General features: G+C 42.1%; 2 non-coding genes across 2 annotated transcripts; both read right to left on the bottom strand.

The window, feature by feature from the left end:
* Positions 1–55,006: 55,006 nt before the first annotated feature.
* Positions 55,007–55,080, bottom strand: trnan-guu (transfer RNA asparagine (anticodon GUU)). Its single transcript has one exon. It is a non-coding gene; the product is annotated as a tRNA-Asn (tRNA).
* Positions 55,081–55,124: 44 nt separating this feature from the next.
* trnas-aga (transfer RNA serine (anticodon AGA)) lies at positions 55,125–55,206 on the bottom strand. Its single transcript has one exon. It is a non-coding gene; the product is annotated as a tRNA-Ser (tRNA).
* Positions 55,207–72,089: the final 16,883 nt, after the last annotated feature.

Here is a 72,089-nt window from a genome sequence, read left to right as displayed (position 1 = left end):
TGGCTGCTGGATTATAAATTAAATCCTGTGTAAAATAAAACAAGTTGAAGCAAATCCTTAATTAAACATTATTCTAATCGCCGTTCCTTTATGTACAACAGCACTGCAGGGTGGATGGAAGGAAAATAATACTGATGTATTTTAATTGTATGAAATGCAAAATGAAAGTGTGACAACTCCAGCCCAGTCCTGGTATGTGGTCCCTCAGGAACAATGAAAGTTGGCAGCTGAGGGTAAAGTTATTTGGCAGACACTTCCACATCATGTTTTGGCCACAAAGTTTTTGAGGCTGACAAACAATGTGGGGGATAAATGTTGAACTGAAAGTTGCAGAACTTATAACAGTCAAGTTTTTTTACTGCTTACCGAGTATATTCTGTTCTTTGTTATCAAACCCAGGGAGTGTGAGGTTGACGATTATCATTTACAGTTAACAGAAGTTTTGTGGTTTAAGGTATCGATTACTTTGGAGGGAACTGCAACCATAAGGGCCAGAGATCTTGTGGCAGTGGCAGAGTGGGTGGTATGGTTTCTTGCAAACTTTCTTGCATTTCCTCTCATGTAAGCTTGGATTTATCTCCTCAAAAAAGTGGAATAAGGGTTTATTATTTTTAAATAAATTCCTTTCTCTCTCTACAATAAAGGTCTGTATTTTAGAACTAATGGCTCGGAGATTCAAAGTTTGGGCATTAGTGGTATATGCCAACATCAAACCTACTATCTGTTGCACTGAACTTCATAGAAAATCAAGTGGGGAGATTAACAGAAAGCTGAGGCGATACTGTCTGTTTATCACTACTGCCCCACACTAATTTCTATCTCAGTAAATTGATATAAAGTTGCTTTGTTGGAACTCAGACAGTTTTTATGGCCTCAGTCCACAAGTGAGCTGCAATCACAAGATAAGTGAGGGTGAAGAAAGATTTTCAGTCTTATGTTGGTTCATCCATCCACATCAGCCCTGGTTTTCCAATCTCCCTCTTAATTAATTCCAAGGTTGCAAATTTCACTGAGCTTCCAGGAAAACCAATTCATATGCTGACCTTCCTGACACTGGAACCACCCCGAGTTTGTCTTAATCCATCACAATGAATATCATCCAGAGGAAGGGTCTGTTTCTGTGCTGTATCTCTCTCTATGACATGTGGGTTGCCAAAGTTAATTGTCTAACTGTAAATTTCCCCTGGTATGTAGGTGTGAGGTGGAATCTGATGGGAGTTGATGGAAATGTGAGGAGAATAAAATGGAGTGAGTACAGTATCAGTGTGAGTGCTAGGTGGTTAGTGCAGGTTTGATGGGCTGAAAGGCCTGTTTCCATGATGTGTGATTCCATGAGAAACACTATGAGATAATCATTAACTTCTTACTTGGTTTTAGATTGAGATGTGTTAGGTGAAGGAGCTGAACACATAGAACATGCCAGAATAAGAAATTCTCATGCCGACATTTGAACCTAGAAAACTGAACAAAAACCAGAGGACTTTGTGCAGTTTTTTTCTCCTTACCTAAGAGTTGATATACTTGCCATTGAGGGAGTTCAACAAAGGGTCATCCTAGGATCGCAGTACTGTCATATGAGAAGGGATTGTGTTGGCTTGGCCTGTTTTCACTAAAGGTTAGAAGAATGCAAGGGGATGCTGTTAAAAATTCTGACAGTACCAGACTGAGTGGTGGGAGCATGTTTCTCCTGGCCAAGTGGTTTAGAACAAGGGTCACCAATAAAGGGCAAGGAGATGAGGAGAAAGTTCTGCACTCCGAGGCTGGTGAACCTGTTTAATTCTCTACCACAGAAGGCAGTGAAGGCTAAGACATTCAATATGTTTAAGGAGGAGATAAGTTTCTGGAAACAAAAGGTATCAAGGGGAATGGGGAGAGAGAGGGAATATAGAGGACCAGCAACAACTGTACAGATGGGCAGAAAGGATTTGGAGGGCTGTTTTTTTATGTTTCTATCCTTTGACCCCAGTCAAAACCGAGACGAAATGTATTATTTAGGTTCTACATAAAGAGAGTGAGCCTCCAAGAAACCTATCAAACTCAGGTGAGCAATATTCCCTCACGAGTCACAGCTATCAGGTTAAGGATGGGAAAACATTGAGAACAAACATGGTAACTAGTGAACTCAGGGCATTTTAATCAATTGTATAAACACAAAACAACTGAAATATAATATGGTTCATAACATCATTTGTTGAACGATAACACAATAGCTATTATTAAAACAGCTACCAAACGTGGAAATAGATAGAACCTCTGATTCAGCTCTTTGGACGTATCGTAAAGAGTTATAGCTGTTGACTTCAACTTTACTCAATATTGTTTTGCTAATGTAATTAGCTCCAAAGAATTTTTAAATGATGATAATTAATATAAATCTATGTGCTCAATTCTCAATAAACAGATCTCTCATGTAAACACCGACAGCCAGCTGCTGGCACTTATTTCTTCCTGTCCCTCAGTATAAAGGAAATGGAAAAGATGAGAAGTCATAGTAGAAAATGTACAACATTGGATCCTTATTGTCAATGGTTTTGGAATTTTCTCCGTAAACCAATCTGCTTCTTTACCTCATCCACCGTCTTTTAATGTGTTCTTAAATCTTACCTCCTTGTCACCTGACTGAAATTGACCAGCAACAAGCAGCCAAGTCTCTGATCTCCTTCCTACCAAGCAGAAATGTGCCTTGTGCATATTCCCCCAGGGTAATTCCCTTCATCATCATTGGGTCTGAATACAGGAGCTTCCAAGCATCACTGTCAAAGATAAAGAGATCCAGAGACTTATAGGACAATGAGGGATGGCAATTGATATCATTAATGGCCCCTCACAGCTCAGACCCTGATTCCCAACAATGAGGCCTGCGGAGTGTTGTGTTTATCCAATAACATGACATTCTTGGAAACAAGCTGAATAAAATATTGGCAAGCAGCTAAACCATGCTTCCCAGCTGTGTGTGCTCCTCTCTCTCCCGCCACCTTCTTATTCTGGCTTCTGCCCTCTTCTTTTCCAGTCCTGATGAAGGGTCTCGGCCCGAAACGTTGACTATTTATTTCCCTCCATGGAGGCTGCCTGACCTGCTGTGTTCCTCCAGTACTTTTTGTGCGTTGTATCAAAATCCTTGGGTGTTTCTTAATCCTCCGATAACTAGAAACATTCAGAACCATTCAAAACAATTAAAAACTAATCAAACTATGAAATAATGTTAAATATTAATTAAAATGTAAAGTATTTATACACTTAAAACAATTGAAAATGTTTCAAGTAAACTTTAATTATTCAAATTTACCTAATATTTACCTTGGTCCCTTGCGCTTCAGTTCCTCCATTGAATTGAAGGAAGTTGTGGTTTTTGTATCAGGTCTAACCTGGCACACGTTCAGAGGGCAGACTCCCCAGCAAAAGTGTTGGGAATGCACCATTGAACTGGGTTGAAGCAAGAAGGAAGCTGGAAGAGGAAGAAGGAAACATGGAGCTTCTGGCACTTTTGGACTTGATCTCAAATCCTGATCGATAACAGTTTAATGGTCAACTCTCGAATGTTTTCATATGTTAAATAGGTTGGATATATGCAAGTTACTGTTCTTGTTGATGCTTGATGTGACCTTTCATTGTGACTGTAGTCAACACAACTCTCGGCCATTTAGCAAAGAAGGTGACTCATGTTGAAACTCATGGTGATAAGCGTCACTACGGATAGGAACATTTTTCTTTAAATGATGGAACCTGACATTATATCCAGCTTACTGCAATGGGTGAAAACCTCTCCCTCTTTCTCTCTTCGTCTACCTCTGTCTCTGTTTGGAGGGCTTCATTTGGACTTGAGTTTGATAGTGTAAATTGGAAAGCCTGGTTTATGCTGTGCCTGACCCAGATTTTTACTTTGACTGTTGTCAATAGATTTAATAGCTGCTAATTGGCTTCTATCTATTTTATGCTATTACACAAAACCAAAATCATGCACTCACAGGGTTTGATAGCAGAATCCTGGATGAATTTTCCACTGCCTGAAACAAGTTGCTGTCCTGCATGAACATGAGGCACATAAACAGAACATAATTTTGTCCTGATGATTCAGATTTGGCCACCTGACTCACAAAAGGCCAGTTGATGAGAGAAATAGAAAGGTAAGAAAAGCCAATACTGACCACTCCTGAAATTGATGTAACCCCTACTACACACAGCTTCCGAGCATTTGATACAGACGTTGAGTACCAGCATGTTAGCAAAAACTCTGCTATCTTCTGTACCTAGATCTGTAAAGGAACCACATAAAATTAAAATTAAAAGACTGCTGCAGGGATGAACGGAAACAAAGACCCTACTTAAAATCAAGTAAAGTTGAAGTTGTTTCACAATTAAGTTGAATAGGCCACAGGAACTCCCACAGAATGTGGGTCAATGCATTTGGTTTACTTTTCCCAATACAATGCCAGTGAAAATGCTGATCCAAATTTCTGTTCTGCTGTTGAAAGAAACAAAACCATGGCAAATCTGTCAAAACTCTGTTTGGCTCTACCTAAATAATCGACACAGATTCAGTTAAGGTTTATCTCAAAATGTATTACTATTCCTCGGTACGTGTGCTGTTAGGTAGTGAGAGATACAATTTGCTCAAGGAAATGAAGGTACTGCTGGATTGCTGCCAGGCAATTACTTCCCTGGCATTCCCTGGCATTTCCCAGGCATTACTTCCCTGTTCTCACCTCCTTACATCCTGCAACATCAGCCTTTGTCACTTAAACTCTCCCAGTTTCTGCCCTGTCCCGAAGAAAGTTTCTCTCATCCTCTTTCCCTCTTCCTTTGCATCTTTGAGTTATAGAGTCATACAGCACGGAAACAGGCCCTTCAGCCCAACTTGTCTATGCTGAGCAAGGTGCCTCCTGACCTAGTCCCATTTGCCTAGATACCTTTAAGTCTTTCCTATCCATATCTGTCCAAATGTCTTTTAAACATTGCAGTTGTACCCACCTCTACCACTTAAAGCTAAAAGCTTATTTTATCTCTAATTTTTCCTAGCTCTGATTAAGAATCATCATTCTGAAATGTTAATTCTGCTTCTCTCTCCACAAATGCTGCCTAACCTGCTAAGTATTTCCAATGTTTTCTGATTTTATTTCAACTTTCGAGCATCTGCAGTATTTTGCTCTGTTGATTTACCTGCTGTCCCTATTCTGCGATGTGGTGGGTGTGCAAGCGGTGGCTGGAAAAGCATTTGGTACATTGCAGTGTATCCTGTAACTGGTTTATTCAGCACCCTTAAAGGAAGGAAAAGATGCTTAAGCCTGTGCTTGAGTTGAAGGATATGTTAAGATAAGCGCAGCTTTTGGGTTGTGACTACATAGATCAGTGGCTAAAATAAAATGTGTTAATAAAGGGTCTCTTGTTACCCTCTCCCCTGCATGCCTGATTCTGCCCTCCCCCAGATTTCTGCACATGCATTCTTTGCAACACTTGTAGGAATCTGATACCCTCGATCTAGCAATTAGTCAGTGCTTTGACCATTCTCCAACATATCTGGAGGTTTTACATAATCTCATATGTAACATTGACTCTAAGACAGACTAAAGCTGGTAGCTATACATACTATAGTTGCTCCCCTTTTTAAAACTATGTGTGTGTATTTAGAAAATCCTTAAAATAAAAGACCAAACAAAACCAAAAGGCAGTTTATTCTTTATCGCAAAGGGAAAGTTGTCTTCTTGTAAAATCTTGCTATCACTGACTGCTTCTATAATTGATTCTGCATGTGTATGAATAAACCAGTTTATTAGTTTTGTCTGTTACTATAGCTTCCACCACAACTGATAATAATCATACTCTGAGGTGAAATGGGTGTAGAGCAGAAATCCTACATGCAATTCTGAGAAAAACAAGGAGATCTATTGTTGATCCATGGCATGGTATTCCAGTATAATCTATGCATCAATGTCTCATTTTGGTTCATAAGTAGCACAATTTTGCTTGTGGGAATTGGCTTTGTATTGGTCACAATGAACTGCAACTGTGGATGACATAAAATGAGAAAAAAAATCTTTCACATCCATAAGGTGTTCTGAAGTAGTTCAGAAATGTTGAAAAACGGTTTAATTGAGTTTTTCAAGGAGGTGACAAAACAAATTGATAAAGGCAGAGCGGTGGATTTTAGTAAGGCATTTGACAAGGTTCCCTATGGTAGGCTCGTCCAGAAAGTCATGAGGCATGAGATCCATGGAAACTTGGCTGTGTGGATTCAGAATTGGCTTGCCCACAGAAGGCAGAGAGTGGTTGTAGATGAAGCATATTCTGCCTGGAGGTTGGTGACTTATGGTGTTCTGCAGGGATCTGTTCTGGAACCCCTACTATTTGTGATTTTTATAAATGACTTGGATTAGAAAGTGGAGGGGTGGTTTAGTAAGTTTGCAGATGACATGAAGGTTGGTGGTGTTGTAGATAGTGTAGAAGGTTGTTGTAGGTTACAACAGGTTATAGACAGGATGCAGAGCTGGATGGAGAAGTGATGGATGGAGTTCAATCCAGAGAAGTGTGAAGTGATACACTTTGGAAGATCGAACTTGAAGGTAGAATACAAAGTTAATGGCAGGATTCTTATCAGTGTGGAGGAACAGAGGGATCTTGGGGTCCAAGTCCATAGGTCTCTCAAACTTTGCTGCACAAGTTGATAGGGTTAAGAAGGCGTGTGGTGTGTTGGCCTTCATTAGACGGGGGATTGAGTTCAAGAGCCGCCAGGTAATGTTGCAGCTCTATAAAGCTCTGATCAGACTGCACTTGGAGTATTGTGTTCAGTTCTGGTCGCCTCATTATGGGAAGGATGTGGAAGCTTTGGAGAGGGTGCAGAGGAGATTTACCAGGATGCTGCCTGAATTAAAGAACATGTCTTACGAGGAAAGGTTGAACGAGCTTCTTTGTTTGGAGCGTAGGAGGATGAGAAGCAACTTGATAGAGGTGCATGAGATCATGAGGGGCATAGATAGAGTGTACAGCCAGCACCTTTTTCCCAGGGCGGCAATGGCCAATACCAGAGGACTATAGTTTAAGATGAGAGGAGGAAAGTTTGAGGAGATGTCAGCGGTAGGTTTTTTACCCATAGAGTGGTGGGTGCCTGGAACGCACTGCCAGGGGTGGTGGTAGAGGCTGACACAATAGGAACATTTAAGAGACTCTTAGATAGGCACAAGAAAAATGGAGGATTGTGTAAGAGGGAAGGGTTAGATTGATCATAGATTAGGTTTATATAGGTCGGCACAACATTGTGGGCTGAAGGGCCCGTACTGTGCTGTACTGTTCTATGTACTTCTATGTTGCAAAGTAATTTTGCAAAGAACAAACCTTTCACTAAACAGGAGCTTGATGCTCTTCAATTGAAACCAAAAACATTGATAGAGTTGATGGCTTGTGCTGCACTCTGCTAAGTACCTGGATTCGAATTCCTATCTCAACCATCGTTCAAACCTGTTTCTCTTCCATTTATCACTTCCATAGGTTTGGAGTCTTTCATTGATTATGTATTTGGTGAGTTAAAATCTAAAGCATTGGAGACAATAAGGCCAAGTTGGTAGGAGGCAGTAAGAAGAAGAAAATGAAAGTGAGGCAGGCCATGACATGGGAGACTAGGCAGATTATAACGCAGATTGCAGGGGTGGGGTGTCACTAGGGGTGGTGGTGGGTGGGGTGGTGCTTGTTAGAGAATGATTGATGCAAGTGAATTGCAACATTTCAGGGAACTAGAAAGATATTGCTTCAAGCAGTAGCAGATGTTCGAACTCTAAGTTGTACTTGCTTATTTCTTCATTTCCCTTCCATAAGAAAGGGTACAGATGGATGCAATCAGAGCTTGATGTAAGGCAGTGAAAATGCAAATTGTGTAAGAATGCCAATGGATCAGCAATCCTATAGGTAGCAGAGTCATACAGATCACACAGGTCCCAGGTTTAACCCTGCTTGTGCTGTGTTATGTAATCTCATCCAGTCAGATGTTCTTTTTATTATTCAATTGTTCCTGAGTGGCATCTGGTCCTGAATGTTCTCCAATAATCTCTACTCCAAATGCATACACCTAATTGTTGCATGGGTAGAGAATTAGTCTCATGATCATATTGAATGGCAGGCAGACCTTGAGGGCCCAGGTAGCCTACCCCTGCTCCTGTTTTCTTGTGTTCTTATGTATTGATACCCATTGAAGCTCACGCTATGTGTGTGATAACAGAGGATGAATGACTGCTGTTGAGTTATTCTTTGGCAAGATGCCTGCAAAAAGAAGTAGGAACCATTGGCATGTATGCATTGTACAGGATCAGCATTTGAATGAAAGAATGACTGGGAGACCAACTCTATATCCGCCGCAGTGGAGATCAGTACAAGTTTCCAGCAATGCATCAGCAATAGCTCTGTGACATTATGGATCAAAACTAAGTCTACAACAATGTAGCTCAATTCTACGTCTGCAAAGCAGGTCCATTCTTATTCTGCAACAGGGCAATCAATCCCAGTTTGGCCATACGCAGTCATCAGTTCTAAGACTGCAACACTACTGTCAACATTATGTTTGCCCAAGGCTGTGGATCAATACTGGCTATGCAGCAGTGCAGTCAACATTAAGTTTGCTGTAATGCAGTCAAAACTGCATCCACAACAATGTAGGTCAATTCTACATCTGCAACAAGACAAGCTGTACCCACTCCACAACAATGCAGTCAAAACTAGGTTGGCACCAATACAGTGTGCAATAATGCAGTGAATATTAGATCCACAGCAATTCAACTCAATGCAGTCTGCATCAGACCCAAAAAGTGCTGGAGGAACTCAGCAGGTCGGGTAGAATATATGGAGAGAAATAAACAGTTGATGTTTCGGGTCGAGACCCTTCATCAGGACTGGAAAGGAAGAGGACAGAAGCCAGAATAAGAAGGTGGGTGGGGGGGGGGGAGGAGGAGGAGGAGCACATGCAGGCAAGTGGTAGGTCAGTTCAGGTGAGAGGTGAGTCTAGGTGAGAGGTGGGGGAAGGTAGGAGGATGGGGGAGGGGGGAGATGTAAGAAGCTGAGAGGTGATAGGTAGAAGAGGCAAAGGGCTGAAGAAGAAGGAGTCCGGTAGGACAGGGCAATGGGCCATGGAATAAAGGGAAGGAGGTGGGGGAAGGGATGGGCAGGTCATGAGGACGTGAGGTCATGCAGAATCTCTTGTGTCGCAGTCTCCATCAGTACAGATGTCCATTTCCCTCCACAGATGCTGTCTGACCCACTGAGTTCCTCCAGCAATTTGTTTGTTGCTCAAGATTCCAGTATCTGCAGTCTCTTGTGTCTGCATCAATGTGGGATTGGGTCAATACGAGGTTGGGCACAATGCATCTTGATATTATGACTGCAAAAACGCAGGTCATTTCTAGATCTGCAGCAATGCTGTTCAGCACTCAGTCTGCATCACTGGGAGTCAATACCAGATCGGTGGATGCAGGTCACTACTAAGTATGCTGCAACCCGCCAATGGGAGCCCTGCAATTGTGCAGGTCAAATGTAGGTCTGCAACAAGGCAGTCAAGATTAGAACACAGAACACAGAGTACAGCACAGGAAAAAGCACTTCACCCATGATATCTGTACCAACCATGATGTAAAATTAAACTAATCACATTTACCTGCACATCATCCATATTAATCCATTCCCTGCATATTCTTATGCCTGTCTCAATGCCCCTTAAACGTCACTGTTGTATCTGCTTCCATCACTCCACCTGGCAGCACATTCCAGGCACCTACCACTCTCTGTGTAAAAAACTTGCACATCTCCTTTAAACTTTCCCCCTCTTACCTTAAATGCATGTCCTCTAGTATTTAACATTTCTACCCCTGGAAAAAGATTTTGACTGTCTACCCTATCTGTGCCTCTCGTAATTTAAAAAAACTTCTATCTGGTCTCCCTTCAGCCTCTGACACTCCAGGGGAAACAACACAAGTTTGTCCAAGCTGTCCTTATAGCTAATAGTCTCTAATCCAGGCAACATCCTGGTGAACTCCTTCTGCACTCTCCAAATCCTCCACATCCTTGCTGTAGTGCGGCGACCAGAACTGCATGCAATACTCCAAATGTGGCCGAACCAAAGTTTTATGCAGCTGCAATATCACTTCCCAACTTTTATATTCAATTTGCTGACCAATGAGGGCAAACGTGCCATACGCCTTCTTTACCACCCTATCTACTTGCGTACCACTTTCAGGGAGCTATGGACTTGCATCCCTCTGTACATCAGTATTCCTAAGGGTCCTGCCATTTACTGTATACTTTCCCCTTAGATTTGGCCTCCCGATTAAACTCCATCAGCCATTTCTCTGACCATATCTCCAAATGATCTATCTCTTGCTGTATCCATTGACAACCTCCTTCTGTATCCAGAACTCTACCAATTTTTGTGTCGACTGTAAACTTACTAATCAGGTCATCTCCACTTCCATCCAAATCATTTGTATATTTCACAAACAACAGAGATCCCAGTACTGATCCCTGAGGAAACAACAGATATCTCAGCACTGATTCCCTGCAGAATATTGGGTCTTGGAAAAAGCAGTCAATACTACATCTGTAACAATGCAGATCAATTCCAGGCATACCACAATGCAGTCAATAGTAGGTCTGCACCAATGTGTCAGTATTAGGTCTGGAATGCTGCAATCAATCCAAGTCTGCAACAGCACTGGTCAATACTAAGTCTGTAACAATGCAGCAAAAGCTGGGTCTGCAGCAATGCCAGTTCATTCTTGGGTCTGCAAATTTGCAGTCTACATGAGATCCACAAAGGATCTGTGTCAGCAGCAATGCAATCAACACACTGCTTTCAAGAGGTAAAAATGAAACGAGAGTAAACCTATTCGTTTTTATAACCCTGTTTTCATTTAGCTTCAAAGAATTGCATGCAGAAATCTTGCACTTTTCATCAACTATTCATACCTGTACAATGGCTAACTTCTGACCACCACCCACATCCCCTACCCCCAAACACAACTTTTAACCAAATAAGGCTTGCCAGTGAGTTGGCAGGATGTTCGTTCATGAGCCTGGAATGTACAGATCATTGTTGCTCAGCCACTCATTGCATAAACTTGTTAAGACAATAGAGCAACTCTGGAGTCAGATCAGGTTAAAGCTAATTAACTAGGTAGAAATTACCTCAGTACAAGCTTCATGCGTACTATTGTACTGATTAATAGGCTGACACCAACACAGACACATAAACTCACAGACCAGAGAGATGGACAGCCCCTGAGGCAGAAGTAATTTGTATCTACACGCACAGCAGTAATTGGGATGTGGTCTGAATTAACTGCTGATTCAATTTAAATAGGAGCTTGTAAATATGGTGGCTCAGCAGAATTCGACCTCCTCCAATCCTCCATACCTAATCTTCATTAATTTCTCCTTTAACAATGTTACAAGATGACCTAAAGTGGGCCTAATATCATAGCCAGCATTGTAGGTAGAACACTAACAGGAACATTCAGTGATGTAGTCTGTTATTATTAAACTGAGAACTGATCTCAACCTTTTACCATTTTTCCTCCAAGCACAAACTTTAAAGGTCATTTGTCCATATGCAGGTTAATTCCTCCAAGTAAGTTGTTTACTCGTTTATATTTTTCTTTTGTGGGGAGTTATGTTTTGCCTCACCCTGGCTTGATCTTGCCACTGAAGAGTATAAGCTTGATGAGGAGAGTTTCCCAGTACAGCGTTTCCTATAACGTTATGCAGCAGAGACTCACTCAGATAAGTTACCATGTTTATGGCATTTTGGATCTTCGAGGATTTGGAAGAACTGATTCATTTTGAAAATGAAGATATTAATCAGAAGGTGTGGACAGAATTGTCCAAGCCTAAACAGGGTGAGAGTGTGCAGTCTTGGTAACGGATACGATGTGAGGCACGAAGCCTTGTTCTGCACTTAAACAAACTATGTAGTTCAACTTCAGTGACTGGCCAGAAAGGGAGAAGTCTGTGCAGAGATTTTAGTGGAAGAGAATTTAAACACGATCCCTGGACTATTGGGTTGGATTATCCTGAAACAAATGGGACTAACGTAAATGGGAATCTTGGTTGGCATGGACCAGTTGGGCCAAAGGGCATGGTTTCGTGTTGTGTCACTCTATGACACCGTGACACAGTCTGAAAACACTGCCCGCAGTATCAACCCTCACTAATCTGCGTTGGACATGGAGGGCCAGACAAGCTGATGGTGGAAGTGGTACAGCTGGTGGAGTTTTTTCCCCACAGCTCCGACAAACCAGGTTCAGTCCTGACCTTGGGTGCTCTACATAGAACATAGAACACTACAGCACAATACAGGCCCTTCGGCCCACAATGTTGTGCCGACATTTTATCCTGCTCTAAGATCTATCTAACCCTACCCTCCCACATAGCCCCCTACTTTTCTATCATTCATGTGTCTATCTAAGAGTCTCTTAAATGTCCCTAATGTATCTGCCTCTGCTGGCAGTGCGTTCCACGCACCCACCACTCTCTGTGTAAAAAACTTACCCCGACATCCCCTTTATACCTTCCTCCAATCACTTTAAAATTATGTCCCCTCGTGTTAGCCATTGGAAAGTCTCTATGTGGACTTTGCGTGGTTTTCCTGTGACTGCTAGGAATTCCTCCACATGCTCTGGTTTCCTTCTACTTCCCAAAGACCTGTGGGTTGGTAGGCTAAATGGCCACTCTAAATTGCACCTAGTGTGTAGGTGAATGGTAGAATCTGGGGGGAAGTTGATGGGATGGTGAGAAGAATAAAGTAAAAATGGATTGGACTAGCACTCGTAAATGGGTGGTTAATGGTCGGTGCAGACTTGGTGGGCTGAAGGGCTTGTTTCGGTGCTGTATGATTCTGTATGCCAATGACTGTAAGCTAGCCCTCTGTTCTCAAGAAACAGAGCAACCTCCTCACTGTGGGGAAGCCCATGGCATTGGATCCTGAGATCGAGTCCCTGGATATCCCTTGACAGCTCACTCACTGCTTTCAGAGGGCTTTGATGACACTTAAAACTGTTAAAATAGATTTAAATTATTAAAACAATTTAGAAATAAAAAAATAAATGTAATTAAAAATTCTTTAAATTGACAGCAAGTAATTAAATGAAGGTAAGTGGCTTATTTATTTTAAAAATAAATAAGTCTCTTCACATCCTTTTTTGCAATTATGCTAACCCCACTACAATGTATGGGCTCCCTGTTATTGGGGGTTCTATGTAGTGTAAGGGTGAGGAGCAAGGAGTGAAGTGCATCCAGACCTTCTCCTCAGTGTGTTGTGCTGCTGGGCTCAACAGTGTGCACTGTGGTGGAGCAGGAGGTCAGGCATGCCAGCATCTGACCTCCAGCTGTCTAGGATTTTGACATGCAGGCTTTGGAATTCGGAGATGTGCTGAGGGCGAGCCGAAGGTTGTTGGCCGTTTCCTTGAGAACCATTGGTAAAAGGTAAACAAGATCTAGCTCACTCATTCAAAGCAAGTTCAGGCTCATCCTTGGCACCATGCTGATCAGACGATCTGACAGAGATTGCTGAAGGATTTAGGATGTGTAAAAGTTGGGCATTGTTAGCACAGATTTAAAAATTAGCTCGGTTATACATCTGCATCAATTGTGGACAAGGCCTCACACCTGAACACTAATGCCAGCACATAACACATGATCTTCTACCCATTTGCACAGCGAATACAACTGGGTGTGCCGATGTGTGCCTGAGCATGTAATACGCACTCCCAGTGTGTAAAATTCCATGCTGGTAGTGTGGAATCATAAAATAAATCCTCCTCCCCTCTAACACCACCAAGCAGCAGCTTGTAAGTGAGGAAAAAGAACCAAAGATGGAGATTATTATAATAAATAAAATATAACCTCATAAATATAAGCAGGGACAAGGGTGTAAGACTTCCTGGAAGATTTATATCTGACTTGTTTTTCATTGTCATTGAATGTTTAATAACTCCCTTTGTTCTGAGATTGATTACATATTTAAGCACTCACATTACTCTGGGTTGATTGGCTTGACCTTTATTCATTCATAGGGTAGAAACCTTAGATGTTGAAAGCCTGGCTGTGGAGCACAGTTGCTGAATTTATAGCTTGAAGGAGTTTTGAAATTTGTTTTTGATTTTCCAGTGCTCTCATTGCAATTTTGTAAAATAAATAAGTTCTGAATTGTAACTCGCCTCACTGTTTATTTTTGAACAGGAACTGTGCTGTAGTTGGAGGGGTCAGCAATGGAGACGTTAGCAGACTAGTAACATTGATGGATAAAGTCTGACAGCCTGCTGGCTTATAAACGTGGTTCTAAAGTAATTTGATTCAATTTTGGGTTGGGGAGTTGGTGGGGAGGGAACTGGTGTTTGATGGCAAATAAATCTGACTGAAAGTCCTCGGCCTCTGACTGTTCAGTGGAGTTACCGTCCATTTTTTCACAGGGCAAAAAGTCATGTTCAGAAAAAGGATCTGACCTCTGACTTAAATATTATAATGGTACTTGGTCTTGAAATTTAACATGAAAGAAGATCATTTTAAGTGTTATTCTTTGGGATGTGGTCATCACTGGAAAAATCGCATTAGGGTGGCATAGTGGTGTAACTGTAAGCTGCTGTCTCACAGTTCCAGGTTCACTCATGAGCTCTGGTGCTGTCGGTGTGGAGTTTTTATGTTCTCCCTATGACTGCATGGGTTTCCTCTGGGAGCTCCAGTTCCCTGTCACATCCCAAAGACATGCAGGTTAATTGACCACTGTAAGTTGTTCCTAGTGTATAAATAAGTGGTAGAATCTGGAAGGAATTCTTGGAATTGTGGGGAGAATAACCTACAGGGAACGTTAGTGGAGAATGGGATTGCTCTGTGAGCTGTCAGAGACCTGATCAACCGCAATAGCTTCCTTCTCTGTCATATGGAAATGTGGAAGTTAGCAGGTGGCCAGTTCTAGTTCAATATCAATAATATGTGTGGTGCCAAAGGGAGTAGGTGAAGTCATGAATGAAGACTTTTCATCGGTATTCACAAAGGAAAGAGACATTGAAGCTGGAGGACATCTACAAGAGACAATGTCTCAGGAAGGCAACATCCATCATCAGGGACCCCCACCATCCGGGCCATGTCCTCTTCTCATTGCTGCCATCAGGCAGGAGGTACAGGAGCCTGAAGACCCACACCTCAAGGTTCAACAACAGCTTCTTCCCCACTGCCATCAGGTTCTTGAACCAACCTGAAAAACCCTAATTCTACCTCCGACTATATTTCCATCAACTTGAACTAATATCATTTTGTTTATTTTGTTATGTAATTTATGCATAATTTATGTTAATTAAAGTTTATTAATTTATGTTTGACATATTTGTAATGTACTGTGCTGCTGCAGCAAAAAGATCATTTTTATGGCATTTATACCTGAGTATGTATGCCCATGATAATAGAACTTGAACTTGAACTTAAATTCAGTGAAGGGGTAGGTGACTGTCTGGTGCAGCTCTCCATAAATAAAGAGGATGTACTCAACCCCTTGGCGGGTTTAAAGATAGATAAACAACCCAGGACCGGATGGAATTTGTTCCAGGCTGCTACAGGAGGCAAAGAAAGAGGTTGCTGGGGCTCTGGCTGAGGTTTTTAAATCTTCACTGGTGACAAGTAAGGTATTAGATGACTGGAGGACATCCCTATTGGGACAACAAAGAGGAAAACAAAGATTGGCATAGATCGCTGAAATAGAAATGGGAGAAAGAAATGAGATGTGGGTATTTTCCTTTATAAGCAAAACAAAGCATTAGTATTCACCAAGGTACGGTGAAAAACTTGTCTTGCATACCGTTTGTACAGATCAATTCATTACACAGTGCATTGAGGTGGTACAGAGAGCACTGAGGTAGTACAGGGTGAAAACAATAACAGGACAGTGTCACAGCTACAGGGAAGTGCATTGCAGGTAGACAATAAGGTGCAAGGTCAAACAAGTCCATCCCATTGTATAAAGGGAACGATTCAATTGTCTTATCACTGTGGGATAGAAGCTGTCCTTGATCCTGGTGGTACGTGCCCTCAGGCTCCTGTATCTTCTGCCTGATGGGAGAGGAGAGAAGAGAGAATGACCCGGGTGGGTGGGGTCTTTGATTATGCTGGCTGCTTCACTTAGACAATAAGAGGTATAGACAGAGTCCATGGAGGGGAGGCTGGTTTCTGTGATGTGCTGGGCTGTGTCCACAACTCTCTGCAGTTTCTTACGGTCCTACGTATATAAAAGCAAAGAAGATTCAATAAAACTTTATATCACATTCCCTTAGTCCCAGGTGAAATTTTGTGAACAATTCAGGGCACCTTTTTGTCTGAAGGACATCAAAGAGGACACAGAGAAGATGTACCAGAATGGCACCACAACTGAAAGACTAAGTTACATAAAAAAAATGAGAAAAAGTGGGTTGCACTTTGAACAGAGAAGTTTACAGAGATTCAAAGAATGCTTTCAAAATCATGAAGATTATTTATGGAGTAAATAAGGAGAATGAGCTTCCAATGACAGAAGGATTGGTACCCAGTAGAAATAGATTGCAGATAATTTGACAATAGAAGTAGAAACAAACCATGCTGCAATTACATTGTTGGAAGACTCGTGGAAGTAGCTCCATCAATAACGTTCAGAAAGGATTTGGATAGTCATTTGAGAAGGGAAAATGTGCTGGGCAATTAGGAAAGAGCAGGGAAGTGGGATGAGAGAAACAAAGGACTGCAGATGCTGGAATCTAGATGAAAAACAACAAGATGCTGGAGGAACTCAACGGGTCGGGCAGCATCAGTGGAGAAAAACAGACTGTCAACTTTTCGGGTCAGGACCCTTCTTCAGGACAGGGAAGTGGGACTAATTGGTGAGCTCTTCCAAAGCGTCAGTATGAATACAATGGACTGAACGCCCTCATTTGTTCGATATGAACTTTATTTCTAATTCTTCATTCAACAGATGTGGATGACGCTGGTAAGGCTGGCTTTTATTATTCATGCCCAAGTACTCCATAGGTTTATAGTTTCAGGGCAGTTAAGAGTCTATGACTCTCTGGGGTTTACAGTCACATGTACGGCAGACAACGTACAGATGGCAAATTTCCTTCCCTGAAGGACATTAGAGAAATTGCTGTTTTTACAACAATCTGGTAGTTTCCTGATCACCATTACTGATACCAGTTTTTATATTCCAATTTTCTTTAATCACTTGAATTTAATTCCATCAGCCATTCCGGTAGTAATTGAATGCTTGTCTCCAAATCAATGGCCCAAGCCTCTGGGTGATGGGCCAGTAAGCCAAAGGTACAGTGGGTTAAGTTGCTGGGCTAATATCCAGAGACCTGGACTTAGGTTTGGAGACAAGCGTCCAATTCTCCCAGCCTCTGTCGTTTTTTCCACTCTTCCCTCCTCCATCTGCCTGCCACCCCTTCTCACCTGGATACACTTGTCACTTCCCAGCTCTTGTGCCCCCCCTCCCCTCTTTATACTGGCTATCTCTCCCCTCTACCTTTCAGTCCATGTGAATGTCGACTGTCCATTTGCCTCCACAGACGCTGCCTGACCTGTTGAATTCCTCCAGCTTTTTGTTTGTTGTTCCAGATTCCAGCATCTGCAGTCTCTTGTATCTCCTTTTCCAATTCTTGTTTGATTGGACAACGTAGGATCAGAGTTAAATCTTCCTGTATGGACTGTACAATCCATTTGTAGGCTAGAAAGAATTTGGCTCTATTTCAGGTTCAGAATAGAAAGATTTGGGTAAATGCTGTTAAAAGGTTGGTGTTACCTGTCAAAACAATTTGAAGGGCAATTAGTGACTATAGATGATACATAACAACAGCTTCTGTACTGCAAAGTACTTTATTGTGTTTGATGTGCTTCAGGATATGTCTTAAAACTGTGATAATGCAGTGTGTGAATGCAAGCCCTTTGTAATGTTAGAAGATTCATTTGGTTGATTCCTGGGGTGAAGGGGATGATTTATAAGGAACAATCGAGCAGGTCTGGCCTGTACACATTGGAGTTCTGAAGAATGACAGATGATCTTACTGAATCGTAAAAGGTTCTGAAGAAGCTCGAGAGGACAGATGTTTAGAAAAGATGTTTCTAATACAAGTGAGCATAGTTTCAGAATAAAGGATGGCCTTTTAAAGACAGAAATGAGATGGAATTTCTTTCCTTAGATGTCTGTAAGTCTCTTCCCCAGAGAGCTGTGGAGGCTGAGGACAGAGGTAGATAGATATTTGATCTATAGGGTAAAGGGTTATGGAGAACAGGCAGAAAAGTGAAGTTGAGGCCAAAATTTGGTCAGTTAAGATCGGACGGACTAACGGAACAGGCTAAAGGGGCCTTAAGCCTACTCCTGCTTCTATTTCTCATGTTCATGTTGGGTTGTTGGGCAGTCCATATAAAAGCTTTGTATACCTCCCACTTAATCAGAAAATGGGAACCAAATCCCAACCGAACAAATGGAAAACTACAGATTAGCAACAAAAACACCTTTGAAAAGTGACTAAAGGCAATAATTCCTTCTGACAATAGTATGGCAGTTCCCAATAGGAATAAAATGAAGGTTAAAAAGTAAAACTGAGATTAATTTAACTCAGCCAATTAGCTCCAACTCCTTAAGGTTATATTTATTGACCACAATCAGTTTCTGTGGCTCCAAAGATACAATCCACCTTACTCCCAGCAGCACATTAGCAGCAGAAAGCTTTCTTCATGCATAATCCTTTGAAATATTTAACAGTTCAAGAGCCAGAGAGAACAAATTTTAACCTGACAAAGAGCCTATTGTGTAGAGTTCAAGTGTTGGATGGACAAATTGCCACCCCACCCCCCTTCTACAGTCTGATCAGAGGTAAAAGGCTTTCTCTCCAGTAGTATCATTGTCAACAATGGCACCTCATCAGCAGTCCATGGTCCACCTCTGTCATTGTGATACCACGGTCCACAGATAGGTAAGTGCTGCAGGCTGGGTTGGTGACAAGAGAAGTGGGGTGGACAGAGCCATGGAGTAATGGTGTAGTACAGCATAGAAACAGGCCCTTTGGCTCAACTCGTCCATGCTGACCAAGATGCCCAACTAAGCTAGTCCCATTTGACTGCATTTAGCCTATATCCCTCTAAAACGTTCCCATCCATACGTCTTTTCAATGTTGTTAAAACAAGACTTTAGTGCAAAGAAAAAGACACGTTCAGAGACAAGTCCATGGTGGTGCAAAAGGCGGTCCGTAGTGTTCCACTGCTAAGGTAGGCTTAGGGTTGTGCAGGTTGGTTCAAGAGTCTGATGGTTATAGGAATGTAGCTGTTCCTGAACCTGGTGGTGTGGGACTTCAGGCTTCTGTACCTCCTGAATGATGGTAGCAGTCAGAAGAGGGCCTGACCCAGATGGTGTGGATCCTTGATGATAGATGCCGCCTTATTGAGGCAGTGCCTCAGTGGATGTTGTCAATGGTGGGGAGGGCTGTGTCCATGATGGACTGGGCTGTGTCCACTACTCTCTGAAGCCTCTCGCGTTCCTGTGAGAGGCTCATTTTCTGGAACAGTCTTCTAGAGCTCTTTACACAAGAGACATCGGCGTTATTGAACTAATAAATTAATCCATTCAACAGATTAGTTTGGATACCAAGCACCCTGTGCATAGCTGTTGATAATTAATGTGTGTAATTTCAACTATAATTTATCAAAGACATTTCAAGGAGGATTTCATTTACTTGATTGCAGCCATTTGCTTTGAAGAGATCAATGGTGGTCTTGCATAGAAGTGACATGAAAATATGAACCTGGAGCAATGTAAACCACCTGGCCTCTCAAAATTGCGTTGCCCTGTTATATCAAAGTCAAAGCCAAGTTCATTGTCATATGCACAAGTACATGTGTGCACAGGTGCAATGAAAAACGTACTTGCAGCAGCATCACAGGCACATAGCATCAGATAAGCAGCATTCACAAGAAAAACATAAATTAAGCATAAATTATACAAAATTATACAAGAAAAAACACAAAGTCCATTGTAGTGCAAAGTGATCAAAGTGGTCATAGTGTTGCTCTACTGAGGTAGTGATTAGGGTTGTGCCGGTTGGTTCAAGAACCAAATGGTTGAAGGGAAGTAGCTGTTCTTGAACCTGGTGGTGTGGGACTTCAGGCTTCTGTACTACCTGCTTGATGGTAGCTGAGAGAAGATGGCGTAGCCCAGATAGTGGGGGTCTTCGATGATAGATGTTGCTTTCTTGAGGAAGTGCCTCATTATGATCTTGGTGACCTGACTGTAAACTAATAGGATGACATGTTGGGGGTCTCAAGTGTAGGAAACTGTGCTTACCCCCATCATAATTTTCCCTATTTGTTTTAGGCTGTTTTTCATTGCCATTCTTGGAAACAGAGTGGGAGGGAAAGCAGTTGCCAAAGTTTGATTCACAATTTGTCACTTGCTATATGCACCAGTGTGTGGTTTACTGGATAATTTACCCTTCTAGTTTCCCCTACCCCACCCTGTGTAAATTATAACTGGCTCATATCCTGCACCACCCTTGATAACTGGGTGGTGATTCTGTAGATCTGAACATCCTCTGACAGCGGGGCTGAGGTGGCTTTATAACACAATGGGTGTGGACCTTGTGGGTTACCTTCACCATAATTCATTGGAGTCTTTAGGGAGAGAGTGGCTTTTTAATACTCTCTCAGTAAAGTGCCTCAAAAAGGCAATTAATACATAAAAGATAAATTTATTTCATGATTCTCTGGTGTTGTTAATTTCTGGTTTCTTATACCAGCAATGAGAAGCACAACAGTGTCAATCCCCACCAATAACAGGCTGTAATGCGTCTGTCCAAAGTATCTAACTTTTGCCAGCTTTTTTCTGGAAAGCTTTGAAATTCATTTCATATCGAGGAATTTCTAGAACAACCTCATGATAGAACTAAATGAGCAGCTGGTGTAATAAACATTTGAATCCTTTCTCACCACTCCTCCTCTTTATACTGTCGATCCCACCTCTCCGCTCTCAGTCCTGATGCAGGGTTTCCAAAATGTAGACAATTTCTTTCCTCCTACAGATGCTGCTCGACCCGCTGAGTTCTTCCAGCGGATTATTTGTTGCTGCAATATAGTGCATTTGTTTTGCTTTGGTAACCTTGATAAATGAATTGCAATTTAACTAGATTAAGAGTAATAATGACTTTTCATATTTTAGTAACCCCCCAATAGGAAAGAAAAAGCAGCTAATATTCCATCTCCATGCCAAGAATGTTCTTCTTATAGCGCTAGTGTTATGGACACAACATCATGATCAACTCCAATCTTGCTCACCGTGATCTATCTGGCATTGAGTTTCCCAACGTAATAAACTGGAAGCTAATTACATTGATAGCAACTCACATGAAAAAGACACACAAGAAAGACTGCAGTTGTTGTAATCTGGAGCAACAAACAATACTAACATCTGTGGTCTCTTGTATCTCCATCTGATCTACTCAAATGGCTTCTTAAGGTATATTTCAAAAGGAAGATATTGAAGGGCTTTGAGGAAGGAGCGAAGGGAGTGTGATTAACTCGATCGCTTTTTCATGGGGCTAACACAGGCACGATGGGCTGGATGGTCTCCTTTGTTGAATGATTCTATGATTGGGAGTTTTGGATCACCTGATGGCCCAGTTTTTAAAGTCAAATTGAAACTAAACATATTTTATTGATTGAGTTAGTCCAGATTCAGATTAGTTTATTTGTCATTATACACCAGGGTGCAATGAAATTCCTTGCTCGCAAGAAGCTCACAGAGTAAACAGTATACATAGTAATAATAAATACAGTGACAAGTGCAAAAACAAAGGAATGATGCAAAGTATAGTAGTGCAAACTGAGGTAGTGCAAAAAGAAATGTTAAAGTGACAGTAACAGAAGAGGTAGGATTAAGGGTTCAAGGACGTGACAGCACCACTGGGAAGGGGATGTGAAAGAGGTGATTGGTTCAGAAGTCTGACAGCAGTGGGGAAGAAGCTGTTCTCGAGTCTGGTCTTGGTTCAATACTGAGGTTGGGTGCAACTTTCAGGCAGATAGAATCGATTTATACTGTGGGAACTGGAGCATCTCATTCAGCCAATATCAGAGGGTCTTGCCTACCCTGTTGGTTCTCCTGTGTTTCTCAGACACATTGGGAGGGCTGTGTGTAGTCCCAGCCATCATATTATACAAACGATATCGAGGCACTGAAATGAAGCTTTACTACAATGATTCAAGGACTGTGAAGTCACAGCTATCAGGAAAGAATGAAAAGGCTGGGATTTCCTACTCGCAGGAAGCAGCGGCAAGGTACAAAGTCTTTAATCCACCAATCCCATTGTGGAGCACTGGGAGACTGCATTCAGCATTGGGCTGTGAGTGGAGATCCTCCTATTTTAGAGGGATGGTTTGGGGGGGGGGGGGGGTCCTGGGTCCCAACTCTTCAGAGAAAGTGTGTTTGCATGCATCTGTGTGTGTGTGTGTGTGTGTGTGTGTGTGTGTGTGTGTGTGAGAGAGAGAGAGAGAGAGAGAGAGAGAGAGAGAGAGAGAGAGAGAGAGAGAACCAAGACCTTTCTCTGTCATGTCCATTGGCTCAAAGTGAAAAAGAACCAAAGTTTAGTTGATTGTCATATGTACAAGTCCATGTGTGCACAGGTGCAATGAAAAACTTACTTGCAGCAGCATCACAGGCACATAGCATCAGATAAGCAGCATTCACAAGAAAGACATAAATTAAACATAAATTATACTCAATTATACAAAAAAGAACACAATTAGAACAAAATTCAGTCCTTTTTAGTGCAAAGTGATTAAAGTGGTCATGGTGTTGCTATACTGAGGTAGTGATTTGGGTCGTGCCGGTCGGTTCAAGAATCAAATGGTTGAAGGGAAGTAGCTGTTCTTGAACCTGGTGGTGTGGGACTTCAGGCTTCTGTACCTCCTGCCCGATGGTAACTGCAAAATATGGCATGGTCTGGATGGTGGGGATCTTTGATGATAGATGTTGCCTTCTTGAGGCAGCGCCTCCTGTAGTTAGTGTCCACTTTAAATGAATTCACACACAGGCCTCTTCTTCTCAGATCATGAGTGGAACCAAGTCATCCTTGACCCTGGGACACTAACAGAGGAGACGCAGAAGAGATCAGAACAAAATGTTGAACTATTTTGTATCTTCCCAGATCTTTATTTTAATCAGCCGCAATTGTTCAAGCAGTAGTGCTTTAGTGAAACATCAAGTTGATGTTACTGTTTCTTTATCCTTCTTATGAGAACTGAGGGTACGTCTCCCCTTCACCCCTGATTGCACGTTGTCGGCCTGCACTTGATTGAGGGAAGGCTTTTTTTATAATACATTTGCATAGACACAGCTGACAGGGCCAGCATTTATTGTCCATCCCTGGTTGCCCCAGGCAGTTAAGAGTCAATCATAGTGATGGATCCGGATTCACATTCTTTTCCTAGAAACCAGAAAAGGCCACTTGACCCCTTTCATCTGCTCTAGCATTCAATAAGGTCAGTACCAGTTCCACCTCAGTACCAATTTCCTGTAAACACCCCACATCTCCTGGGTCTTTTGCTATCTAAAAATCTATCCATTTCTGTCCAAAGATAAACAGTTTTCAGGGTGAAGAAATTTGTGAATGGCCGAGCCCTTATTTTGAGAGAGTGACCTTTGGTCCTAGACACCCCACAGGTGAAACATCCCTACAACTATCCTGTCAGAAGAATTTCAATGAGGTCACCTCTCGTGCTTTTAAACACAAAATTCTAGGTCTGGTGTCATGAAACTCACCTCATAAAACAAAACCGCCAGTCCAGGAATCAATTTGATGAATCTTCATTGTATTCCTACTATACCAAGTACATCCTTCCATGGGTAAGTAGACCAGACCTGTACAGAATATTCCAGATGCACTCTCACCAGGGCTGTAAATAATTGGAACATGATGTCTCCACTCTTGCACTCAAATCCTCTCGCAATAAAGGCCAACAAACCATTTGCCTTCCCAATTATTTGCTCAAACCATGGGTTAACTTTCAGTAATTCATGTTCAGGTCTCCTTCAATTTTACACCATTTAAAAAAAAATTCCCCTGTAGCGACCTACCTTCGAGGCAAACGAACCGGCTCCGAGAACGGAGCGTGTGTCGGCAGGAAGGCCGGCCACAAAATGGCGCCGGGCCTTCTTCTTCGACAGTGAGGAGAGAAAGGCCGCGCGCAGGAAGAGTTGGTGACGTATCGCGGGCATCATTTCCATCCGGAGAGGGCAGGATCTGTAACGGGTTTAAAAGCTAGTGCGGGAAGTTGAAAAATAAATCAGTCTCGAGTTCAGACCTCCGACTGCGTGTTTCATTCTTAGCTCAGTGCTTAACACCTCGCTACACCCCTGTCCTTTTTTTTTCCTGTCATAGTACAGTACAGCACAATACAGGTCCTTCAGCCCACAATGTTGTGCTGACCTTTAAACCTCACCTAAGACTATCTAACCCCTTCCTCCCACATATCCCTCTATTTTAAATTCCTCCATATGCTTATCTAGTAATCTCTTGAATTTTATCAACGTACCTGCCTCCACCACCGCCCAGGCAGCGCATTCCATGCCCCAACCACTCTCTGGGTAAAAAACCTTTCTCTGATATCTTCCTTGAACTTCCCACCCATTAATTTAAAGCCATGCCCTCTTGTAATGAGCATTGGTGCCCTGGGAAAGAGGCGCTGGCTGTCTACTCTATCTATTCCTCTTAATATTTTGTATACCTCTGTCATGTCTCCTTTCATCCTCCTTCTCTCCAAAGAGTAAAGCCCTAGCTCCCTTAGTCTCTCCTCATAATGCATACTCTCTAAACCAGGCAGCATCCTGGTAAATCCCCTCTGCACCCTTTCTAATGCTTCCACATCCTTCCTATAATGAGGTGACCAGAACTGGATACATTACTCTAAGTGTTGTCTAACCAGAGTTTTATAGAGCTGCATCATTACCTCGTGACTCTCAAACTCGATCCCTTGACTTATGAAAGCTAACATCCCATAAGCTTTCTTAACTACCCTATCCACCTGTGAGGCAACTTTCAGGGATCTGTGGATATGGACGCCCAAATCCCTCTGCTCCTCCACACTACCCAGAATCCTGCCATTAACTTTGTACTCTGCCTTGAAGTTTGTCCTTCCAAAGTGCACCACCTCACACTTCTCTGGATTGAACTCCATCTGCCACTTCTCAGCCCAGCTCTGCATCCTATCAATGTCCCTCTGCAATCTTCGACAATCCTCTACACCATCCAAAACATTGTCAAAGCAGATGTCCCGACAGTTTTCTGTTCTGTCTGCTATATTCTTGCTAATTCATTTTGCCTGTCTATATCTGAGTCAGTGAGGTCGGTGGTGACTGCACTGCCCATGCCTGCTCGCTCTCCCTCACAGCTGTCTTTGTGATCCCTTCACGCATTGGTTTTGTTCATTTCTTGACTTACGAACAGTTCTGGGTTACGGACCATTCTCTGGAATGCAACCCTGTTGTAATCAAGGACTGCTTGTATAATGGTGGCTTCAGGACTGTGTGTGACCTAGAGCAAATTCCATCATAACGTTCCAGCATTTAAGTGCCAGTGGCCCCTGCCTGCATCAGGTAGTTCCTGATTCCTATTTTAACCAATTGACCACTCTGCACTTGCTAAGGGTTAACACTGGATTTCAAGTGAGTAGTTCCCTCACCTTTAACCACATTTCCTGGCATAAAAGGGCCAGGTCTACCAACAGTGGAGAATCTTTTTTTTGGTCCTACAAGCTTTCCCAAGCCCATTTCCCAGTTGCTTCAAAGAAAATGATGCTAGCTTAAATGCAATTTGTTGAAGTCAGGCATATCTCCATAAATGGCGCTATAATAACCAAGCACATAGAGCAAGACAAACACCTTGATGCCAAACTAACATTGCTTCAGAAAGAAGCAGAACAATCAAAACCCAGGCACTGTTGCATGGGTTAAATGGAAATCAAGACACAGTCAGCAGAATAGGATGCATTTAGTAGCGAGAAATCAATGTAATTTCTTTTCTTCACTCTACCTCTGGGAAGATTAATGTACTGAATAATGAATTGTCAAGACTTATATGTAAACCCCGAGGGCTGGGTGGGTCATTTATGGCTACAAAAAGCTTTTTATGATATTGATTTAATAAGTTATGCGATTTGGGGAAGCATCCAGCTGTTTTGTGCCATTCTTCACATGCTGGCTTTTAATGTCCCAACAAAGTCAAATTCTTTCGAGTAAAAGAAATAATATTTATACATTCCACACACCCAATTTTATGTTTCCCTTGTAAAGTGACCTGGTATCAACCAGAACTATAAACTGCCTCAGAAATGGATTGCCTTTATGGGGTCAAATAGCACTTAACAAGTTTCAAAACCAGACAAAAATGGGCCATCAAGATAATCTGCAGTGTTAAAATGATTATTACCTTCAGTTTTTCATCTAAGTATGACCATATAGGTAAATACTACAGGATGAACATACAATAAATTGGGAAAAAGAATATACTCTTCCTTTATTTCTCTTTCTACTCAAGCAATGAAATTGGATTTACCTGCTCTAATTAACATTCCTTCTCTATCTTTCCTCAGTTTCTTTGTAAGTCTGATAGGTTAAGGAGGACCCCAGTAGTTTACCCAGATCCCTGATATCTGCTCCTGCTTTTAGAAACTTGTCAAGCAAATTTTTTTGAAAACCTAAATGACCACAGTGTAATCAATGTCACTAAAATGAAAGCAACCTGTGTTTGTACCATGCCTCGCATGGTCTTACTGAATCCCAGAACACTTTGCACATTACAAAGTATTTTTGCAGGTAGTCACTATTGTAGGAAACACAGGACAGAAAGCCCTCATACAGCATTGACCAGATAATTCTATTTTTTAATGATGATTGAAGGCTACATATTGGCTAGGGTAATTGGGGCAGTGCCATGGAATAGAGTAATACAGCACAGAAACAGGCCCTTCTGCCTAACTCGTCCATGCCGACCAAGATGCTCATCTAAGCTAATCCCATTTGCCGACATTTTGCCTATATTCCTCTAAACCTTTTCTATCCATATACCTGGCCAAGTGTCTTTAAAATGTTGTCATTGTACCTGCATCAACCCCTTCCTCTGGCAGCTCGTTCCATATACTCACCACCCTCTGGGTGAAGGAGTTGTCCCTTAGGTCTCTTTTAAGTCTTTCCCCTCTCACCTTAAACTTATGCCCTCTAGTCTTTGATTCCCTTTCCCTGGGAAAAAGACTGTGTGCATTCACCTTATCAGTGCCCCTCATGATTTTATACACCTCTATAAGGTCAACCTGTTTACATTAATTCTACATTAATCCCTTTTCTTTCATTCTCCTTACATTCTCATCAACTGCCCTCGGATTCTTTAACATCCACCTGAGAAAGCAGGAAGGACCTTAGTTTAACATCACATCCAACCCAGCAGTGCAGCATTCCCTCTGTCTTGCAATAGAGATGTATTTGCTCAAGTGTACGATAGCATTGTTTAAGGGGCATTTAGTCAGACACATGAACAGGCACGGAATGGAGGAATATTGACCACGTGCCGGCAGATGGGATTAATTTCGATTGGCATCGTGGTTGGCACTGACACCTTGGGCTAAAAGGCCTGTTCCTGTGCTGCACTGTTCTACGTCCTATGTCTGAAGTGGGATTTGAACCCACAGCATTATGTCTCACAAGCAAGCATACTGCCACCTGAGCTAGGGCTTGACATGAGATGACCTGTTTCAGGAAAATCTGTGTGTTCTTTAATATTGTATTAAATATTCCACGAAAGGAGCCAATGTTGTGAATAACTTGAAGTACTGCCGAGGAAAATAAAATTGAATCGGACAATATTAAATTGTAAAATGTAACTGTAATTATAATCTTCAACTCTTTTGATCAAAGGACATTAACTCTCTACTCTCTTCTCAGATGGTGCCTGACCTCTGAGTAATTTCAACATTTGCTGGTTTTATTTCAGATTTCCAGCAACGGCAGGTTTTGTTTTTCTGTCTGTTATCTTTGTTCCTTCCTCTGCCCCTCTTTCCCATCTCCACCCACTTAACATCCTACCCACCATCTGTGTTTTCCTGTTTTCGTCCATGCTTAAAAATAAACGGTCCCTAAAATCTTCCTCACAACTGATGAAAGGTCGCCAATTCGAAATGCTATCACTCTCTTTCTCTCTTCATTTGTTCTGCCTGATTTGCTGAAAGTTTTCAAGCCTTTTTCTGTTTTCATTTCATTTCTATTTTAAAATTCATTGTTGGAAGCAAAGCAAATTCATGGGACATTCCTTAGTAAGGCATTATGTGAATTCACTGCCCAAAATAGGTTTCAGTCAAATCCAACCAGAATGGTTTCTGATCTGATTCTAGGTCTGTACTGATTCAATGGATCTGAGTGGGAGGGTGATGGTGGAATAAATAGCTGAGGTGATTTCCCTTATGGTGCAAGAGAGAAAATAAGAGCCACATTTAATTTTCCTTTAGCCACGACTGCTGAAGTTATATCACAAGGAGGTTAGAGCATGGAAAAAGGCCATTTGGCCCATTTGGAGAGATTCTATGGTAGCCTGGCCAAGACCAACACTCAGAAAATCCCAGGCAATTACTCATTAGTAGACACTTTCCACGAGGAGTTTCGTGGATTTTATTTGGCTCAGAATCTGTTTAGTTTCTATAGCCATGCTGGCAGCCATCTTACTATTTATTACTCATCACAAATGGCAGTGTGGATAGAATCCAAAGCACATATCATTGCTCTGAACTAGTATTTAAAACAATTACAATCAGAGGAAACTAGTTTTCCCCCCTTTATTTAAATACATAAATGTAAAATTAATTTTGTCAGTAAGACAAAAGAATACAAGGCTGGCAAGCCAAATTATAACCATTTTGCATCTAGAATTTTGCAAGTGGAGTGCAAAATGTGGATTGACTGTATATGGTGTCCCTGGAAGATTATAAATGAGGGAACAAGTCAGTTAGGGAACTTGGCAGAATGACTGGTGCTCTGGTTACTAAATCTTAAAATCCTGCCTGGTGTGTTCTTGTGAAACCAATAATATTATGGCTGATCTTATACCTCAACTGCAGAGAGTTGTGGACACAGCCCAGCACATCACGGAAACCAGCTTTCCCTCCATGGACTCTGTCTATACCTCTCACTGCCTTGGTGAAGCAGCCAGCATAATCAAAGAACCCACCGACCTGGGTCATTCTCTCTTCTCTCCTCTCCCATCAGGCAGAAGATACAGGAGCCTGAGCACATGCCACCAGACTCAAGGGCAGCTTCTATCACTGTTATAAAACTATTGAATGGTTCCCTTATACAATGCGATGGACTCTTGACCTCACAATCAACCTTGTTATGAACTTCACATTATTGTCTACCTGCAATGCACTTCCTCCATAGCTGTGACACTTTACTCTGTATTCTGTTATTGTTTTTACCCTGTACTACCTCAATGCACTGTGTAATGAATTGATCTGTACGAACGCTATGCAAGAGAAGTTTTTCACTGTACCTCGGTACAAGAGACAATAATAAACCAATACCAATACCAAATACATGTTCCTGTCTAATCTCCATGTCCACTGAATACATTAGCATCCAAAAATCTATCAAGGATAAATTCAATACACTGATCACCTGCAACCCACTGAGTATTCCAAAGATCCATCGTCCTCTAAATAAAGACAATTGTTCATTGCCTCATTCTGAAATGATTGACCTCTTTTGCTACGATAGACCTCAAACTTTTGACTCTGCAGCTAGCTGAAATGTCTTCCCAGCAGCTACCCTGTGAAGGCACTTAAGAATGTTATGTTTCTTTAGGACCATTTCTCATTTCTTTTTAACTCTGAGGAACATCGGCCTGATCTACTCAATCTCTATGGAGGATGATCTCCTTCTCCCAAGAGTCAGTCTAGTGAACCATCAGTCAATCCTTCTTTTGGTAAGAAAACCAAAATGACAGACAATACTCTAGGTGTGCTTTCACTAATATGTAATATAATTGGCATAAGATATTATTATCTTACACTCGAACTCTTTGTTGCTAAGACTAACATAATATTTGCATTCCTAATTGGTTGTTCTACCTGCATATTATTCTTCTGCGATCCATATACAAAAACTTGCAGACTACTTTGAATAAAAACAATTCCCATCTGTCATCTTCTAATTTTTATGTTAGCAGACTGGTTTAATCTTTCTGGCTGAGCATTGTAGATAGGACTATTTGACATGTCAAACTGTGTCTAACCTTGCCTCCATCTGACATCTACATTCGAGCAGGGCTCAGTGAATGAGCTGGAGTGGAATCCTATGTTTGTTTCCTTCCTCTCCCTGGCCCAGTGGCCAAGGTCAGTCGGCTAAGTCAGTGAACTCCACATAGAGTATGAGTAGAGCTTGATATCTTCCTGATCCATGCATCTTGGTGACTAATGAGAACAGAACTATCCTAAGGGTTACATGGAGAAACACCTTCACAATGTATATGGTTAAAACCATGAGGAATTAGAGATCGAAACTACCTCACATTATTAAATATGCATTGGTATTGTTGTTCTTGACTGTGGATTTTAATTTAGTGTTGCATTTAGCAGGGTTCATATTCAATATTGTAGATCAGCTCTTTCAAACAGGTTTAGAGTCATTTCATGTAAAGAAGAGGGAGATACCAACACATTCTCTGCATGTATGAGACTCTGAGACTAAAATGATATTGAGATAGCAGTGTTTGTATCAGCTGAGAACCACGGTCTAATCTGAAGAGGTGTTAAAGGTGCTACAATTGATTTGGGTGTCCCTCGAGTAAAAAAAGATTCCTACCTTTAGGGTATAGAAGTTGATTCTTTGTTAAAATATGCTAAAAGAATGACACAGCAATATGTACACCACAAACTCAACTTCTGAAATTTGGCTCCCTGGTCTCAATAGAAATGAATTTTGGAATGAGAATTGCATGGTCCCATATTACCACAACACAAAGTCATAGAGTCATACAACACAGAAACAGGCCCTTCGGCCCTACTGGTCCTTGCCAACCAAGATTCCCATCTAAGCTCATCCCATCTGCCAGCATTTGGCCCATATCCCGAGAAATCTTTCCTATCCATGTACCTGTCCAAGTGCTTTTTAGATGTTGTTAATGTACCTGCCTCAACCACTTCCTCTGGCAGCTCATTCCATATACACACCACCCTCTGGCGAAGAAGTTGGTCCCTTTTAAATCTTTCCCCTCTCACCTCAAACTTATTATCTCTAGTTTTTTATTCCCTTTCCCTGGGAAAAAGATTGTATGCATTTACCTTATCAACGTCCCTCATGATTTATTCATCTTTATAAGGTCAATCTGTTTATATTAATTCTACATTAATTCTACTGACCATTCTCTGGATGAAAAAGTTGCCATTCAGGTTCCTATTAAATCTCTCCCCTCTCACCTTAAGCCTATGCCCTCTAGTTCTTGATTCCCCAACCCTGGGAGTCATGTCATTGCAAGGCATGCTCAGCACTTCTCTCCCACAAGCTTTATCCAATGGACCATACAGGAAAACTATTGGGAATGAGATTCAGATTGGGTGGTAGGGTAAACTGGGTGACAAAGAGTAAGGACTACAGTATACAGTTTGCTCAAATTTCAGTTGATGGTACTGACGTATTTTAACCCTGATGAATGGATATGAGAGGCCAATTGAGTTGCACAGGAGAACTCTTCAAGGTCATGCCTGGGTCATGTATCAGCATTTGTAGAAGAGGCAGGGGAAAGCCTCTTTTTAAAATTCCCCCAAAATTCATGACATTTTAGGGGAGGAACAAAGAAATAACCAGATAGATCTGACCATCAAACAGGAAAGATAAGCTGCTATGGAATACTCATTAGTTTTTGTGCTGTAGCCACGCCCAGGAATTTATCATCAATTATGAGATTTTAATTCAAAAGCTAAATGTTGCAGATGCTGGGTTTTGAAATAACGTTGAATTGAATAATTTCAGTTAGTCAACCATTCTAGCCTTGTGACTCTTATTTCCAGAATTCAGGCTTTTTTTCTCCTGCTAATTTCAGATTAGATTTGTCTCCTATTTACACCTCTCCTGAGGCTTTTAGCACGTACTTCTTCCCCCAGGTCCATCACCCCTTTACTCATTCAATCTCCCCCCCCCTTTACCATTTCACAGCCTTCTTTAATACTCTCTCCTCCCCTGTCCACTTCTTAAAACTTGGATTACCTCTAACTTTTCCCAAAAGTTATTGGCCAGAAGCATTTCTTTTTCCCCAGATGGTGCCTGGGACTGCTAAGTAATTGCAGTATTTTCGGTTGTACATTGGGACTTAAGCATTGAAAAATTACACAAGACTTTCTTGTTATTATGTGTTGTTGCACAGTAAGAAGAATTCCAGTTAACTTTATACTGAATTACTGTCGAAAGTCTTACTGACGAAATTAATTTTACATTAACATATTTGCATACAGGGGAAAACAGTCTCCTTTGATTGTAATGGTTTTAAATACGACTTGAGAGCAGTGATACGTATATGCATCTTATTGCAGTCAGAATGCTTACTTCAGCAACCACATAGGACATGATTCAGAATGTAACCTTGGTGTCATTTTGACTGTAAACATGGTTCAATGTGCAATGGTGATGTTTACTCCCAGGAATGAACTCATTTGATGTCAACATGAAAAAAATGCTTTGGGGTTTATGATTTCTGTTCTCTTAGCAGAAATATTTTATAGGTATTTAGTGTGGCTAATAGTAATTTTTGAGATATGTAGCTACATAGAACCAAAAGACTAAATGCTCTCCACTCTGAAAATAGGGTGCCATGTTCAAGCCTTTCATTTCTTATCCACTTTTGACTGTGCAGGGTGATGTATTAAGTTACTGAGGAGAACAACAAAGGCTTGTTCACTTTGAAAATCACTAAATTACAAATAACATATTAAATGAATGTTGCACTTTCAACTAGATCTAAATGAACCTCTTTGTTTTTATCCCACGTTTGACAATGACCAGGCCTAGATGTGCCTTCAGTTCCACATCAACTCTGAACTGTCCTCTGAGATGAGGCCATCCTATTTGAGCCACTAGTGTGATGAAAGAAGTATCTTTGGTGCCAACACTCTTGATGGGCAATAAATGCCAGCTTTGCCAGCAATGCCCACCTCCCCAAAATGAAAATTCATTGGAGCATAAATTGGTATAGCAAGCATCCAATGGTGTCTACCACTTGTTCAACTTACCATTGCAACCTTATTGTTTTGCTTTGCAGGGCAAAGTGCCCGAAAGTGCGAGCTGCTGCAATGGAAATAGGAGTGAACAGCAAGTGAATGGTTGAAGGTTTCCATTTTAACAATATTAAATCTGATGCTGAAGGCAATTTGAATGAGAATGGCTGAATTCAATGGCAAACCAAGTAATAAAGAAATAAAGACTGGAAAAGGAATTGTGTGTTAAGGGAAGGAAGGCAAAGAAGAAAAAAAGCTAAATTATTGTCTCACGTACTGAGGTACAGTGAAAAACTTGTCTTGCACACCGTCCATACAGATCTATTCATTACAATGGTGCAACAGGACTGAAATGGACAAAACTTTGTAATGAGTTAAGTTGGAACCACAACTGTGCAAGCACATCTAATTCACGCTGGTCAGTGATGAGCCAAACTATGTGATGTTGCTTGTGCAGAGCTAACAATGGAATGTTGCATCTCGGACAGCAATCTTTGGGCTTCTCATTTTACTGGCAGAACTGTCGCTCCATTTGAGCATTGCAATGAGGAAGGTCAATAACGTCAATGTTATTTAGAAACCAAGTTCCGGCTGACAATAAACCCATTACAAACATCTTTGTCTCCATCACTTGGCTCCTTTGACTTGTGAACATGCTGGGTCACTGTTTACAGCCAACTGCTATTGTATCTAAGCTGGACACTGATATTAGTAAGGTCATAAGATGAGGTGGCAGCTCAATGGAATATGATCCTGTTCTTACCCAATGTTCATACTTTATCTTTACAGGCAGGAGCCAATAGAGTTAGAAGAATATAGAGGTCACCTGTTCCATTTTTATTGTTGACTGAAGATGACTGACTATAATGGTAGATTAGACCAATTTGCTAATTGGCCCAGCATCACACTGGATAAAAACTTTACTTCTACATCAGGAAAACTGCTGAGATGCTTCGATAACTAAATCTTAATCCTTTTCTGTGGCATGAAATTCCCTGAATCAGAGGGTAATTCTGGCAAGACACAAAGTGAAAAAAACAAAGGACTTGAATTTACATATGGCCTTCTGCATCCCTTTCACAAGAACACAAAAAGGTATGAACATTGATTTCGCTAACTTCTGGTAACTGCACACTTCTGTCCCCCCCTTTTTCCCTTATTCTACCGACACCCATCACCCCATCTGCTGCCCTCTCGATCTGCTCATCACCCACACACTCCTCCCACCAGTTCCCCTCCTCACCTTCTTCCCTCTATTCCACGGTCCACTGTCCTCTCCTACTAGATTCCATCTTCTCCTTTGTCACTTCCACCTATCACCTCCCAGCTTCTTACATCAATCCCACTCCCCCCACTCCCACCTGCCGATCACCCCCCCCCTCACCTGGATCCACCTATCACCCGCCAGCTCTTGTTCCATCCCTTCCCCCCAACCTTTTTATACTGGCCAGCTCCCCACTTTCTTTCCAGTCCTGATGAAGGGTCTCGACTCGAAACATCGACTGTCCATTTCCCTCCATAGATGCTGCCTGACCCGCTGAGTTCTTCCAGCTTTTTGTGTATTGCACAAAAAAGTAGCAGTAGGTCACCCAGCTCCTCAAGCCGGCCCCTTTCTGTTTTAATAAAGCTGAGTGAGGGATGAATATTGGTCAGTGCATTGGGGAGAATATTGTCAGTGAATTGACAAAGGAATGGGTTTGATGCTCATTTCTCATTTGATACATTTGTTTCTTAGCCCTGCTTGTGTATAGCCACATTTAATGGATGCAAATCAAAGCTGTACATTCATTAATTCAAGGATAAAACTATAGTCGCAGATTGTTGATTCTCAAATTCTAAGAACACGTGCAAATCTGCATATTTCCCACCTCACCGTCATGGTTGACAGGCATAGAAGTATTATTGTACAGCCTGTGTCATTATACAGCATCACTCAATAAAAAACAACATAGGGAAACATTTAATAGTTTATAATCTTCACTGAACTCCAGAAAATCTCCTTGAACAAGAAATTGTTCTTATTTGCAGCTGATACCACCATTGTAGGCTGTATCTCAAACAGCGATGAGTCGGAGTACAGGAAGGAGATAGAGAGCTTAGTGGAATGACGTCATGACAACAACCTTGCCCTCACTGTCAACAAAGCAAAAGAGCTGGTCATTGACTTCAGGAAAGGGGGCGGTGTACATGCACCTGTCTACATCAATGGTGCTGAGGTTGAGAGGGTTGAGAGCTTCAAGTTCCTGGGAGTGAACATCACCAACAGCCTGTCTTGGTCAAATCACGTAGAAGCCATGGCCAACAAAGCTCACCAGCGCCTCTACTTCCTCAGGAGGCTAAAGAAATTTGGTTTGTCCTCTTTGACTCTCACCAACTTTTACCGATGCACCATAGAAAGCATCCTGTCTGGATGTATCACGGCTTGGTACGGCAACTGCTCTGCCCAGGACCGCACGAAGCTGCAGAGAGTTGTGGACACAGCCCAGCGCATTACGGACACCAGCCTCCCCTCCTTGGACTCTGTCTTTACCTCTCGTTGTCTTGGTGAAGCAGCCAGCATAATCAAAGACACCACCCACCTGGGACATTCTCTCTTCTCTCCTCTTCCATTGGGTAGAAGATACAGGAGCCTGAAGGCACGTACCACCAGACTTAAGGACAGCTTCTACTCCACTGTGATAAGACTATTGAACAATTCCCTTATACAATGAGATGGACTATGACCTCACGATCTACCTTGCTGTGACATCGCACCTTATTGCACTGCACTTTCTCTGTAGCTGTGACACTTTACTCTGTACTGTTATTGTTTTTACCTGTACTACATCAATGCACTCTGTACTGACTCAATGTAACTGCACTTTGTAATGAATTGACCTGTACGATCGGTTTGTAAGACAAGCTTTTCACTGTACCTCAGTATAAGTGACAATAATAAACCAATACCAATACCAATACCTGAATGATATAAAGGCTCATAACGTGCAGCTTAAATATGTTGTTAAAAACATGCAGCTGTGACTCACATGATTTAATGTTCTGTGTGTTCCTGGAGATAACTCAGAAGGATTTTTTCAGCTTGTGTCTGAATACGTCTGTTCTGTAAATGCCAGACAATAGTCAGGTTATGTTTACCTACTTACAGTTCCCAGCAACAACCAGAAACTAATAAGATATACATCTTTCTAGTTAGGTCTCTGTTCAGTGTTATTTTTCGCAGTCTCTGTGGTTGTTTTTCTGATGAATTTCTTTTTTACTAATGAGGAACGGGAAGGGTATTTCTGAATGTCCAAGATAAAACAGCTCCACCAGCGCTCACTCACTGGCTAATTCCAGAGCAAGGGCAGAGAACCATCAAGCAGCTGGGACCAATTCAGCATTATATCAGTGTTGGTAAGATTAAAGCTGAACTGGATAGAGAGGTGAAAGCCTCGCTGCTGCACACAAATAGACCATTCAGTCAATTGTTCCATGCCAGTGTTTATGCCCCACACAAATATCGTCTAACTTTATCTGATTTAATCCTTTCTGCATATTTTCCATAGCTTCCATATGTATTTTTCTAGTTTCCCATTAGTTTTATTCATGCTACTGACCTCAAATGCTCCATGCAATGCAAGTTGTGGTGTAACCCCAGAAAAAAAGGTTGCAGTGATAAATCAAGAATCCTGAAATGGCAGAGCCGAGAAATTCAAGTGGGAGTTGGCTCATCGCCAAAGGGTCTTTATCAATATGGCGGATGAGGTCATTGGAATTCTAGGACAATTCCTTCATCCTGACTTAATGTGCAAAGGGGGGAAAATAGATGCTTTCTGAAGCCATAGAACATGTTTGCTTGTTTTACCTGGTCAGACAGCAGAAAATGCAGGCTGTGGAAACCTTCAGCTTTACTTCTTTACTGGGATTGCTGAGCACCTGCAAGCTGATGATAAACAGCAGGTGCAAAACATGGATCCTCAAGGAACACCAGAGGAAACTGTGCAGGAATGGGGAGAATGTACCATTGAGCCCTTGATTAAATTGAGGATGAATTTCAAAAAATTGTGGCTGAGTTGCAGGCAAGAGAGAATCACTGCAGAGCAATATTTACTTGTACTAATTGCAATACCTTGCAAAAGTCAGTGGGTGTATTTATTTTGGGGGAGAACAGTTGATACTGCATATCTGTGGAGTGTTTTAACTCAGTAACTATACATCCCTTGGTGCACAGCAGTTCACTGCACGAGTCCAAGGGGTGTGTTTGGTTTGCTTTACGGACTCTGCTGTGGAAACCTGTGAGCTTGGGGTCTGGGAGTGGGTGGGGCAGTCCTGAGAGTGGCTGAAAGGGAAGTCAGAGGACATGGGAGTGGGTCAGATGATCTGGCCATTGTGGTAATACTGTGGATCTGTATTTTGCAGAATATCAGAATCAAGGTAAGGCCTTGTATGTCACCTAAGGGACTATGTCCTTGACAAAGGGATGGTTCTCAGAACAACAATGAAATACCAGGCTGAAGTGAAACTGTACATCCTGGATTGGGAACTGAAACCACATGCTACCCATCTATATTTCCATAGGACAGTATCAGAATCAGATTCAGAATCAGAATTTATTATCACTGTCTTATATGATGTGAAATTTGTTGTTTTACGGCAGCAGTACAGTGCAAGGACATAAAAAACTATAAATTACAAAAGTAACTAAATAGTGCAAGAAAAAGGAACAATGAGGTAGTATTCATGGGTTCATGGACCATTCAGAAATCTGATGGCGGAGGGGAAGAAGCTGTTCCTGAAACATTGAGTGTGTGTCTTCAGTCTCCCGTACCTCCTCCCTGATGGTAGTAACGAGAAGAGGACATGTCCTGGATGGTGAGGTCTTTAATGATGGATGCTGTCTTCTTGAGACACTGCCTCTTGAAGATGTCCTCAATGGTGGGGCGGGTTGTGCCCGCGATGGAGCTGGCTGAGTCTACGACTCTCTGCAGCCTCTTGCGATCCTACGCATTGGAGCCTCCATTCCAGGCGGTGATGCAACCAGTCAGAATGCTCTCCACCGTACATCTGTAGAAATTTGCAAGAGTCTTTGGTGACGTACCAAATCTCCTCAAACTCCTAATGAAGTAGAGCCGCTGGCGTGCCTTCTTCATGATTACATCAATGTGTTGGGCCCAGGACAGATCCTCAGAGACGTTGAGACCCAGGAACTTGAAGCTGCTCCCCCTTTCCACCACTGACCCCTCAATGAGGACTGGTGCATGTTCTCCTGACTTCCCCTTCCTGAAGTCCACATTCAATTCCTTGGTCTTGCTGACTTTGAGTAGAAGAGGCTATTCAGCCCATTGAGTCTAAGCTGGCTCACAGTGCAATTGTGTTGTCCCATTAATTTTCCCTGTAACCTATTCTCCTTGCATTTCCATCAACTCACCCCCTCCACCCCGTGACCACCACCCCTCCCGCCACTAGATTCCACCACTCACCTAGATACCAGGTGCAATTAACAGTGGCCAATTAACCTACCAGCCCGCACATCTTTGGGACGTGGGAGGAATCTGGAGCAGCCACAGGGAGAACATGCAAGCTCCACACAGGCAGAAGGTCAGAATCAAACCCAAGGCTACTGGAGGCAGCAGCTCTGTTAGCTGTGACACTGAGGTACCCCATCCCAACAACTTGCATCTTCAGCAATGCCCGGTTAGAAAATAATTCCTCCTTTACTGCTTGATTTTCCAGCTCCTTGGGCCTGGCTCCACATCTACAAAAGAAAAAAAAGGATTGCAGCTTTCACGATCCCAGGGTGTCCCAGAGCTGTTTAAAACTAACAAAGTAATTTAATGCAAACTCATAGTTTTAATGTAAGAAATCCTGCAGTCAACTTCCACACAGCCTACTCTCACAAATGGTAATGGAATAATCATCTGAAGGAAGGTCATCAATCTGAAACTTTAACTCTGTTTCTGCCTCTAAAGATGCTGCCTGACCTGCTGAGCATTTCCAGCATTTTTATAATGATCAGTTGGTCAAAAGTCAAATATTAGCCTGGAAAACTCCCTGGCTTTCGTTCAACGTAGTGCCATGGCATCTTTTACAATGGTCTGGGGTGGTGTTCAGGTAGGAAACACAAGAGACTGCAGATGCTGGGATCTGGAGCAATGCACAAAGTGCTGGAGGAACTCAGTGGGTCAGGCGCATCTGTGGAGGGAAATGGACAGTCGACGTTTCGGGTCAAGAGCCTTCCAGATGAAGGACTCGACCTGAAACGTCAGCTGTCCATTTCCCTCCATAGATGCTGCCTGACCCACTGAGTTCCTCCAGCATTTTGTTTGTTGCAGTATTCAGGTCCTTGGTTTCAAAAGGTACCACCTCTGACATATAAACCAGATTAGCACCTCTTCAGCACTTCAACCTGCTGGTCCTGGGGTGGGACTGAAGCCACAACCTTCTGAGCCTGAGGCAAAGGCACAACTAACAAAGTTACAACTGGCAATGTTGGCAGCGCTTTGTAACCTTTCAATCTCATGGGTTACTTATCAACTGATAACTGGACTGTAGCAGAATAAATAAGTACGACAGGTTTTTGAGTAAAATCCTGCAATGTTCTTCATAACTAAGCACTCTTGGCTTAATCAGGAATATTTTCACTTCAGTGTTGGAAGTTTGTAGGTTCAAATCCTACTCCATCACGTACCTATGTAATTTCAGGCTGAGATTTCTGAGGGACATCCTGCAGCCAACAATACTGCCCTTTGTTTGACACATTTGTCTCCTTCCTGTACTGGTGTTTCCTAAGCGCCTATTCTTAGCCCCTATTATTTCTCATTTATAGGCTGCTACTCAACAACATCAGCCAAGCACAGAGTCAATTTCCACATGTTCTGTTGACACCCTCTTCTATCTCATCACCATTCCCTTGATCCCTCCATTGTCTCCAAACTGTAACCCTGATTGTCTGCCCCATAGTATTGACTGAACAGGAACCCTGCAGGTATGTGCTGGGAAGACCCAAGGCCGTTGTGTTCAGTTGTTGTCACAAACTGTTTCCCAGCCATTAACTACATCCCTTTCCTCGGCAAAGGTGTGAAACTGAACCAGATGGTTCACAACCTTAAGCCCATACATGACCTGGGGATGTTTTTAACCCTGTCCTTCCTACGACCAGCTATTTTCATATCTGTAATGTCATCTAATAAGGCAGCACAGTAGTGTAGTGGTTAGCGTAACACTATTACAGTGCAAGTGACCTGGGTTCAATTCCACCACTGTCTGTAAGGAGTTTATATGTTCTCCCCTGTGTCTGTGTGGTTTTCCTCCGGGTGCTCTGGTTTCCTCCCACATTCCAAAGACGTACAGGTTAGGAGCTGTGGGCATGCTATATTGGCCCCAGCACCTTCTCAATAAAGCAAAAAGACACATTTCACTGTGTGTTTCGATGTACACGTGACTAATAAATAAATACTTAAATATCTAATATCTAATCTAATTCAATTCCACTGAGCCCATCAGCAGCTGAAATCCTCAACTGTGTCATTGTATTCTTTGGATTTGCCTTTTCTAAAACAATCCTTGCGGGTCTCCATTCTTCTTTTCTCTGTAGAGGTTATCCAAAACTCAACACCACTGACCAGCATCTTGATTTTAAAATTCTCATCGTTTTTTAAAATGCCTCCTCCATTGTCTCACTGCTCCCTAACCCAATAGACTCCATCGGCCACACTCCCCTATTTGGGCCTCCTGGGCTTTGCTTATCTTAATCTTTCCACCATCAACAGCAGTGCTTTCAGCTACCAAGGCACAGGGCTCTAGAGTTCCTTCCTAAACCTTTGCATCACTGGCCTCCTTTAAGACACACCATAGCACTTTTGCTCTTCTGCCCTTGCCACTTACAAAATAGCTTGGTGTCAAATTTTATTTGATACTTCTCCTGTGAAGCACCTTGGGGAATTTCCCATGTCAATGTTGCCTATATAAATATCAGAGTTGTTAGTGATCATTCAACTCTTTTGCAATTTATGGGATCTTGCTGTGTGCAAATCAGACTGTTCCACAAGATTACATGACAGCCATGATTCAACAAAATAACTTATTATAACAAGTGACATCACAAGGAGGAGATAAGGCACTATAAAAATGCCAGTTCTTTCTACATTTTGACACCACAGTTGTTTTTTCTTATGGGTTAGGATCCAAGATATAATTCATCACTTTTTGCTGCTGTATAATGTGGTACTGAGATCAAATTGTTCTCTGTTACTTATCTTTGGAGGTCATTGCAATCCAGCATTGGCAATAGTGGAAAAACAATGTTTGTTTAAGGCTTAAAAGAGCTTGACATTTATATAGTCCTCAAAAGCTAAAAGCTCACAATCTCTGTGTCTTTAATGGACTTATTCAGTCTCGTTCTGGCTGGTTTTGCCTCAGTGAAACGTTGCTGTTAAGTAGATGGGCATAAACATGGATATAAACTGGATGGTGTCCTTGGCCGTGTGCTCAGATTTTGTGCTGATCGGCTGGCGGGGGTATTTGCAAACATCTTTAACCTGTTTTAAGAAGACCACTATCATACTGGTATCGAAGAAAAGCAAGGTAACATGCCTCAATGACTACCAACCAGTGGCTCTGACATCCACCATCATGAAGTGCTTCGAGAGGCTGGTCATGGGACACATTAACTCCAGCCTCCCGGACAACCTTTACCCACTGCAATTCGCCTACCGCCAAAACAGGTCTACAGTGGATGCCATCTCCCTGGCCCTACACTCATTTCTGGAGCATCTGGACAGTAAAGACACCTACGTTAGATTATTGTTTATTGACTACAGCTCCACCTTCAATATTATAATTCCAAGCAAACTCATTACCAAACTCTGAAACCTGGGACTCAACACCTCCCTCTGCAACTGGATCCTTGACCTTCTGACCAACAGACCTCAATCAGTGAGGATAGGCAGCAACACCTCCAGCACGATTATTCTCAATGCTGGTGCCCCACAAGGCTGCGTCCTCAGCCCTCTACTCTACTCCCTATACACTAATGACTGTATGGCCAGATTCTGCTCAAATTCCATCTACAAGTTTGCAGATGGCACCACCGTTGTAGGCCGTATCTCAAATAACGATGAGTTGGAGTACAGGAAAGAGATAGAGAGCTTAGTGACATGGTGTCATGACAACAACCTTTCCCTCAATGTCGGCAAAACAAAAGAGCTGGTCATTGACTTCAGGAAAGGGGGCGGTGTACATGCACCTGTCTACAATGGTGCTGAGGTCGAGAGGGTTGAGAGCTTCAAGTTCTTAGGAGTGAACATCACCAATACCCTGTCCTGGTCCAACCACATATTCACCACAGCCAAGAAAGCTCACCAGCGCCTCTACTTCCTCAGGAGGCTAAAGAAATTTGACATGTCCCCTTTGACACTCACCAACTTTTATCAATGCACCATAGAAAGCATCCTATCTGGATGCATCGCAGCTTGGTACGGCAACTGCTCTGCCTGGGACAGAAATAAACTGCAGAGAGTTGTGGACACAGCCCAGCACATCACGGAAACCAGCCTCCCCTCCATGGATCTGTCTTACAGGAGCCTGAGGGCACATACCACCAGGCTCAAGGACAACTTCTATCCCACTGTTTGTTATAAGACTATTGAACGGTTCCCTTATATGATGGGATAGTCTCCTGACCTCACAATCTACCTTGTTATGACCTTGTACCTTATTGTCTACCAGCACTGCACTTCTTCTGTAGCTGTGACACTTTACTCTGTATTCTGTTATTGTTTATACCCTGTACTACTTCAATGCACTGTGTAATGAACTGATCTGTATGAACAGTATGCAAGACAAGTTTTTCACTGTACCTCGGTACAAGTGACAATAATAAACCAATACCAATACCTATACCAACTTAAATTGATAGTTGTGGCAACCTTTCCAAATGTTCACATTCTAGAACATAGAACACAGAACTGTACAGCACAGGAACAGGCCCTTCGGTCCATGATGTTGTGCCGAACTAATTAAACTAGTAATTCAACGCCGAACTAAAATAATCCCTTCTGCATACAGAACGTCCACGTCCCTCCATACTCTGCACATTCATGTACCTATCTAAGAGCCTTTTAAAGGCCTCTATTGTATCTGCCTCCACCACCACCCCTGGCAGTGCATACCAGGCACCCACCTGTGATCACATTCACAGTATTATCACTATATCACACTCTGCGTTATACTCTGATATTGGTTATAAATGGAGAAAAAATTTAATGGAATTAGGAGTGGCAGCGAACTGGAGGCGTGACTGTTAATGTGCACAGCACACTTTGTTTCTTGCAGCAGTAACTGATGATCTGGTTACAAAGACAGCTAAAACACAGAACCTGGTTACCTCCAGGCCAAAGTAACCTGTTGGTAATTCAAAATGAAGAAAAGAAACTGTATGGATCTGTGCCCATTAAACAGTTATTTTTTTTCTAATATACTTTTAGAATGGCATAACAGGCTTTAGCATCAACTGTAACAGCAAAAGATTTGTCTTATTAATCAGAAAATCAAAACAAAAACTGCAGATGCTGGAAATCTGAAGTAAAAATAGAAAATGCTGGAAATATTCAGCAGGTCAGGCTGAGTCTTTCAGGTCAAAGACCCTTTGTCAGAACTGGGAAGGGATAAAAGAAGCTCGTTAAGCTGTAGCAGAAATGGGGGAAGGGTACGTCTCTGATAGGATAAAACCAGGTTGAACTTATTAATTTTCCTGCTTTATTTGGGTCTGGGCAAAACTCAAATACCCATTGGGCCTTCTGCACACCTTTGTGAATAAACTGATGTTTTTTTCCCACACTTTCTCTCCAAGCCACAAAAATACACCCCTTTGGGACAGGTGAATGCCCAGCTAAGATCACAACCGATATTTGCCCATGTTCAGGCCCCACACCATCTGGGGTCTAATTGCGAGGAGTCAGCTTCAGGGGAAGGTGTGCAGAGTCACTGAGGCTGATTCTATCCTCTCCTCATACCCCTTCTGTAAATCAGACCAAAATCAACCAATAGTTGACCCAGTAGTCACTGTTTTTGTAAAGATGATGTGGTTAGATTATGTGATTATGACCAGATAACCTGCTTCTTTCAGTGATATTGGCCAACAGATTAATGCCGTCCAGGGGACAAGGAATAACCACCCCGTTCTTCTTCAAAATAATTTCTTGGCTTGCTTTGCATTTCTGGATGGAATTTGGGTTTAATTTCTTTTTGGAAAATGGGCTGCCACAGTGTAGGTCTCCCTCATTGTGGATGAGTTACAAAGCCTCCAATTGGCAATGAAGTGGAATGAGAGTCTCTTCTCATCTTCTTCATTCCAGTGTCAGGCCAATTGGACACTGGATTCAAGCTACAGTTCTACCGATATGATAAAAAATCTAACTCTTTAACTGTAGCACTAATGCTTTGCATGGAGTTAGAATGGTCCCTTTAGATGTTGACTGCTCTGGTTGGGTATTCAAACGGCATAAATCAGGTTGTAATTTAAGGGAAGTGGGCTTGACAAATAAATTAACAAAGGAATGGTTTTGGATTACAGATCTCCTCACATTCATGACATGCCCACAGTAACCAAACTGTATCTGAATGAGAAGACAGTCCCTATATCTTATATCCTACATCTTAATATGTGTGAAAGCTTATTCTACGAAACGAAAGATCGCTAACTGTAAAACTTAAAAATTGTTGTTGCAATCTGTACATGCAGGGAATGAAACCAAATTTTTGTTTGATTTCCCAATACAAATGAACCCACTCTGTCAGAGTGATCTGAGGATGTGCAAGGGAAGTGCTTGCAAAATGCTTGTACCTTGGGTTATCATGTTCTGTTCAGATCAAGTACAGTTGGTGTGGTCAGCTCCGAGTTGATACAATTTAAATTTGCATCTTTTGTGCCGTCAATTTTTGCTCAAGCTACAAAGCTTCCAAGAAACACCCACTACAATTTGCTTTTTTTAAAAAAGAATTAACCCACTGTGAGCCAGTTTTGTGTGCAATTAATTGGTGTTTTTGATGCTATTTGAAAATAGCAGAAAATAAAGACCTTCCCTCCATACACTGCCAATTCCCAATCCCTTAATTGCTGGAATCCTGTTCTGCAGCAGGTCCAGTTGCAAACCAGACGGCAGAGTTCAAAAGGAATAATTGACCACAATTAACAGAAGGCCAAATTAACTGGCAGTGTGGGAGGGCCTATATATAGGGTCTGGTTGTGGTTGTCAACTAGTGAGAACTGTAGTACACACTAACCGTACTTTAAGTCAATGCACATCCTCATTTTCTTTCTACTTAATCTTATTTGTTGCTTGAGTTTCACTGTGACTATCTCTCAAGTAGATCCCATCATGTTTCCAATGCCATGAAGAAGACCAACTAAACTTGTTCCAATGTGTGGTGACAGATACTTATAAAATCTTTGGAGGCCAGGAAACTCTGGAAATCAAATGATTATTAGCACATTTGTTTCCCTTTACAGACATCGTTCCTCCCCGAGATGTCCTGCCTAGTGATTGATGACGAAACCCATTGTTCTCTGGCGAGCATCCAGCCACTTTGTGATGTTTATCCTTCTGCTGCAGGGAAGTGGAGAAACAAAAGTAGCTTTTCTTTCTCGGCAACACGAAATGAGAAGCGAGTTCGTTTTTGAAAAAGAAAAAAAATTGCATTGTGTTGCAAAACTGAAAATAAATGGGCTGAATCACCATTATGTTGAGGAGACCTTTGCTGCAACTGGGTCAATTAAAAGGGAAGTTGGTCATTTCAAGAGGAAGGCAAGTCATGTAATCGAATGGGGACAGACAAAAGCATCACCTGCAGTTCTCTGCTCTCGTATGTATACTGGAGCGTGGTTTAATGAAGTTAGTGTATGTTTATCCAAGATATTCCCCTTTTGCCTTTCCCTTATACAATGCATCAGCATCCAAATACCCAAATGCCCATTCATTACATGGTTCCAGGCAGTATTTGCTCTGTGGAGTCCTATTTCTTTACAACATAGAAGGAGGCCATGTCAGCCTATTGAGTTTGTGCTGACCCACAGAGCACAACCATTCCATCACTAATTTTCCCTGTAATCTATTCTCACCACAGTTCCATCAAATCCCCCTAGATCCCTCCTAAATCCCCCCACATGAATGATAGAGAAATGGAAGGGATGGGTTAACATTTGGGACAGAAGGGTTAGATAGATCTTAGAGCAGGATAAAATGTTGGCACAACATTGTGGGCCGAAGGGCCTGTACTGTGTTGTAGTGTTCTATGTTCTAGATTCTACCATTTACTTACACACCAGGGGCAACATAGAGTGGCCAATTAACCTATTAGTCCATGCATATTTGAGATGTGGGAGGAAGCCACAGCACCTTGCCAAATTCTACACCGACAGCGCAAGATTGAGTCTTGTTTGCTGGAATTGTAGGGCAGGGCTCTATTAGCCATTCCACTGTCCTGCTCCAGAGACCAAGGCTGAAAGATCTGGGCTAACTCTCAGGATGTGCCATCTTTCAGAATACAGAGGCCCTAACTGTTGTCTTGGAATGAACATTATAAAAACATTGGTGCCATTTTTAATAAAGAGCAGTGCTGTTACCTCTGATGAACTTCAAATGAAAATCATATCGTCTGAGCATTGTTGCCTCGCTGTTTGAAAGACCTTGACGTGGAGATATTGAATTGTGTGTTTCCCAAAGACTTTTCAACATTCACAAGGCACAAGTCAGGACTTTGATGATGTGCTCTTCATTTGCCTATTTGTGTGCAGTTCCGACAACACTCAAGAACATCAGTGCTATCTATATCAAAGCATCCGATGTGATTGGTACTCATTCAGGCACCTTGCCAACTTTGCCTTACTAGGTCAATGTTCACCATCTGTAGAAGGCACAACAGCAACCTGCTAAAATGACGTTGACAGCACCTCCCAAACCCCCAATCTCTGCCACCTCGAAGGACAAGGGCAGAAGGTGCAACTTGTACAGGCTCCCCTGTACATTCCAACTTGGAAATATATCGCTGTTCCTTCATTATGTTGCTAGTTCTAAATCCTGGAATTCTCTACCCTGTTGTACCTTCACCAGGAGGCCTGAAATAGGTCCAAGGAGGAGCTCACCACCACCTTCTCTTTGCCAATAAATACAGGCTTATATCCTGTAAATTGAAGAAAAGAATTTACAACAATAATTATGCTTCAGAAGTATTACATAGGCTGCAAGCAATTTGGGATACCCTGAGGTTATGGAAGATTCTCTATAAATACAAGTCTTTCTGCAAACTGGGGAGGACATCTCACCATCTACTCCCACAGCCCACTTTCAAGCCAGGATAGAAGTCAAAAATAGGAGCCTTGACTGGTTTTCTTTCTAATTGCCCAGCTCAGAGGCATTAAGATTGCATTCCAGCCACCATCCTGAGGGTAGTTAACCCTAAATCTTGGTTTTACCAGGGACCTTCCTGCCCACCTCACAAGGTACTGCACCATGTAGTACATTCCCCTGCTATTTCAGCGTGGGAGTCCACACTGCAGCTACTAACCACATCCTCCAAACAAAAATGCAATCTAAACTAAAGCCACAAAAGTAACGTTTGATGAAACAGTAAGGTACAATCTGAAGAAAAAAAAATTGCAGAAGTTCAAATTTTAATTATTTTTTAACGGATTTAATTGGCAGTGCATTAATTGGTGGGAATATCAGGCTTCCCTCTCTTAGCAGCACTGGCAATTAACAGCAACTCAGAAAGCCATCCCAGCTGGATTTGTGAGATTGTTGTTTGAGACTGATGTTTCTGGTTTCCTTAGCAACGCGATAAACAATAATCCACGGTGATTGTAGTTGATAGACCTATTCCGGCAGGTACAGAATAAACTCGTAGCAATGGTAATGTCTCCATATCTTTTAAATAACTAACTGTGCTGGAGTGATAACACTTTTACAAAACATGGGTGGAGTCTAATATTTTGTTGGCACTTTGTTTCAGTAGACTTCTGGTTTCTGTTTCCATTGCGGGCCTGGAACCAAGTTAAGGACCTAACTGCTGTATAAAATCCAATTGCCACCTTCCATAATTGAAATAAGAATTTCCTCTTAACAAATTGGGGGTTGTGTCAGGTGCTAGCTGCTTCAGGCCTGTTTGGGAATACGGTCACATATATATATGCACGATTGTCGTTTCCAGACGCATTCCTGGAGGGTTGGTCGTATAATCACAGAGTCGAACAACTTCCCACTCTGCACACCCCCACCAATCCCCAACACGCACCCATCCCATTTAAGAGAGTTCAAATATTAATTTTCTCCCCGCTTCCTTGCAGCAGAATCCACGTAATTAATCCTTAATTCTTTGAGACCCCTAAATAGCCCTGGAAAACCTGAAACCCTGCAGCATGAAACGAACAAAAGGTTATCAACAGTTTTAAATTAAATAGTAGGTTCTGCCTCAGTTAAACACTTTATAAAAACTCTGAAAACATTAACTCATATTAAATGCAGTGGGATACCCAAAAATGCATCGCCTATATTGCAGTAGGAAGAAATCGCTTCTTAGCACACCACAGAGGGAAGAGCCCATTGGTCCATGGGGCTCCCAAAAGAACCAATCCATCAAATCCATTGCCCCTCTGCTTAACGCTGCAAATTATTGTCTTTCACATGCCCCTTAACTCCCCTCTAATTCTTTTGCCGCTCACCTGCACTAATGGGTAATATACAGTTGTCAATTAATCTACCAGCATGTCTTTGGGATGCATAGAGGAGACCAAAGCATGCTGTGGAAAACCATGGGGAGAACACCAACCAACTCAGGATCAAGCCCAGGGCTGAGCTGTGAGTAACCAGGCTAACTCATAACACTGTAAAAAAACACTGTATAAATCACACCCAAAACCACTAGCCGAATACCATTTTGGCACAGACTAGAAGGGCCGAATGGTCTGTTTTCTGTGCTGTAGTGTTCCATTGTTCTATGGTTCACTCTACATTTGGAGAATTGAGTTTTAGCAGAACCATCTATAATGGATCTAAGATATATTTAGGTTTTCTGTGATGTGGTTTACATCAATAATGAAAAACAAATCAAGCCTTCAAACCTTATTTATTCCACTAATAATGTGCTGCATTATATTTTATGATCTCATTGCTCCATAAAAACTTTAATAGAATAGGAACAGTTATTAAAATACAGACAACAACACCACCAAAACAAAATAGTGCTCTGCTGTTTGAAACTGGGTTAATCCTGAGCTGAGCAGTTTTGCAAACATTTCTGGGGGCCTTAGTGCCCATTGGAAAATTAGCTTTCTCAATTCTCGGCAAGATTTTAGTTCTCTCTCACATTATTTTTACAGCATAAAACTCCCACAGCATGTATCAGCAGTAGCGCAACAGGTAAAATTCACCTGCAGTGAGATTTTTAACCTCACAGGTCTGAAAATTAACTACTTTTGTTTACTCAAAGAAAAAGATCAAGTTTTACAAAGTTGCTTTCCCCTGATATTGCCTGGAATCTGGAGCAACAAACAAACTGCTGGAGGAACTCAACGGGTCAGGAAGCATCTGCGGGGGGAAAGGAGTTGTTGAGGTTTCGGGTCAAAACCCTGAAGAGTTCCTCCAGCAGATTGTTTGTTGTTCCTTTTAAGAGCTGGCTGCTATGATTGCACTATTGCTGAGAGACCTTGCAATCCATAAGTAGTGAATGACCTGTCACAAGGAGAAACCCAACAACACCTCACCATTGAAGTTCTGGCTCTTTGTGCAACTTTCACAAACAGGGCTGGGGTCAGAAAACACAGTGTTGAGTAATTTCTATGAAAGAGTGTTTAGAAAACTAAAGATCAAGTCCTAATTCTAATTTTATTAGAAGAATACACTGGGGTTATGAGCTGCTCCCAAGTACAAGTTGCCTCCCCCCTTCCAAAGAAAGCCTAATGCAGGCAAATGGGATTAGTGTAAATGAGTGAAAAGAGTAGTGGGCCAAAGGGCCAATTTATGTGCTGTACAACTCCATGACTCAACACACAAAGTAGCTGGAGGAACTCAGCAGGTCAGGCAGCATCTATGGAGGGAAATGGACAGTGGACGTCCATTTCCCTCCATAGATGCTGCCTGACCTGCTGAGTTCCTCCAACTCCTTTGTGCATTGCTCTGGATTCCCAGCATCTGCAGCCGCATGTGTCTCATCTCTATGACTCAATGACTTTAAGTAGGTTTATACAGCAGACTTTACAATAATTGAAAGTGCATGTTGCAGTGACAGTGAGCTTGGACTGTTCTAAAGGGGGATGTGAAACACTAAAAACACGAGATATAGTGGCTGACTCCACATTCCAGTTCTCCATATTGGAACAATGCATTCACTGGTCTGACCTCTAGAACCTGTGTGTGCAGATCCTAATCTCCTATCCATTAAAATAATAGAGAGAAGCTGGGGGTAGGGGTGGGGTGGGGGGGGGGGGGGCTTCTGTGAGGTAAAACCTGCAAGACTCTAAAAGGATTAAAAGATCACTGCGTATTCACTTTAACAATGCAGAATTGCTCATCTGCTAACTCTGCAACTTTGCAGGACCTCTTCTGATACTTTTTCTAACTACTTCAAGTTTCACTACTGTTGCCAAGCTTACACAAAAGACAAATGACACTGAGAGGGAGTCTATTTGACATTTAAAATTAGCCAACTGCTTACTTAAAACAATTAACGGCACTTGGGTGTGGGTACATAACCTGCTCTTTTTCTCAGGTTCCCCCAACTTTGAGAGAAGGGGGTCGGTGAAGTTGGCTTTGGGGAAGTGCAGTGAGCATCTAGGTCCAAAGCTATGCTAGTAAACCAATGAAAGCAACAATGTGTTCATGGAGGAATGAAAATAGGGCTTCATGAGGTGGAAATTAGTCGTTAATGTTTTAGTTTCAGATCTTTGTATATCAATGCCAGATTAATTTGGATGTCCTACCTGCACTAGGTCATTCCTATGTTCATATTTTACTTTTGAGATAGAGGAGGACATTCAGCCCATCACATTTCTGCCACCCATCCCATCAGTCCCACTTATTGCCTCGTAATCTATATTCTCACAAATGCTCATCAATTCACTCTGATTCACCTTAAATTCAATTCATCCTAAAAGGAACTTGGACAGGCACATGTATATGAAAGGTTTAGAGGGATAGGGGACAAACGTGGGCAAATGGGACAAGCTTATATGGAAATCTTGGTCAGCATGGACCAATTGGGCCAGAGGGTCAATTCTATGACTCAATGATTCTCCTACTATCCACGTACATAGGGGTAATTTACAATGGACAATTAACCTACTAACCAGCACAGCTTTAGGATGTGGAAGGAAACCAGAGCACCCAAGGGAAACCCACACAGTCACAGGGAGGAGGAGCAAAATCCACACAGGCAGCACACCGGGGTCAGGATTGAACCCACTCACTAACTGATGCACTACTCTGCCACAGGTCATGTTCCTTTTGTACCCCCAAAAAGTGTGAATTTCTCTCAGTTAGCCTATTTACTCACTGACAGGATGTAGACACCAGCAAAAAGTTAGTGGTCATTTTTCAAACCTAATTGTTCCTTGAAGGGCTGGTGATGAGTCATTTTTGTAAGGCCTGTTTTGCTGGGCCATTTCAGAGAACTGTTAAGTTTCAACCACACTGCTGTGGGTCTGGAGACATATTTAGGCCAGAAGGCTTCTTTCACTAAAGGTCATTGACAAAGCAAATGGGCTTTACGATAATCCACTAATTTCATGGTTACCATTTTTGATACTAGCTTTCTACTCCATACTTATTTTAATTATTGGCCTTAAGTTCTCTAAAGGGGTGTGTGGAGGTTTGAACTCACATCCCCAGATCATTAATCCAGGCCTGAATGTCATTACACCCTTAACATGTCACTACTCCTCTCCCTGCTGCATTTAGAATGATCAGACTTGGTGGGAAAGAGGAGTATTGGCCACTACAGGTCTTGATGGGGAGCCAAATGCTACCCAGTTGCATTAGGAGCTAATTAATTCGTGACAAGACAGTTGTGTTGATTTGTTAAGTGGATGGGGAAGTGTACAGCCACTTAGGAAACTGGGACTATAGGGTCAATTCAGGCTGGGATCTTGGTAATAATTAGAAATCTGGCTACTGGAAGGTTTGACTAGTTGGAAACTTTAGCCTTCAGAGGGAGAAGTGGCTTTATGGAGTCTGGTTCTGTAGGGTTTGGGGGAAGGTAGGAGGAAGTAGTAATCAGGAGAAGTGGTAGTGAATAATATGCCAAAAAGCAATCAATGGGGAACCCTGCACTGGACTAAATGTACCTGAGGCTTTAATCCTTTTAGGGTCACAGCACCACCCTCCCAACCACGAAGGACATCTTTAAGCGGTGGTGATCATCCATCACTAAGGACCCTCACCATCCAGGACATGCCCTGGTTACTACCATTGGGGAGGAGGTACAGGAGCCTGAAGACCCATACTCAACAATTCAGAACCAGCTTCTTGAGATTTCCAAACCGTCCATGAACCCATGAACAGTACTTTGTTATTCCTTGTTTTTGCACTTCTTAAAAATTTTTGTAATTTAGAGTAATTTTATGTCTTTACACTGTACTACTGCTGCAAAACAACAAATTTCACATCATTTAATCAGTGATAATAAATCTGATTCTGATTCAGATTTTGATATCTGGCTGAGATCAGAATCTAGTCCAATACCAGTAATTTCCTGCCAAACTCCAAAAATCTAAATTGCTGGATGTCTTGCATCCTGGTATCACAGAACTGAAGAGAGCTGGTTCAGGAATTGTAAAACAAAATCAAGAACATTTTGGGTTGAAAACATTGAGCATCTCCATAAAATTAGAGATGCCAGAGTTCATTCAGCCTATTGTTTTGTGCTGGTAATGTGAAAATGAGTGGCTGGTGGTAGGCAGGGCGGGAAACAGAGTCAACATTTCAGACCAAGATCCCTTCATCAGAACAAGAAAAGTGAGAAAACAAAAGTTTTTAAGTTGCAGAGAGGGGTCGTGGTGGAGGGAACAGACAGAATGATTGTGGGCAATGTTACAACCCTTGGGACTTAATATTGAGTTTAACAATTTCAGGTAACCTCCATTTTTTTCACAGCTGTGGATCTTCCTTTCTGGTTCAATCTATTATGTTGTAATTTGTCGCTGCAGCACGGTAGTGTAGCGGTTAGCATAACACTTTACAGCGCCAGAGACCCAGGTTCAAATCCGGCCACTGTCTGTAAGGAGTTTGTACATTCTCCCCTTGTCTGCGTGGGTTTCCTCCTGGTGCTCCAGTTTCCCACCAAATTCCAAAGACGTACAGGTTAGGAAGTTGTGGGCATGCTATGTTGGCGTCGGAAGCATGGTGACACTTGTGGGCTGCTCCCAGAACATTACGCAAAAAGATGCATTTCACTGTGTGTTTTGATGTACATGTGACTAATAAAGATATCTTATCTTATATAATTGTTATCTTGGCAACTTTGGTCTGCACCCGAGCATCTGCATCTACTCTGCATTCTCCACCTTTCCCTCTCTGCAAAATAAAACACTCTTGTCTTCTCCCTTTACCAGCTCTGGTGAAGGGTCTTTGCTCTGAAATGCCATTTCCCTTTCTCTCTTCACTGTTGGACTTCCAGAATTCTCTGGTTGTTTGTGGTCTATGAAAAGGTTGCCAAAGGAGCAATTACTTTAAGAAATTCTAGTTAGAGATGTTAGAGAAGATTAGAAACAAATTGGAACAGAAAGGTACAGCCACATCTGTGGAGAGAGAGAGGAAAAAGATGATTACTTGATATTGTTAACTTCAGTATTGAATTCCAAGTGTTGGAACATGCCCAGATGGAGGATGAGCTGCTGTTCCTCAAGTGTATGTTGGACATTGTTTGAGCAAAGACAGAGAAGTCAGTGTGGAAGTGGGACATATAATTAAAGTGACAGACAGCAGGAAGTTCAGGGTTGCCCTTGTAGAGTGAAGTGTTCACCAAAGTGTTCACCCAATTTATTTTTAGTATCTCCATTGAACAGGAGACTACAATGTGAACACTGAATGTAAAACACCAAATTGGATGAAGCGCAAGTTGTATTGTTGCTTGACCTGGAATGATTGGGTCCCTAGTCAAAGTTTGTGTTGGTGCATTGAAGGCAGTGATGAATTTCATCATTGACGCCTGCTTTCACAAGGTATGGAAATAGGTCCATGTTTTCCAGGGTCCCACTGTGACGGAGCATGGACAGTTTGGAGGAGAACCTTACAAGATGTTGAGTGAAAGTCTCAACGCCTCTTATGTTTCAGTGAAAATGTTGTCAATGACTTTGAGCTTGGTGTCTGAGCATGCTCAAACACAAGCATCGTCTGCATTTTCCAGCTCCATTAACTTGAGGTTTAGGGTAACCTTAGTTCTGGACTGCAGTTGCTGTAGATAAGATATCTTTATTAGTCACATGTACATCGAAACACACAGTGAATACATCTTTTGCGTAGAGTGCTCTGGGGCAGCCTGCAAATGTCGCCACGCTTCCAGCGCCAACATAGCATGCCTGCAACTTCCTAACCCGTACGTCTTTGGAATGTGGGAGGAAACCGGAGCACCCAGAGAAGATCCATGCAGACACGGGAAGAACGTACAAACTCCTTAGAGACAGTGGCTGGAATTGAACCCAGGTCACTGGTGCTGTAAAGCATTACGCTAACCGCTACACTACCATGCCTGCCCTAAAATTCTTGAACGTCCCTGGGTGGGCTCGAACCACCAACCTTTCGGTTAACAGCTGAATGCGCTAACCGATTGCGCCACAGAGACGAAGGCAAAATTACACCGATTACTTCGGCTGGACCCGCTGCTCCCGTGGTCAGCAGGATTTGAACCTGCGCAGGGAATCCCCAATGGATTTCTAGTCCATCGCCTTAACCACTCGGGCACGACTGCGGTGGTTGTTGGAGGTGAGATACAACATTGGTATAGGAAAGATTAAAGAAGGTGCTGGGGTAATGATATAGCCTCACTTGATAACAGTCTTCCCTGTGACGATGGAGATCCAGGAATGTTGTTTGCTAGGGAATTTCAAGATCTCAAGTTTTGATGTCATATGTGTTGTGAGGTGAAGCTATTGCCACAACATTGTTGCTGTTGGTCTTCACAGTGGAGAGGCTGCAGAAATGAGATGGACATAAGAACATAAACAATGGGAGCAGGTGAACGCCACATGGCTCCCAGTCCAACTCCACCAGTTGGAAGAAGAGAGGCATCAGCATCTTCTCAGGGCACCGAGGGCTGGGCAAAAAATTAATCTTCCTGCACTCCACACTTCCCAAAAACACATTTTTAAAGAGAATAGTTTGTATTTTAAGTGGAGACCCTATTGTCATGCAGGCAAATATAGAAGATTTACCAACAGCAGGTTTGTGTAAATTATATCTTAAATTGAAACATTTTTTAAAATAATGTTGGTTAAGGGAAGACCGTTGCTCAGGACTTTGCTGTGACATTTCGTCTAAAAGACGACACTTCTGGCAATGCAGCACTCCCTCTATACTGCATTGAAAAGGTTGGCCTAGTTTGTGTGTGACTTATGCCTCTTGACTGAAAGGTGAAGTTAACTTTTAAAACATTAAATACTTGGTACAAAATTATCCCAGTGATTTTGCAAGATACAGTTTGACACTGCTGTGAATCATGTAGTCACTCATTAGTGACCTATGACAGGTTAGTGGTCTTGGAGAGGGATGTGAGCAAGGTGGTAAGGGGGCAATATGAATAGATTAGTCCCTCTTCCTTGAAAGATCTGCACCAATAATCATTATAAACATCCAGAATGAACGTCTACGTGCTTATGTGCATAATTTGTGCATTTTTAACATGCCCCTCTTAAGGCAATCAAATTTAAATGCTGCACACAACTGTGCTCCTGACATTGATGCATTGGGATTGTAGGCTATAACAGGTTAATCCTTAAAAATATATAAGGTATAATTTGCGCTGGGTTTTATTAAGGGAGGGGTAATGTTAGTATTATAGATTGCGATAAGGTGACATTGAAGGTGGAGCCAGATTAACAGTGGAAAATAACAGGTTGATGGTGTGGTATGGGTTGGGTTGATACTTGGGGTTTCATTGGATTGTTATCACACAGTTTTAGACAAGAGCTACATTAATGTGGTAGGAATAAATATAATATCGAAAATTACTTCCTGCTGCCCTGTTCAGAAGCTTCTCACCAAACCTTTCTTGTGGTGGGTAGCAGCTTGCAGGACCATTTAATAGGGAGAATGTCAAAAATATGGTTTCTATCAGAAAGGTTTATCAAGTAAAAGGCAATGGCCCATGCAATGTAATCACCGGCTTTCACCATTCATAAAGCTTCTATTGACGTGAATTGTAGACCTGTGGGGAAAAAGGCCTCACGGTGAAGGAAAGAGCTGGAAAAATCACCTTTCACTGCCCATGGGAAAGAAAACATGTGGCGATATTTATTTCATTGCTTACTAAAATAACTTTGTTCAACCGACTGGCTTACTGTAAGTCATTTGATTCACATTTGCTATTTTATTTAAAATCCTGTTAGGCATAAAGTTAGATTTCTCAGAGACCCTGCAACAGACTATTATCAATACAATGTGATTCATCTCAAAGACAAGACTTTCAGGCAACTGAGTTCTTTAGCATTTTTATTCCAGTTGCGCTGTAGAATCATTTGTTTAGCACTGAGATGGCAGCTGAAGGTCAACTGGCAATTTCACCTCATGTGTTGCTCACGTGGTCAGCACGGTGGCACAGCTAATATAGCCGCTGCCTTACAGGGGCAGAGACGTTGATCTCTGGTGCTATCTGTGTGGAGTTTGCATGTTCTCCCTGTGACTGTGTGGGTTTCCATAAGATATAGGAGCAGAATTAGGCCATTCGGCCCATCGAGTTTGCTCCACCATTCAATTATGCCTTTTTTTTTCTCAGCCGCATTCTCCTCATAACCATTAATCCCCTTACCAATCAAGAACCTATCAACCTCTGCCTTAAATGTTCCCAATGACTTGGCCTCCACAACCCTCTGACTGAAGAAACTCCTCCTCATTTTGGTTCTAAAGGACGTTCCTTTATTCTGAGGCTGTGCCCGTGGATCATAGATTCTCCCTCCAATGGTAACATCCTCTCCATGTCCACTCTATCCAGGCCTTTCAGCATTCATTTGGTTTCAATGAAATCCCCTCTCAACCTTCTGAACTCCATCGAGTACAGGCCCTGAGACATCAAACGCTCCTCATAGATTAAGCCTTTCATTCCGGGATTGTTCTTGTGAACCTCCTCTGGACCCTTTCCAGGGCCAGCACATCTTTCCTTAGATACGGGGCCTAGCATTGCTCAGAATATTCCAAATGTGGTCTGACCGATGCATTATAAAGCCTCAGCAGAACATCCTTGCTTTTATATTCTAGTCCTCTGGGTGCTCCAGATTCCTCCTACATCCCAAAGGTGTGAGCAATGAGAAGTTCACAATCACAAGATCACAAGATAAGGGAGCAGAAGCAGGCCATTCGGCCCATCGAGTCTGCTCCAAGGAAAAGGGAAAAAGAAATGGGGTGGGAAAAAAAGAGAGAGAAAAAAAAACTATTCTAATCCCATTTGCCAGCCTTATCCCCATATCCCTTGATACCCTGACTATTTAGATATCTGTCTATCTCCTCCTTGAACACCCCCACTGATCTGGCCTCCACTGCTGTGCGTGGCAAGGAGTTCCACAATTTCACCACCCTCTGGGTAAAGAAACTTCTCCTCATCTCTGTCTTGAAACTGTACCCTCTAATTCTAAGATTGTGCCCTCTGGTCCTGGACACGCCCACCAAGGGAAACAGCCTAGCCACATCTACTCTATCCTTACCTGTCAACATTTTAAATGTCGCTACGAGGTCCCCTCTCATCCTTCTGTACTCCAGCGAGTACAGTCCAAGAGCCGACAAACGCTCATCGTACTTAAGCCCTTTCATTCCTGGAATCATTCTCGTAAATCTCCTCTGAACCCTCTCCAACGTCAGCACATCCTTCCTAAGATGCGGGGCCCAAAACTGCGCACAGTATTCCAAATGAGGCCTCACTAGCGCCCCGTAGAGCCTCATCAACACTTCCTTACTTTTATACACTATACCTCTCGAGATGAATGCCAACATAGCATTCGCTTTCTTAACCACCGATCCAACCTGGTGGTTAACTTTTAAGGTATCTTGTATAAGTACCCCCAAGTCCCTTTGTACTACCGCACTATCAATCTTCTCTCCTTCTAGATAATAATCTACCCGCTTATTTCTACTTCCAAAGTGTACAACTGCACATTTCTCAACATTGAATCTCATCTGCCATTTCCTTGCCCATTCTCCTAAACTGTCTAGGTCCCTCTGCATTCTTTCTATTTCCTCTATGCTCCCTACTCCTCCACTTATCTTGGTGTCATCCGCAAACTTAGCCACACAACCATTTATTCCATCATCCAAATCATTGATGTACAAGGTAAAAAGGAGAGGCCCCAACACCGACCCTTGCGGCACACCACTAGTAACCGGTAACCAACCAGAACGAGATCCTTTTATTTCCACCCTTTGCTTCCTGCCAACCAGCCAATTCTCCACCCATTTTGCTACCCTGCCCATAATTCCATGACCTCTCATCTTATTAATCAGTCTCTTGTGAGGCACCTTATCAAAGGCCTTTTGAAAGTCTAAATACACAACATCTACCGCCTCTCCCTTATCCACCCTACCTGTGATTTCTTCAAAAAACTCCAATAGGTTGGTCAGACAGGACCTCCCCTTCACAAAACCATGTTGACTAGGTCCTATCTTGCCTTGCGCCTCTAGGTATTCGGTAACCTCCTCCTTGAGGATAGACTCCAATAATTTTCCCACCACTGACGTCAGACTAATAGGTCTGTAATTGCCTTTGTGCTGCCTCCCACCTTTCTTATATAACGGAACTACATTCGCTACCCTCCAGTCCTCCGGAACCATACCAGAATCTATCGATTCCTGAAAAATAATCAGTGGCTACTGTAAATTGTCCCTAGTGGGTAGGTGAATGGTAGAATCGGGGGCAGGGAGTGGTGAGTGGAGTTGACGAGTATGTGAGGAGAATAAAAAGGATTAATGTAGGATTAGTGTAATTGGGTGGTTGATGTTTGGTGCAGAATCAGTGGGACAGAGGGCCTGTTTCGGTGCTGTTTCTCTCTATGACTCCATGATGCTATAGTCACAAGGAGCTCCTTTGGGATTGCAAGAGATAATGTGGTGTAATTACATTGTTTTCTATAATGGATAATAGCATAATATTGAGCTCAATGTACCAGAAGATCCAGATTTGGATTTGTGCTTGAGCTGTTTGAAGAGAGGCAGGTGAAAAGTTTATATGCATACAGTACGTGTATGCTTGTGTACATCAGGTGAAGGAGGTTTGTCTGAGATACAACTGGTGGATTCACACTTGCAGAATGGATAGTTGGTAAGAAGGTAAACGGGGGCTCCAGCAAGAAGATAAAGAAATTTTTTAAGTGAGTGAAAGGGTTTGCATTGTTAAAGAATAAAGTATTTAGTTAATACTGAATGTGTTTGACAGTTGGAGTTGAATTGAGTCCTGATGGAGTGAATAATAACTTCTTTGCTACAACTGGGCCCCTCAGCTAATAACAGTTGCAGTCTCTTTCTGTTCATTGTGTTCAATTATTCCATTGCTTTTTTTTTGCAATCAGTAAATCTGTTCAATGGAATGGCTTCAGTCAATTGGACTTGTCTATATTTGAAACCCTGTGGTAACATGTTTCAAGGCACGCATTTCAAGAATTTTAATTATTCTATCTACTGTGATAAAAAGAGTTCGTGACCTTTTCTTCACCTCAGTGGTGGTGGGTAAATGCTGCTCGCACATTGCATTCTGTTTTAACACCCTTCCTTTCAATTTCCTCTTGAAGACTGGATGGGAGGCCTATTTCTAATCAAGTTATGTCAAAAGATCCAGATGAAATCTTACAGGACTGATCTTATGTTTAAAAATATCATGGTAGAAATTTGGTCTTGATTATGCATTGTATTCATCTTCTGAAGTTTGGTTCTATTGACCACAATATGTCTAAATTTTGGAAATGGAGCACTACTAGATTGGATGTTTAGCACACGTAACCGAAGACAAACTTCTATTCCACTGACTACAATGGAGCTAAATATCACACACTATACAGGTACATCCAATCTGATACCATTAACTTAGCATCATTTCTCAAGGCAACAGTTTACTCCAAAGCTTTTTTCCAACATTTTCCCAAATTTTGTTCATGCTGCTGTTGAGTTTCTTGTTAAAACATTCCAAAGATGCTCTGCTCTCTGCCATGTCACTCCAGTGACCATTCATTAGCATGTCCATAGAAGTTGACGCTAAGCGCAAATCAGAGGAGCAGCACATCATATTCTGCCTGGGGATTCTCTAGCCTGGCGGCATGATCATTGAACTCTCCAGCTTCTGCTGACCGCTCCCTCTGTCCCTTCTCTTTCCTCCTGACCCCCCATCACCATCTCTTTCGGCTCCCCCACTCTCTCCACATTGCCCATCACCCACACACACTCCTCCCACTGGTTCCCCTCCCCACTTCCTTTATTCTAGGCTCCACCTTCCTCTCCTATCAGATTTCATCATCTTCAGCCCTTTGTTACTTCCACCTAACATCTTGCAGCTTCTGACACCATTCCCACTCTCCCTCCTTCACCTGGACCCAGCTGTTGCCTCCACCTCTTTATACTGGCTAGCTCCCCTCTTATATTTCAGTCCAGATGAAGGGTGTCGACCCAAAACATAGCCTGTCCATTTCCCTCCACAGACGTGGCCTGACCCGCTGAGTTCCCCCAGCATTGTTTATGTTGTCCCTATAATGTGATTGGTAGCAGCCTACCTATATTTAACACTGCAGCCAAATGTGAAACCATACACCTTGAAGCAGGGAAACATTGCATTAAAATTAGGAACAGAGTTACTATTTCGACTGGGACATATCGTGTGGAGCACTGACGATGATTTTATTGTTGTGCTGGGTTAGTAATACAGAGAGTGTGATTTCAAATCTCAATGCAAATTTGAATTCAGTTTAAAATCAGAAAATAAAACATCAGCATCTGTAAATATTTGTGCCTGTGATGTTGCTGCAAGTAAGTTTTTCATTTCACCTGTGCATACATGTAGTTGTGCATTTGACAAGAAACCCAACTTTGACTTTAAGGAGCAGATTGCTAGTGTCCTATTGCAGGCTAACCTCTATATGTAACTCCAATTCTACAACTACATAATTGACTCTTTAATTTCCTTCTGAAGAGACCAATAAAGTAACAAAATGCTACTGATATGAATCAGTTATACAGGATGCCAGCAGAATAAGTTAAGAGACGTGTGACATTGATGCTGAAATCTCTACATGCTTAATGCTCAGCTTGCTGCATGCTCCAAATACAGATGCCCCCCATTAGGAAACAAATCAAATTAAACTCTTAATACCGAACTAAGAGGGAAGCTGTCTTTTTTTTCCCAGAAAATAATCAAGTCAAACTGGAATGCTGCATATATTACTAAAAATAAACTTTGAGTGAATTATTGATCAGGATAGGCAATACAAAAATTTAAAGAACTCAAAGTTTATAAAATATTAAACAACCATTGAACCAGATCACCTTTCCACATTCCTGACTTCTTTAAGCTCTTGTATCAAAGTTCATTTAAAGTGCTTGATCGCTAACTTTTCCTAGTTTTGATGAACCTGAAGCATCAGCTCTGCCGGTTGATGTGGACAGTGGGTGAACAGGCTTGTTCCCAAGCTGTATGTCTACAACTAACTCTGCACAGATGCTCCTGACTTACTGACCATTTCTGACATTTCCTGTTTTCATTTCTTAGATTGATTATTGCTCTGAAAGGCAAAACATTTCTGACGTGGTCACAGGCAGAACGTGCAAACCCCACAGGTGCTGGAGCAGTCAGGCAGTAACACAACAAGCCAAACCAGAGTCAACCTTCATCTGTCCTTTATCTTGATACAGAATTCAAGGAGTGGTCTGACAAGTATTGTAAAGTTTGCTGAGCGATTTTAATATCGATTTTCCATCCTGGTTTCTTTCAAAATAAGCAGAGTAATCAGTTAAGTTAGATATAATTTTCTGGATACAATTAATTTATATAATTTGATACTGTTGTTTAATCAAGAACTGATTATATTGCAGGTCCTCGGCTGTTAAATTCCTTCACTGGCATATTCTTATTATTCTAAATATTGGGTTAAATGGCATTTCTAACTGTAACAGTACAAACTTCCTGCTTTATTAAGAGGTTAAGTATTACAAAGGGCATCCATTTGAGTGTCAGGCTCAACTATCAATTTGTGCTGTTTCCTTCCAACTTCTCTGATCTTAACTTCAATAGGCCTGAGCTGAACATGCCAAAAATAAACAGCATTGAGCATCAGAATGCACCGTCAGTGAAACAAACTATTTTTCATTCTTTTCTGCTGATTCAATAAACACATTTGTCAGTCTGGTCTTTGACCTTTGTCTTTGAGGCTTGGGCAATGGAAACGTCTCAGACTTGATCATCAGCATTTGCTACAATAGCTAATTTTACCCTGAGCATATGCTATAATTGGCCAGGGTGACTCTCAGTTAGAGAGAGGAAACTCAGGCTCTTGATTGCTGGATTTCTTTTTAATTCTTTCTCAGGGGAACGCAGTTCCTCACGAACAATTTGCTATCCTAAATGGCCTTTCAAGTGGTAACATTTGGCCACATTCTTGGACTGTGGAAATCCATGTGGCCGAGGTCCTTCCCTGGGGCTATTAAGTAGAGAGGTACAGAGTCCCAGCTGATGTGGGTATCAAGTGAAACCCACCTTCAGGTTGGATGTGACACACTCTTGGTCAAATAATCCCTTGACACCCAGTGTCCAACCTCTCAGGCAAAGGATGAACATTATGCCCACCCCACCTCCCCTCTTTTGTCCACCTATCACTGCTCTGCTTCTCCCTCCTATATATTGGGCTTCCCCTTTTCCTTTCTTCAGTCCTGAAGAAGGGTCCTGACCTGAAACATTGACCGCCTGCTTTTCTCCACAGATGCTGCCTGGCCTGCTGAGTTCCTCCAGCATCATCATGTTTTTCATCTAGGTTCCAACATCTGCAGTCCTTTGTTTCTCTTCTGAACTTTTAGGTAAATTGCTGAATTGTTCCTTATACCCATTCATTTGGTGGCTTCCTTGAACTTATGGTCAGGAGGTTGTATAATCCAATTCCACTCCAGAGTTGAGCACCAAATGAAAAGCTGACCTTGCAGGACAGTACTGACAGTATACTAAACTGTTGGAGGCTCTATCATTCAGATCATATATTAAATTGTACTCCTTAAAAAAAAAAGGATTATATTGTGCCATTCCAAGGAAAATCCATCTCTGGTGTTCTGGGTCATAATTATCCCTTGGTGGATGCTTGCTGTCCACAAATTGTCCACCAGTTTCTCAGTGACTCTAGTTCAGAAGTACCTCACTGGCTGCTGAGCACTTTGGGATGTTCTGAAGTTGCAGTAAGCTCTACATAAATGCAACTTTTTTAAAAAAAAAATCATCTTTTGCTCACTACCCCCTTCTTAAGGGCTTCTAGGGATGGACGATAATATTTTATGCTTTAAGTGTTCACAAGATTCTCATTCCCATTTACTTTCCTTCAACTATCTTCTCACATGCTGATCAACTTCCCCTGATTCTTCTACTGCTCATCTACATGAACATAGAACATCAAACAATACAGCCCAAGAAACAGGCTCTTCAGCCCATGATATTGTGCCAAACAAAATTAAACTAGTAATTAAACGCCTAACTAAACTAGTTCCTTCTGCCTACACAAATCCGTATCCCTTCATTCTCTGCATATTTATGTGTCTATCTAAGAGCTTCTTAAATACCTCTGTTGTATCTGCCTCCACCACCACCACCCCTGGCAGCACATTCCAGGCACTCACCACTCTGTGTGAAAAAACCTGCCCCATACATCTTCCTTAAACTTTACCCCTCTCACCTTAAATGCATGCCCTCTAGTATTCAACATTTTAACCCTGGGAAACAGATACTGGCTGTTAACTCCATCTATGCCTCTCAATCTTATAAACTTCTATCAGGTCTCCCTTCTGCTGCTCAGGAGAAAACAACCCAAGTTTGTCTGATCTCTTTATAGCATAGGTCCTCCAATCCAGGCAGAAGTCCTCTAATCCAAGGACAATTTACAGTGGCCAATTAACCTACTCACCCACCTTTGGTATGTGGGAGGGAACTGGTGCTCTCAGGAGGTCACAGAGAGCACGTGCAAACTCCACAAAGACAAGCACCTGAAGTCAGGATTGAACCCAGGTTGCTGAAGCTGTGAGGCAGCACTAATGCTATCATACCATTACATTATGATGGTGGCATCCATCATTAAGGATCCTCACCATCTGGGGCATGCCCTCTTCGTGTTACCACCATTGGGGAGGAGGTACAGGAGCCTGAAGACCCACACAATGTTTTAGGAACAGCTTCTTCCCCTGCGCTCAGATTTCTGAATGGTCCATGAATCCATGAACACTACCTTGTTATTACTTCTTTTGCACTATTTATTTTTGTAACTTATTGCAATTTTTATGTCTTTGCACCGTACTACTGCAACAAATTTCATGACATGTCAGTGATAATAAACTTGATTCTGTTTGTTCATCATAACATAGAACACAGAAAAACTACAGCACAAGTCAGGCCCTTTGGCCCACAAAGCTGTGCCAAACATGTCCCTACCCTAGAAATTACTAGGCTTACCCATAGCCCTCTATTTTTCTCAGCTCCACATACCTAACTAACAGTCTCTTGAAAGACCCTATCGTATCAGCCTCCACCACCATTTCCAGCAGCCCATTCCACACACTCACCACTGAGTAAAAAAATTTACCCCTGACATCTTCTCTATATCTACTCCCCAGCACCTTAAACCTATGTCCTCTTGTGGCCACCAATTCAGCCCTGGGGAAAAGCCTCTGACTATCTACCCTATCAATACCTCTCATCATCTTATACACCTCAATCAGGTCACCCCCTCATTCTCTGTCACTCCAAGGAGAAAAGGCTGAGTTCCCTCAACCTGTTTTCATAAGGCATGCTCCCCAATCCAGGCAGCACCCTTTCTATAGCTTCCACATCCTTCCTGTAGTGAGCCAACCAGAACTGAGCACAGTGAAGCTTCAGCTCTACTAGCTGCACCAGTGTTGATCCTTTGCTGGGGGAAAAAAGAGTTCTGCAGTACAAATTGTGTGATACGTTCAGTGAGTTATTTGACCATAGGGCCCATCTGAGCTGACCTGTCAAGAGTGAGGTCCGGCTCACTGTTCACTCCCTTGGCTCAGAAGGGCCTGGTTATTTCTACAATAAAATTTTTTAATAATTAAAAAAAAATTCTGCATCTTCTACCTAAAGTTAAAAAATAAATGAAGGTTAATTCTGGCCTTGACAGCAAGGGCTAATTTAATATCAGGGACTTCAAAACTGAGAACTCAACTGATATCCACACATATGTATTTCCAGAAAGGATTGCAGGTTAATGATTGCAGAGGATCCCTGACCAATTTTTGCCCACCTCAGAACACAGTATAAAGAGCAAGTGTAACCTCAGATAAGGCCAGCTAGTCTAGCAGAGCCCAGGATTGACCCTAGGGGTGCTCTAATTTCAATGTCTTGGATTTTCTCAAAATAAACTCACTGAGTCATCATAGTTAAAGATGTGTTTAAGGTAATAAACTTCAAAGCTGCAATTCCTGTTTAGAGCAACCAACCAGAGCTATAGTAAATAGCCTTAGGTCAGATATTGCCTTAGGTCCAAGCAGTTCAGAGCCAAGTTTCCTCAATTCTGTCTCAATAATATGCCATCACCCCAGGTCCTGAATATCTGTACATGTTATTTTGATTGTTTTTCTTCTTAATGATAGGGTACAGTTGCATAGTGTTCATCTTACTGGAATAGTAACCCAAAAATGTAGACCAATGATTCAGAGATGAGAGTTTAAATTCCCCATCAATAATTGAGGCACACAAGTTCAGCCAGCTGAGTAAATTAGGAATTTAAATCAAAAGTGAACAGAATGATGTCTGTGCTGTAAAAGCTCTCCAGAGGAGGATATCTGGTGTCCTGATACTTTCCAGTTTATATGTGACTCCAGACTCAAAACAATGTGGTTGGATCTTGACCTCACTGAAACAGCCTAGCAAGTCACTAAATTCAGACACAACATACCCACATCCTAACCATCAAACCCACATCCAGTGAATAAAAAAAGTTCATCCCCGATTCAAATCTGGAAATAAAATGTAGTCTTTCTCTGAACTCACCCCCACAGCACATCCAATGTTCCTGAGAGAAGGAACAGAAGCTTCACCCAATCAGGTGGATTTGATGTGAATCAGAGCAAAATCTGTAGGTCACCAATAAAGACTGCTTTGGTTCAAGAAAACAACAAATTCCAAAGGCTATTGGGGGCTCAGCAATAAATATAGTTCTTGCTAGTGACATTGACAGATCATGAATAAATATCAAAATAAAGTAATTATAAAGTTCAAACTCAAAGTTCCAACATTTCTGTTTAAAAGATGTAAAATAATCAAGAAATGCTTGCATTGCATTTGCAAAACAAATTTAAGGTTCTCTCATAAGTACTGGTATATCGGACTTCACCATAAATCCAGTTTTTTGTTCTCGTCCTGTACTTCATTTTGGATCTCCAGAATACCTCTAACTCTGCATCCTCTGAGACTTTACCCTTCAGCTAGCTTTCGGATTTCACTGATGCATTGCACTTGTCTCCAATTGTTATTCAATACTCCATCAATTCCATCTCTCTCCCTGGTGACTTTGAGGCTGAGACTGTTGTCATGGAATCATATCAAACATTTAAAGGAGATTTGGATCACATTTCATTTTATCACCAAGACAGTCTGATTCCACCTCCATTACTCAACTATACTCCTGCCCTGCTCTTGAAATCTTCATTCATGCTTGTGTTGTTTGTAGACTTGCCTAGTTCAGCACTCTCTAAGCTGACCTTCCTTCTTCTAACTTCTGCATCCCCAAGGTCATCCAAATGCCTGCTGCTCATATTCTGACTCACACCAAGCTTTTTCACCCATGAAATCCTTATCCTCATGAGCCTATTTTGCTCATTGCCTCAATTTTAAAATTAGCACATTTTCAAATTCCTCAATGTCCTCTCTGCTCCATCTATAATTTTCAGCAACCCAACCCCCTCTGAGAGATTTGCACTTGCCACTTCTTGCCTCTCGAGCGTCCCTGATTTTAGTCACACTGTCATAGTTGTCGTGATTTCGGCTGCCAACTTCCAAAGCTCTGAAATCTTCTCCCTAAACATCTCAAGCCATCTGTCCTCCTTAAAGGTGCTTTTTTGAATCAAAATTCAGTCAGTGGCACCAAATGTCCTATATAATTGCCTACAGAATTCATTGCATTACTTTTGAAGGGAGTACAATGCATTACTGCCATAATATTGGTGAAAATAAAACAAAGCTGCAGATGCTGGAAATCTGAAATAAAAACAGAACATGTCAAAACACTCAGAATGAAATAATTCATTTATTTGCTGCTATTTTAATACAATTTCATTTGGAAACTGACAGATAATTTACAATTTGTAAAGCTTCAGATCTGGCACAAACCATGGTTCAGGTACAAGGTCCATGAGGAATTGTATTATCAGTAGACTGTTTTCAACTGAGCTCCTGTCTCCACTCTGTTGACACCAAAGATCCCATGGCATTGTTTTGTAGAAAAGCAGACTAATGCTTCACAAAGCTTGACCAACCTCTGTCCACACAGAGATTGGATCTGTTTTGGATCCATTGAGTAAGATCATGGCTTGCATGCCTTTATGTAGCTAACGTAAGTTGGAGACAAATTTCTGTGGAGAACCACATTTCAAGAAGGATTCTCTGCTGTCCCTTGATTGACAGATCTGGAATCCACATTGTGACTCAGGACCACTAAGAGGATGCATTTGAGGAGAACCCCAAGAAGATTTTCCTTGTGTCAGACAGCAGGAAGACCACTTTGTAGTTATTGGTTTGTCTCCTTTCTAAAAGATTTACTTACAGCATTTCTGATGTACCATGGCATGTCCTTCTCTTTTGAAATGTGGGAAATGGGTTGTGAATTTGTGTCAGGAGTTCCTCTGCACCAAGTTTTAGAACTTCAGCAAGGTTACCATCTTCTCTAGAGCCCTGACATAGAACAGTACAGCACAGGAACAGGCCCTTTGACCACAATTTCTGTGCCAAATACAATGTTGAATTAAACTAATTCCCTTCTGCCTGTACATGATTGATATCCCTCCATTCCCTGCATATTCATGTCTCTAACAGCTTCTTAAATACCACTATCGTATTTGCTTCCACCATTTCCCCTGGCAGCCTATTCCAGGCACCCACCACTCTAAAAAAAATTTGCCCCGCACATCTCTTTTAAACTTTCCCCCATCAATGTGATATCTAAAACTCAGAACTAAAAACATTTTGCACTGTGTCGCATGTCACAGAGGCCTCCAACAATGAACACTTGGGACACATTACTCATGAAGCCTCTGCAGTAATGGAAGTTCAGCTGAGTGATAGCACTGAGGAATACATTGATCCATCTCACTCAAGCCTCCATTACCACTCCATCTGCAGCCTTAAGTTACTTCCTGATGCCAAAACGTTACTAATAAAGACCTTTTATTTGCCATAACTAAGTGATAATTCAAAAATAATCGTATCCATTTGTTATAACCAATCACCCTAGTGTTCTCCCTAAGAGAGTGCTGTCAATCAGGCTTACTTGGCACACTGTGGTCCAGTGGCAGCTGCCAGAGTGATGGGAAGCTGATCCGCTCACTTGGGAAGATGGCGGATCGCCATGATGGATGCCCATGTCTGTAGCATCTTGTCCTGAAGGGATGAAGTCTGGTTAAGAGGGACCATGCACGTTTGGGGTTAGTGGGGGTGGGCATGCATGATTACCAGTGGCGGGGGGGGGGGGGTGGTGGAAGATGCTGACATGCTGAGTGACTACTTTTAAGTCCCATTGATGCTACATTTCCCATTGCCAGAGTGGCTGCCCATCTGAGAATGGCAACAAATGAGAGTTGGTGCATTTTATAGATGCACCATAGAAAGCGTCCTATCTGGATGCATCACAACTTGGTATGGTAACTGCTCAGCCCAGGATGCAAGAAACTGCAAAGAGTTGTGGACACAGCTCAGCACATCATGAAAACCAGCCTCCCCTCCATGGAACCCATCTACACGTCTCACTGCCTCAGGAAAGCAGCCAACATAATCAAAGACCCCCTTCCACCTCAGACAATCTCCCTTCTCCCCCTGCCATTGGGCAGAAAATACAAAAGCCTGGAAGCATGTACCACCAGGCTCAAGGACAGTTTCTATCCCACTGTTAATAGACTATTGAACAGACCTCTTGTACGATAAGATGGACTCGATCTCACAATCTATGTTCGTATGGACTTGCACCTTATTGTCTGCCTGCACTGCACTCTGTAACCCTATATTCTTCATTTTGTTATTGCTTTTCCCTTGTACTACCTTGATGTACTGATGTGATGAAATGATCTGTGTGGATGACGTGCAAAACAAAGTTTTTCACTTTACCTTGGTACCTGTGACAGTAATAAACCAATTACCAATTCAAACTAAAGTTAAAGGGCCTATTAATGGTATCTTTTTACAAATCTTTGAAAAAGGAGCTGGTTCTTGGCATTTATGCAATCAAATCTTGCCTTTTCAGATCGGAAGGGCAAGAACGAAGGTACCATCTCCTAGAATTCCCTTTAAAGCATAGTGCACATGCAAGTATCTTTTAACAGCCCAGACTAGCTAGGATTGGCTCTGCCAGAGAGATCTGTTTTTAGTAAACTCATTAGTGATTGAGCTTTGCCTAGTGGTAAAGTTCTGGTGGTTTCATATGCATCTTGTAGCCAGTAATGTGAGGCTTATGTTTTGGGAAATGACAAGTCTCTTCTCATGCAGCTGAAAGTAAAAACAGCTGAAATGTGGCAGCACTGAAACAGTAGATAACAACAACTGATAGATTATCTTCTTTCCCTTTCTGCTACCCTATTTTTTATTTTCTTCTCTCTAGCTTTTTATTCCTCCCTCTATCACTAAGGCATTGTTTGTGTGTGGGTACCACTTTGATCTCTCATTCTGTGGAACTACACCTCAGTGAGGTGAACATCTCTTGCAAATGAATGGAGGAAAAACATTGTCAAACAAGTAAATAATTTCAGTTTTGTCTAGCATTGACTTTTTTTTAAAATAAAAAGAAAATTTCTTCTGTGGAATAAAGCAACTGTTTAACACATTGAATCCCAATGAGGCCTCTCCACAATTCAAACATAATTTCTTGAATAAATACATTTTTAATACTGCAAGAATATATCAAAAGGTGTAACCATCTAAATGTGCCTAACAACTGGAGTATTTTTAGAGTTTGATGCATTAGCACTAAATCATTCCCAGTTTGAATCCCATCCAAGATGCAGATTTTCCAGTTCATGTGGGCTATTAGCAGGTGTGAAGTGATTGCTATCAGGGCAAGTTAATCAGATGATAAGGAAATTCTGTTATGAAGGTCAAATGAAATGTGCTTTTCATTTAATTCATTCCACATCCTTGTAGGATCTGGAGACAAGTGACAAGAAATGTTGACTATCCCTTTGCCTCTACAGTTGTTGCTTAACCTGCCGAGTTCCTCCTTTGATTTGTTTTTTGGAATCAAATTGTTTGATAACATTTGTGTTAAGTACATTGCATTTCTTTACTATATAAATGAAAGTTATTGTCGAGCTCCAACTCTTCCATAGCTTTAAGTTCTCCAGCATGCACAACCTCATCTTCACCATGGACATCCAGTCCCTATATACCTCCAGTCCCATCATGACTGCCTCACTGCCCTCTGCTTCTTTCTTGACCAGAGACAGATCCAGTCACCTTCCACTGCCATTCTCCTCTGCCTGGCTGAACTTCTCACCTTTAACTTCACTTTCAATTCCTCTCACTTTTTACAGATCAAGGACATAGCTATGGGCACTCACATGGGCCCCAGCTATGCCTGCCTCTTCATTGGCTACATTGAACAGTCTCTGTTCCAAGCCTATTCCAGCCCCATTCCTCAACTCTTTCTCTGCTATATTAACAACTGCATTAGTGCCACCTCTTGTACATGTGCAGAACTCGACAGTTTCATAAATTTTGCCACTAATTTTCACCCATCTGTCCAATTCACTTGGACTATTTCTGACACCTCTCTTCCACGATCTTTCAGTGTCCATTTCAGGAGATTCCTTATCCGCTGACATCTTCTGCAAACCCACAGATGCCCATAGCTACCTCGATTACAGCTCCTCCCACCCTGTCTCTCACAAGCATGCTATCCCTTTTTCTCAATTTCTCTGCCTCCGCTCCCATGAGGCTTTCCACTCCAGGACATCTGAGATGTCCAACTTCTTTTCTCAACAGGGCTTCCCCCCCCCCCCCCCCGTGGTCAAGTTCGCTCGCACCCATACCTCTGCCATTTCCCACACCTCTTCTCTTATCCCCACCCCTCCCACATCCAATGGGGATAAGGTCCCCCTTGTCCTCATATTTCATCCCACCAGCCTATGTATCCAACAAATTATTCTCCACTACTTACAACAGGACTCCACTGCCAAGCATATCTTCCCCTTCCCACCCCT

The sequence above is a fragment of the Pristis pectinata genome, chromosome 24, assembly GCF_009764475.1.
Source record: "Pristis pectinata isolate sPriPec2 chromosome 24, sPriPec2.1.pri, whole genome shotgun sequence".
Taxonomy (NCBI): domain Eukaryota; kingdom Metazoa; phylum Chordata; class Chondrichthyes; order Rhinopristiformes; family Pristidae; genus Pristis; species Pristis pectinata.
This window is presented reverse-complemented; position numbering and strand designations above follow the sequence as displayed.